General features: G+C 36.9%; 2 protein-coding genes across 4 annotated transcripts in view; one reads left to right on the forward strand and one right to left on the reverse strand.

Moving 5' to 3' along the window:
- The window catches only part of TMED5 (transmembrane emp24 protein transport domain containing 5), a 41,443-nt gene extending 31,819 nt beyond the window's left edge, over window positions 1-9,624 (forward strand). The window contains exons 3-4 of the mRNA XM_011978391.1: window positions 3,291-3,474; window positions 4,892-9,624. Of these exons, the coding sequence (XP_011833781.1) occupies window positions 3,291-3,474; window positions 4,892-5,110 (403 nt within the window). The 3' untranslated portion in view covers window positions 5,111-9,624. The remainder of the gene's footprint in view (window positions 1-3,290; window positions 3,475-4,891) is intronic.
- A 10,901-nt stretch (window positions 9,625-20,525) lies between these two features.
- Window positions 20,526-49,135, reverse strand: MTF2 (metal response element binding transcription factor 2). Of its 3 annotated transcripts, none has more exons than XM_011978393.1 (14): window positions 48,929-49,135; window positions 48,728-48,813; window positions 44,597-44,692; window positions 44,281-44,381; window positions 43,755-43,903; window positions 40,943-41,038; window positions 39,979-40,047; window positions 38,717-38,840; window positions 32,105-32,172; window positions 29,972-30,142; window positions 25,761-25,866; window positions 25,589-25,641; window positions 25,372-25,476; window positions 20,526-22,927 (listed from the first exon to the last, which is right to left on the reverse strand). In XM_011978393.1, the coding sequence occupies exons 3-14, from the start codon at window positions 44,670-44,672 to the stop codon at window positions 22,570-22,572; spliced, it is 1,476 nt and encodes a 491-aa protein (XP_011833783.1). In that variant the 5' UTR covers window positions 44,673-44,692; window positions 48,728-48,813; window positions 48,929-49,135; the 3' UTR covers window positions 20,526-22,569. The 3 variants fall into 3 exon arrangements, with proteins under 3 accessions (XP_011833783.1, XP_011833782.1, XP_011833784.1); XM_011978392.1 differs by having other exon boundaries at window positions 48,732-48,813; window positions 48,929-49,129; XM_011978394.1 differs by lacking the exon at window positions 29,972-30,142 and having other exon boundaries at window positions 48,732-48,813; window positions 48,929-49,129.
- Window positions 49,136-72,089: the final 22,954 nt, after the last annotated feature.

Below are 72,089 nucleotides of genomic sequence, written 5' to 3' on the forward strand. Positions count from 1 at the left end.
TATGAATGGATGAGAGGAAAAAAGTCTCAGTAATTTTTTAAGATACTCATTTAAAATACATTTTTAAATGGCATTTTACCTATGCAGAGCTCAGAAAAATATTTGCATAAGCTATTACTAAATACGATAGAAATAGTAATTGTAAAAGTCAGTTTATATTGATATGCTTGGAATTAACTGTTTTCTCTTTGATAGATATATAAGAACTAAAAATGGGCCCAGCACAGTGGCTCACGCCTATAATCCCAGCACTTGGTGAGGCCCAGGTGGGTGGATCACGAGGTCAAGAGATTGAGACCATCCTGGCCAATATGGTGAAACCCCGTCTCTACTAAAAACACAAAAATTAGCTGGTCATGGTGGCGCACACCTGTAGTCCCAGCTACTTGGGAGGCTGAGGTAGAATTGCTTGAACCCCGGAAGCGGAGGTTGCAGTGAGTCGAGATCATACCACTGTACTGCAGCCTGGTGACAGAGACTCCATCTCAAAAAAAAAAAACCAAAAAACTAAAAATATAGTTCAAGTTTCAGAATTTTTGAAATGTTCAAAATTTATATCAATCTTTATTTCTCCCCAATTATTTGCTCCCTTTTTGAGATAATAAAATTCACTGTTAGAAAAATAAGTATCTGGCCGGGCGCGGTGGCTCAAGCCTGTAATCCCAGCACTTTGGGAGGCCGAGATGGGCGGATCACGAGGTCAGGAGATCAAGACCATCCTGGCTAACACGGTGAAACCCCGTCTCTACTAAAAAATACAAAAATCTAGCCGGGCGAGGTGGCGGGCGCCTGTAGTCCCAGCTACTCGGGAGGCTGAGGCAGGAGAATGGCGTAAACCTGGGAGGCGGAGCTTGCAGTGAGCTGAGATCCGGCCACTGCACTCCAGCCTGGGCGACAGAGGGAGACTCCGCCTCAAAAAAAAAAAAACGACAGAGGGAGACTCCGCCTCAAAAAAAAAAAAAAGAAAAAGAAAAAAAAAAAAGAAAAATAAGTATCTTACTGCTTCCTTGTGTTGAATTACCTCTCATTAAATAATTGGGAGAAAAGAATTGAGTTTATAATAGTTCACATTTATTGCATTCTTTTGATGTGCCAGGCCAGTGTTCTCAGCACTTTTCATGTACTAATTTTTTTTATTCTTAACCACAATCCTGAGGTAAATACCATTTTACCGATGGGGAAACTGAGGCATAGAACAATTAAGTTGCTGAAAGTTACACAGCTAGTAAACAGCAAAGCCAGGATCTACATTCAGGCAGTCCAACTCACTCTTAATCATTACACCAGATTTACAAATCTATTTTTTTTTTTTTAGATGGAGCCTCGCTCTGTCACCCAGGCTGGAGTGCAGTGGCGCGATCTCGGCTCACTGCAAGCTCTGCCTCCTGGGTTCACGCCATTCTCCTGCCTCTGCCTCCCAAGTAGCTGGGACTATAGGTACCCGCCACCATGCCCGGCTAATTTTTTGTATTTTTAGTACAGACAGGGTTTCACCGTGTTAGCCCAGTTGGTCTTGATCTCCTGACCACGTGGTCCACCTGCCTCGGCCTCCCAAAGTGCTAGGATTACAGGTGTGAGCCACTGCACCCAGCCTACAAACCTGTTTTTCAAACATTAAACAAAGCTTTTATCTGTAGCTATATTAATTTTGTAAGAGCAGCAAAAATCTCAGTATGTCACTGGTTTTTCTTAAGTAGTCTTTTTTTCTTTTAAATGTAATTTCTTTTTTTAAAGACAAGGTCTCACTCTGTTGCCCAGGCCAGAGTGTAATGGTGTGACCATAGCTTACTGCAGCCTAAACTATTGGGCTCAACCAAGCCTCCTGAGTAGCTAGGACTACAGGTGTGAACCTGGCTAATTTTTTAATTTTTTGTAAAGACAAGGTCTCACTTTTGCCCAGGCTAATCTCGAACCCCTGGCCTACAGTAATCCTCCTGCCTCAGACTCCCAAAGTGTGTGATTATAGGTATGAGCCACTGTACCTGGCCCTATTTTTAACTTTTGCTAATATGGGAAACTAATTGTAAGTAGGGTACTGGTCATTCAGATATTATTGATTTTTTTTTTTCAGCACTAGGCATAACTAATGATGGGCTGAATTACCCTTATAGAATTAATAAAATATAAACTAGTTTTATTTAATTCTCAAAGCATTTAGAATTAAACATAAACATCTACAAGGGAACCAGTGATAGTCAATAAGCAAAATCAGTAAGAGGCCTGGAAGAAAACATGTAGGATAATCCATCACTGCTTTTGAAAACAAAACTCAGTTTAGATTAATCTCAATTGAAGGGTAGGTTGGCAGTCATATCTGCATATGAATTGAACTCATGATAAAATACTTTTAATAGTGTATAAATATTAAAGTTTATTATGAGTTATGTATACAGGTTTTTAATTCTATCCTTTTCCAAAAATGAGGTCACTAACCATAATTTACTGAGTAAATGCCAAGCATGTCTAAGTTGTACTCGAACGTATATATTTTCAGGTTGCTTCATTCCCAAGAAATTATAAATTATCTTTCAATACTAAGGAAATTCATGAGTAAGCTGTCCAATTATTATAAACTATGTTATTTCTTTGTTTTTGTTTTGTTGAATTTTTTGTTTGTTTTTATTTTTTTGAGACAGAGTCTCCCTCTGTTGCCCAGGCTGGAGTGCAGTGGCGCAATCTCAGCTCACTGCAACCTCTGCCCCTCCAGGTTTAAGCAATTCTGTGCCTCAGCCTCCGGAGTAGCTGGGATTACAGGCGCATGCCACCACACCCGGCTAATTTTTTTGTATTTTTATTAGAGACGGGGTTTCACCATCTTGGCCAGGCTGGTCTTGAACTCCTGACCTCGTGATCCACCCACTGCGGCCTCCCAAAGTGCTGGGATTACAGGCATGAGCCACCGCACCTCTTGAGACAGGACCTTGCTCTGTTGCCCAGGCTGGAGTGCAGTGGCATGATCATGCCTCACTGCATCCTCAACCTTCCGGGCTCAAGCAATCCTCCCGCCTCAGCATCCCGAGTAGCTAGTTCTACAGATGCCAGCCACAATGCCCTAATGTTTGTATTTTTTTTGTAGAGACAGGATTTTGCCATGTTATCCAGGCTGGTCTCAAACTCCTGAGCGAAAGTGATCTATCTACCAGCCTTGCCCTACCAAAATGCTGGGATTACAGGCGTGAGGAACCACACTCAGCCTGTTAGTTCTTTCTTTTACCTTCTTTTACCTTTAGTTGCTTTTCATCACAAACAGAAGTACAAGTAACTAAAAACATGTACTTTTTTTTATACAGTGTAGAGACTGAAGTTGGTGATTACATGTTCTGCTTTGACAATACATTCAGCACCATTTCTGAGAAGGTGATTTTCTTTGAATTAATCCTGGATAATATGGGAGAACAGGCACAAGAACAAGAAGATTGGAAGAAATATATTACTGGCACAGATATGTTGGATATGAAACTGGAAGACATCCTGGTCAGTATGGTCTTCTAATAAAATAAAAAGTATTAACATCCAGAGCCCTTAGTATGGTAATGGTTACTGAACTAAGCATTTTATCTGCATTATACAGGAAAATCTGTTTCTAATATTTTATTTTTGCCATAAATACTTTGACCTCCATTTCAAATATCAGCTTAATTTTACTTTATATTCATATAGCCCTTTTATAGTTTTCAAATAACTTATCTTCTAGGACCCTATTATAAAAATAGCTTTTTTCAGATGTGCAACTAAGACTGCATCTTGGTAAGTTTGTTTTATAAATGTGCAGTTAGAATTTTTAAAATTATAAATAGATTATGCTTCTGATTATACAGAAGGCACATGAAAAATAAAATGTTTTCTAATTTCACAACTATTTTGTGGTATTAAAACATTGGGTGTTTTACTGAATACTAAATTGGTCAGATTAACATACAAAGAAGGAAATATAAACACATGCATCATGTAATAGGTAAATACCTAAAGTTGTATCTGTTGGCTTTTCAAAAAGGAAATCATTTGCCAGGCATGGTAGCAGGTACCTGTAATCCCAGCTACTCAGAAGGTTAGGGGGAGGATCATTTGAGCCCAGTTTGAGGCTGCAGTGAACCATGGTCACAGGTATAAATAGATACTACACTCCAGCCTGGGCTATTATATAGCAAGACCCCATCTCTAAAAACTTAATCATTTGGCCAGGCGCAGTCTCAGGTTGCAGTGAGCTGAGATTGTGCTTGGGTGAACTCCATCCGCCTGACAAAAAAAAAAACAAAACCTTAAGTCATTTCCTTTGGTTGTGTGAGGGCTAAGAAACAGATAATGTATGTAAAACTCCTGATGCTATGCCACTCAGAACAGTTTCATGTTACCTATTTTCAATTCACAGTAGCTTTGTTCCCTTGTTAAATAACTACTTATAAACAGTATAAATATGTCAGGAGAATTATTACATAACCTTACAGAGAATCTCTAATATAATATAAATAGTACCTGCCCCTCAATTGTGCAGCCATCTATCTTAAAATTGTGTTTGGATAAAAAACATAAAGCATATTTTGAAAAAAAATATTTTTGAGACAGGGTCTCACTCACTCTGTTGCCCAGGCTGGAGTGCAGTGGCACCATTATGGCTCATTGCAATCTCAGCCTCCTGGACTCAAGTGATCCCCCACCTCAGCCTCCCAAGTAGCTGGGACCACAGGTGGTGCTACCATGCCCGTCTTTTTGTAGAGGCAGAGTCTCTCCGTGTTGTCCAGCCTAGTCTTGAACTCCTGGGCTAAAGGGGTCCTCCTGCCCTCGTCTCCCAAAGTTCCAGGATTACAAGGCATGAGTCACTGCACCCGGCCTCATTTTTTAATTAAAATTTCTGAGCATTCTTTAATAAAAAAATTATTTTATTTATCTCCAGGAATCCATCAACAGCATCAAGTCCAGACTAAGCAAAAGTGGGCACATACAAACCCTGCTTAGAGCATTTGAAGCTCGTGATCGAAACATACAAGAAAGCAACTTTGATAGAGTCAATTTCTGGTCTATGGTTAATTTAGTGGTCATGGTGGTGGTGTCAGCCATTCAAGTTTATATGCTGAAGAGTCTATTTGAAGATAAGAGGAAAAGTAGAACTTAAAACTCCAAACTAGAGTACTTAACATTGAAAAATGAGGCATAAGAATGCAATAAACTGTTACAGTCAAGACCATTAATAGTCTTCTCCAAAATATTTTGAGATATAAGTGTGAAACAGGTATAATTTTAATGTGAAAATTAAGCCTTCACTTTCTGTGCAAGTAATCCTGCTGATCCAGTTGTACTTAAGTGTGTAACAGGAATATTTTGCAGAATATAGGTTTAACTGAATGAAGCCATATTAATAACTGCATTTTCCTAACTTTGAAAAATTTTGCAAATGTCTTAGGTGACTTAAATAAATGAGTATTGGGCCTAATTGCAACACCAGTCTGTTTTTAACAGGTTCTCTTACCCAGAACTTTTTTTGTAAATGTGGCAGTTACAAATTAACTGTGGAAGTTTTCAGTTTTAAGTTATAAATCACCTGAGAATTACCTAATTATGGATAGAATAAATCTTTAGACTACAAAAGCCCAACTTTTCTCTATTTACATATGCATCTCTCCTACAATGTAAATAGAATGATAGCTTTGAAATACAATTAGGCTTTTGAGATTTTTATAACCAAATATATTTCAGTGTAACATATTAGCAGAAAGTATTAGTCTTTGTACTTAGCTTACGTTCCCAAAAGCTGACATTTTCACGATTCTTAAAAACACAAAGTTATATTTATTAAAATTAGGACATGTTTTCTCTTTGAAATGAAGAATATAGTTTAAAAGCTTCCTCCTCCATAGGGACACATTCTCTCTAACCCTTAACTAAAGTGCAGGATTTAAAAATTAAATGTGAGGTAAAGTAAGTTTATTTTTAATATTATCTGTCAACAGTTAATATCTGTCAACAATTAATAATCATGTTATGTTAATTTTAACATTGCTGACTTGGGTAATTCATTATTACCAGCAGTTGTGAAGGAAATATTGCTAAAATGATCTGGGCCTACCATAAATAAATAGCTCCTTTTCTGAGTTCTAAGAATTATCAGAGACAAGAAAGAATTTAGAAAAACTTGAGGACACCGAATCCAAAATAAAATTCACTTAAGTAGAACTATAAATAAATATCTAGAATCTGATTGGCTCATCATGACATCCTACTCATAAATCAAAGGAGATTAATTTCCAGTTAACTGGAAGAAATTATTTGGCTGTAGGTTTTTATTTTCAACAAGAATTCTGGTTTGAATTATTGTTTGTAAGCAGGTACATTTTATAAAATGTAAGCCCTACTGTAAGATTTAGCACTGGGTGTACATATTTATTAAAAATTTTTATTGTAACTTTTATAAAATGGCCTTTCTGAACACCTTATTTATTGACGTTGAAGTAAGGATTGGAAACATAGACTCCCAAGTTTTAAACACCTAAATGTGAATAATCCATATATACAATAAAGTCTCTGCCATCTAGTTTTTTGAAGTCTATGGGGATCTTACTCAAGTACTAATAATTTAACTTCATCATGAATGAACTATAATTTTTAAGTTATGCCCACTTATAACATTGTTTATGACTACATTGTGAGTTAGAAACAATCAAACAAAATTTGGGGTATAGAACCCCTCAACAGGTTAGTAATGCTGGAATTGTTGATAAGCAATAATGATAACCAGAGACAGTGATTTCACTTGCACTCAGAGTAGTATAAAAGGAGATACATTTCCCTCCTTAGGCCCCTGGGAGAAGAGCAGCTTAGATTTCCCTACATGCAAGCTTTTTAAAAATGAGGTAAATGCCATATATGATCGATTACCTTAATTGGCCAAGAAAATGCTTCAAGTGTCTAGGGGTATCCTCTGCAACACCTGCAGAACAAAGGTCAATAAGATCCTTGCCTATGAATAGCCCTGCCTTTTGCCCTTTCTGTTAAATTTGTAATGAGAAGCAAATTTACAGTACCATAACTAATAAAGCAGGGTACATATATAAACTACTGCATCTTTTCTATAAAACTGTGATTAAGAATTCTACCTCTCCTGTATGGCTGTTACTGTACTGTACTCTCTGACTCCTTACCTAACAATGAATTTGTTACATAATCTTCTACATATATGATTTGTGCCACTGATCTCAAACCTATGATTCAGTAACTTCTTACTATATAAAAATGATAATGGCTTTATTTGGAAAAGAATTTAGGAATATTTAGGACAATTACTTTTACAGACAAAGTAAAAAGACTGAGATATTTAAGAGGCATAACCAAAAAAGCAAAATTTGTAAAAAGAGTAAAAATCTTTAATATTTCTAAAGACATACTGTTTATCTGCTTCATATGCTTTTTTTAATTTCACTATTCCATTTCTAAATTAAAGTTATGCTAAATTGAGTAAGCTGTTTATCACTTAACCGCTCATTTTGTCTTTTTCAATATACAAATTTTTAGAATACTACAATATTTAACTAAGGCCCAACCGATTTCCATAGTGTAAGCAGTTACCATGTTCACCTCACACTAAGGCCTAGAGTTTGCTCTGATATGCATTTGGATGATTAATGTTGTGCTGTTCTTTCATGTGAATGTCAAGACATGGAGGGTGTTTGTAATTTTATGGTAAAATTAATCCTTCTTAAACATAATGGTGTCTTAAAATCGACAAAAAGTGAGCACTTACAATTGTATGTCTCCTCAAATGAAAATTCTTTATCTGAAATTTTAAAAGAAATTGATTCAGCATGTAAGGATTTTTCATCTGAAGTATAATAATGCACAATCAGTGTTGCTCAAACTGCTTTATACTTGTAAACAGCCATCTTAAATAAGCAATGTATTGTGAGTACTAATCTGTATATAATAAAAATTATCAAAGAAAATGACCAGTCATTTGTAAATGCTGTCTACTCCTGAAAGCCTTCCTTCATCTCAATCTTAGTTAATAATGTGCTCTCTCCTCCTGTTTTGAAACCTCATAGCTCTCTACACCTCTTATTGTACATCACTCTACTTTGCATTGGAGTTCTGTTTCTGTATGTACTTATTCACCTGCCTAAACATGCATTGTTCCTAAAAGGTACAATTTTTGCTCCAACTATATGAAAGGAAAGATAAATCAGTTTTTAAAGTTTGAACCCAGGGAACTTACCCTGCTAAATAAGCACCCAGGGAACTTACCCTGCTCCTCTACCTCACCCCAGAAATTGATTATTTAGGTCTGGAATATGGCTCAGGATTCTTAATTTTTAACCAACACAATATAGAATCCTGTCAGTTATCCTTGGGTCATCTGCTTAGTGATCTTGTAAAATCAAAACTCCTTTGAGGCTATTTCATTTTCAGAAATATTTTAAGTAACATCTTAAAACTTGTTAAAATAGCATATAGGAAAGTACAATGCTTGGTGTAGGTAGGTTATTATTTGGTCATTTCCCTCAAACTATCCAGACAGGCCACTCTTCTACCACAAGCTGGTAGAAATCCTTAGGCACCTTTCTGCTTCTGCACTGCTATCACTTTCAGGTGTCTAAGGCTTCTGGAAGGCTGCTGTCATAACCTGGAGCCATACACCTAATGTATGTCTGGGGAAAGGACACCGATTAAAGAATCTGGAGCTAGGATGATGTTACATAAGAGAGGGCACATGGAGATGGACTCTGGATCCCTGCATCTGAAAGAAAAAGGCAAGAAAATGCAGTGCAGGGAAAATCCTGGAGGTCTTCACTGACCATGAATTAAAATCCTAATTGACAGTTTTACAAAAACCTTCCTGTTTTAGTACTTGTTTTTGTTTCTGTTTTAACAAGCTTAGATTTATTATTGTGCCTTTTATAGAATATGAGGAAGAAATAGGAAAGCAGTAAAATGAACAATGAGAATCTGTTATCCAAACTGATATAAACTCCCTTAGAAAGAAAGATACTACTCCCCAATCCTGGAAGTGTTAAGTGGCAATAATGATCACATGTTGTAAAGGAGATTGTTAACTACGGCTAGTATCAAATGGGAAGCTGGAGTAAATCTAACCTTTCTTCCCTTGATTTCAATTCTAAAAGGACAAGTAATACCATTGCAGAAAGAAAAGACAGTTCCAAATGATAAATTTTAGAGTTGTTTTGCTAGGATGCAAGAGAAATTGGATAAGTGGACCACTCATACGTTGCTGGTGAGATATGAAATAGTACAGCCACTGTGGAAAATATTCTTGGCAGTTTCTTATAAAACTAAACATGCATTTAACATATAACCTGGCATTTGTACTACTTGACAGTTATCCCTGAGAAGTTAAAACTTAACATTCACAAATGTTACATAGTACCTTCATTTACAATACCCAAAACCCAGAAACAACCTGGATGTCCTTCAAAAAGAGAATGAATGGTTTAGTATGTCCACACCATAGAATACTAAAGAGTAATATGAAGGAACAAACTACTGATACCTGTAACAAATTGGATGGACCTCAAGGGAATTATGCTTCTGTGGTTTGGGGGGACAATCCTAGTTTTACACACTGTATGATTCTGTTTTTGTAACATTCTTAAATAATAAAGCAATAGAGATGGGAAACAAGATTCTTGGTTCAGGTCTTGGGACTGAAGGGAAGGAGAATGTGGCTATAAAGGGAGCCTTGTGGTGGAAAAGTTCTGTAGTTTGATTGTGGTGATTACATAAAGATACATGTGAAATGTTAGAAGTATTTATAGCTGAAACAGATATTAGTATGTTGGTATATACATATTTCTGAATGACTAATTACTTTCGCCATGTTGCCCAGGCTGGTCTCGAACTCCTAAGCTCAAGTGATGTACCCGCCTCAGCTTCCCAAAGTGCTGGGATTAGAGGCGTGAGGCACCATGTCCAGCCTGTTTTTTCCTATGCATACATAATTATGATCAAGTTTAATTTGTAATTAGGCACATTAAGAGATTAACAATAGCTAACAAAACGGAACAATTGCAATAATATATTGTAATAAGTTATGCAAATGTGGTTTCTCTCTCAAAATATCTTGTACTCACCCTTGTGAGGTTGTGGGATGTCATACAATGCCTAAACGAAGAGATGAAATGCGGTGACTGATGTAGGTGTAAGTGATGTAGTTAGGCTACATTATCATCAAAATAGCTTCGGGTGATCCTGGATCACTAAGCCAAGGTAATGTTGATGGTTGGGGATCCTCAATAGGTGAAGGATTTCTCTTTTGGGGGTCTTTTTGCTGAAAAATTTTGGAAGAACACTGTAACCAGAAGTTGTTGACACTTTTCAGCTCATCGAAGTGTTGCTGCAGAGATTATAATCCTTTGGTGATCATATTGGTGACTTTAATGCTGTGTCCCATCTGAGGATCATATTCTATAATTCTGTTCTTTAATGTCTGTGCAATTCAAAATACTTTGGCAAGTTTAATTAATGTCTCTGTTGGCGATTCTGCTTCAGTTTATCTCCTCTCTCTCTGTAGATGACTCAACAAGTTCTTCCAATTCCTAATTTGTTAACACTTCTTGATGGCCTTTGATATGCTCCTCTTCATCAAGCACGTCAGCAAATCCTTCTTCACAAGTTTTGTGAAGGATTGTCTTGCTACATGATTTAAAATTGCCATGGGTCCCTAGGAAGCCTTTAAGTCATTTATGGTATCATTCCACATTCTTCCAGCAGGAATTTACCTGTTTCTGGTTTTAATTCATCCACTGCAGCTTTGATGAATATTATGGCATGAGCAATAGTGAATGATTGCCAGCACTGCATTATATACATATTAGGGTCTGCAGCAATTGCTGATCAAATGTGTTCAAATATCAGGCAGTTGTATGTGGCCTTGACAAACCAAATGATGCCCTGGTCAGGGACTGAGGCAGTAAGGTTTTATCTGGAGGTAAAAATGCCACCTCAACATTTTTATTTTCATAGCAGACAGATTCATGTATTGTCCATTATTAATACTTTAAATTCTAACCCTTTCTCTTTCAAGTATTTTTCACTTCTGGGATGAAGCATTGGTGGAACCATTCCACAAAGATGGCTGTCACCCACACTGATTATGTTGCCAGGACACATAATTTTTTGTTTTGTTTTCGAGAGCATGTAGGTTCTTCAATCTATACACTACACCTAGCTTTATCGTATGGCCTACAGCAATGCCATATAGTACCAGAGTTAATCTGTTCTTCCATGTTGTATGCCCTGATGCCGCCGCATTTGCAGTTTTATGAATGTAAGTTCTATTGGACATCTTCTTCCACAAGAGCCTGATACTGCAATTGAAAACTTGCTTTGAATGGTATCCTTTCTCCTTAGTCAACTTCAACTCTGTTGGAAATGAGGCAGCAGCTTCTTCATCAACAGATACAACCTCTTCAGTAATTCTTAAATACTTCAGTCCAAACCCATTCTTGAATCTGTGTAACCATCCCTATTTGCAGCAAATGGCTTGGTATCACTCATTTCAGGGGATCCCTTGCTGAATGTTGGTATAGGCTCAGTGTTTTCGGGGCAACACACTGACGTCAGTTGGAACACATTTCTTTCTGTCCATGTCTTCCACCCACAAATTTAATCCATTTATGCCAGAGGTTGCAAAATTTGTGAAAAATCAGACCTTGGCAATGACGTTGAGCAGCAGGATATAAATAACTCCCATAAGCTTAGCATTCCAATAATAAAACACTAGGCATAAATAGGTTAATGCCTTTTTCATCTTAAAACTAGCACGAATGTTTTTCCTTCACAATTTCATGAAGATTTGTAAATCTCTGCATATAATTTTCTTCTCAAGTACCTTCACCTTTTCAGTTTATGACTTATCTTTGGCATATCCAATTGCCATCATCTCCACACTTATACCTTGGGGCCACTATAAAGTAAAATAAGGGTTACCTGAACACAAGCACTACAATACTGCAATAGTTGATAGGATAACCAAGATGATTAAGTGTCTAATGGTGGATAGCATACACAGCATGGATAGGCTGGACAAGGGGATGACTCTTGTGCAGGGTGGGACAATGAGTGTGAGATTTCATTACGCTACTCAGAATGGCATGCAACTTAACACTTGAATCCACAGACAAGAGGTGACACCATAATGTCTTTGAAAATGCTAGGTCCTCAAATATTGAGTGACATGCTCATTCTCAACTCCAGGCCTTATTCTGCTCCTTCATGTTGAAACTAGATTTTCTCTCACTTAGCCTCTATTCAAGCTAACCCATCCTTCAAGGTAAAACCTAACAAATATTGCAGTCCAGATCAATCTCATTTCTCCAGCAATACAGCACATATTTTGATACCTGTAATCATATACTGTTTCAAATGTTACTTAATAATCACACTTACGTCCTAACTCTCCAAGACAGTACTATTAAACAATACCTTCAACCTCACCTCCCGTAAAATTCCACCTCCTTGATTTTATGCTACGTCTTATACTATCCAATTTTTGCCATTTAAGATCCTATCATCCTTCAAAGCCAAATTCAAATAGAATTCCCTTTCAATGAAGTCTTTCCTTGGTATCTTTCTTAGGCTTACCCTAAATTTCAATGGAACTTTGTACCGATATTCCATAGTAATTATCAATTTCAACTCAAATTTAGTTGTATTTATGTCTGCATCTTCCATAATTTAAGAACTCAGAGCCAGGCTCCTAATCTTTCCTCCATCTCTTCACAGCAACTCACAGGCATTCAAAGCATGATTGCTGAATTTGAATAAACGCTTAATACAACCACACAGAACTTTACATCTCAACCACTTTCAGAAAAACTAAAGCATACCAAAAAAAAAAAAAATCCTGTAATACTATAATGAGTTGACTTGTGTCCCCCAGAAAAAGATATATCCAAGTCCTAACTCCCAGTTTCTGTCATTGCAACCTTATTTGGAAACAGGGTCTTTGCACATGTAATTAAAGATCTCCAGATAAGATCACCCTGCATTTAGAGTGGGCCCCAAATCCAATGACTGTTGCCCTGTAAGAAAAGGAGAGAAAGACTGGAAATAGGGGAATGCCTCATAAAGATGGAGGAAGAAATTGGACTGGTATGTCCAAGAATTACTAGCTGCAACCAGAAGCAATAACAGGCATGGAAGGGATTCTCCCTCAGAGTATCCAGAAGGAATCAACCTTGACACAAACTCAATTTTAGACTTCTAGCCTCTAGAACTCTGATAAACTGCTGCTGTTTTATGCTGCCGAGTTTTTGGTAACTTGTAGCAGCTCTAGGAAATTAATATAAAGGCCTCAATAGCAGAGCCCCAGAAAAAAAATTTTTAGAAATAATAGCAGTAATGAAGTTAAGAAATAAACAGATTTCTTTAACAAAAGCCATATTTTGCCTATACTTTTGATGAATGGGATTTTGATTATAAAGCAGTGGCTCATTTTATATTAAGTTCAGCACAACCTCTTAAAATGTCTTATGTTAAAAGTATATTCTTAAAATGTGAAACCAAAGCTATTATCATATTGACTATTCTCTCTCTTGTTCTATATGTGTGTACACACACACACACATTTTTTTGAGAGAGTCTCATTCTGTCATCCAAGCTGGAGTGCAGTGGCGTGGCCTCTGCACACTGCAGCCTTGACCTCCCAGGGATCCTCCCACTACATCTTCCCAAGTAGCTGGGACTACAGGCTTGTGCCACCATCCCCAGCTGATTTTTGCATTTTTTGTAGAGATGGGTTTTCCATATTGCCTGAGGCTGGTCTCAAACTCCTGGGCTCAAGTGATCCACCCACCCTGGCCTCCCAAAGTGCTGGAACTACAGGCATGAGCCACTGTGTCCGGCCTAGACAATAATTTTTAAAATTCATGCAATTTCTAAAGAGAATGATCCTAATTAAGTTCTACGTTATGATGATTATTTTCAGTACAATCTATGTCTTTGGAATGGAGTCTTGCTCCATTGCCCAGGCTGGAGTGCACTGGCGCGATCTCGGCTCACTGCAAGCTCCGCCTTCCAGGTTCATGCCATTCTCCTGCCTCAGCCTCCCAAGTAGCTGGGACTACAGGCACCCGCCACCATGCCCGGCTAATTTTTTTGTATTTTTAGTAGAGACAGGGTTTCATCGTGTTAGCCAGGATGGTCTTGATCTCCTAACCTCGTGATCCGCCTGTCTTGGCCTCCCAAAGTGCTGGGATTACAGGCGTGAGCCACCGCACCTGGCTCAATCTATGTCTTAATGTTCTTAATGGTGAAGTTACACATTTTGGACATAAGACTAGATACAGCCTTATATTTTGCTTATTCTTTATAAAGAATTGTAGGCCAGGCGTGATGATTCACACCTGTAATCTCAGCACTTTGGGAGGCTGAGATGGGCAGATCACGAGGTCAGGAGATCGAGACCACCCTGGCTAACATGGTGAAACCCCGTCTCTACTAAAACCACAAAAACAAATTAACAGGCGTGGTGGCACACGCCTGTAGTCGCAGCTACTTGGGAGACTGAGGCAGGAGAGGCAGGAGAATCGCTTGAACCCGGGAGGCAGGGGTTGCAGTGAGCCAAGATCACACCACTGCACTCCAGCCTGGGTGACAAAGCAAGACTCCTTCTCAAAATAAAAAAATTAAAAATGTAATCCAGTGCTTCCCTTTACCTTTATGCTGTATTTCTAAGTTATCCAGCTTGGGCTTTTTTAAGTCAGAGTATGCTAAAGGAATTACGAAAATAACTTCAATGAGTTTTAATAAAAAATGTAGACTTCAAATTCCAAATATAAATGATTGGTGTTTTGTTAATTTTTTCTATGAAAACTAGCACCTTCAAGTAGCAGATAAAATTTGATTATATCAAACAACATATAAGTTCTTCAGAAAGTGTGCCAAAATAAATGTAAATTACATTTAAAACCACTTGAAGCTGGGCACAGTGGCTCAGGCCTGTAATCCCAGTACTTTCGGAGGCCAAGGAGGACGGATCACTTGAGGCCAGGAGTTCAAGACCAGCCTGGCCAACTTGGTGAAACTCTGTCTCTACTAAAAATACAAAAAATCAGCCAGGCGTGGTGGCAGGTGCCTGTAATCCCAGCTACTCAGGGGGCTGAGGCAGGAGAATCGCTTGAACCCAGGAGGCGGGGGTTGCAGTCAGCCAAGGTTGTGCCATTGTACTCCAGCCTGGGCAACAGAGCAAGACTCCATCTCAAAAAAAAAAAAAAAAAAAAATTAGCTGGGCATGGTGGCACATGCCTGTAATCCCAGTTACTCAGGAGTCTGAGGCACAAGAATTGCTCAAACCCAGGAGACAGAGGTGGTGAGCCAAACTCGTGCCACTGCACTCTAGCTTGAGCAACAGAGCAAGACTCTGTCTCAAAAAAAAAAAAGGAAAAGAAAAAGAAAATTCAATCCAAGCTACTTTTACCACAGAGGGCTTGAATTAGATAATTAAATATACATATAACTACCTTTAAAAACATTTAAGGCTGAGAACATTGCTTTCAAGAAACTGCTAAGTAGCTCCCAGGTTAATATTTAATATTATTCAAAGAGTTGCCACATGAGCCGAAATCGCACCACTGCACTCACTCCAGCCTGGGTGACAGAGCAAGACCATCTCTAAATAAATAAATAAATAAATAAATAAATAAATAAATAAATGCACTTGAGTCTTAAGTATTTTTTAAGTCCTTAGTTTTAAAGTATTTTCAAATTTTTGAAAATTATTTCAAAAATATCGAGAGTGACCCTACTAAAACAAATTAAATTCTACCTTCCATATAAAAGCAAACCAGTACAGGTAACTTAATTTTATACATTTAGTTATACTTATTTACCCAAGATCATGAAACAAATCAAATTTAATAAGTATTACTTGAATTTGGTAAAACAATTATCTTAGAAATTAATTATAATTCTTCAAAGCTTGACATCTCAGTTGTAGATTACCAATTTCAGCACTTAAAGGACTAAAAATTAAGCAAACTACTAATATCAATTATGGTATCCATTTAACCCATAAAGTAGTGGGAATTAATATTGAATTGCTACTCTAATAACATGTCCATCCTATTCCTCTGGGCCTCTTTTATGCCTATTAAATATATACATGTAATAAAACCATGTCATGGCAATTTGCCATTCTCTAAAATGGTACTATTCTTACATGACAAGTCCCTACTAGGCAAAACACAGTTTTTTCTTTCTCATAATGACACGCAGCATACATGAGCCAAAACTAGCAGTAGTCTTACACTACCTGTCAGTTAACAGAAACCATGGTGCTGTTTGGCCAGGCCGTTTGTGTCTGGACGTCTGTTAAGGAAATGTGAAGACCAATTAGCTACAAAATAATCAACTTACTCTAGCCTACATTATAGTCACAACTTAATTATCCAGCAGCCACATTTCTAAATATCTCAACCACTTATATTTCATAAAGTAGAAAGCAAGAATAACAAACTGAAAAAAATGTATTTCCAGTGGTGAACAATATTTTTTTAAAGCCATTTACATTTTTTCAGAAGTAAATCACTCTCAAACCCTCATAGTCTAAAAAAATCAGAACTGTGGTTTGTAAAAGAAGGTTTGAACTTTATTCATGTGATTATTTGTCCCAGAAAGCCTTGCCTAAGTTCTTTCCAGCCTATAACAAATTAATTAATAATGTTTAGATGCCATGTGGGAGAGTAGAAAGCTGCTCAATGCACTATGAATAAACAAACATGGATTATTAACATAGGGATTCCAACAGAAGATATGTGAAAAGCAGATAAATATAAAACACCACCTAACCTAAGTCATTAAGTTTAAGGCTAAGATTCCCCCACCCACATCCAGATTCCTGTGAGTAGCATAACATATTATAGCAATGAACAATAATGAATCTTCATAATCTCTCAGTGGAAAGGTAGGAAAGGTTAACATGTTATAAAAATGGTGTTTTTAAAAGCATGAAATACTTAATACATTCTAGAAAATGCTTCAATGAAAAGGTATTCTCAATGTTTCTGATCTTCAGATGGTTTAAAAGTTACTTACAGAACAAACTATACTTTATAAAGAATGGGTCTCTAATGACACAATTCTTCGTTGGAAAATTCATATCAAGTTAACACAAAATATCTAAGATATAAGGTTATGCAAAATTACAATAAAACTTTTAAAAATCAATAGACCTGTTACAGAATATGCTCTTGGATTCTGGCAGGAACTTGGTGACAAAGGGATACAGAAAACAAAACCATGCTTCCACAAGTCTTTGATGAACCCATAGTTTTTCCCTTCCAAAACTCTTTCCAACAAGCTTCATTTCCTTAAGCTTCCACGTCTCCTCAAGGAAAAATGCTAATATTCAAGGATAGCTCTCACAAAATCTCTTATCTGCTTATTGTCATCCCAAATTCTGTATACAAAAAAAAAACAAACCCTTACCTTTTACAATATTAATGACAACATATTCAAGTATAACTTATTGATTAAAACACTAATTATAATCTGTCACTAAGGATACATTACTAATCCAGGATGCTGCTTATTTGACTTAAATTTATAACTTATTTGACTTAAACTTATAACTACATTTTAATTATAATGTATCAAATTACAAATGTAAATTAACAACTCATATAAATTCACAAAAGCAATGCAATTTTTTAAAAATCATTCAAAAATCCTGTTTTCTAGCAAAAGTAAAAACATTTGAGAAAATTAATTTATTTTTCTTTAATTTTTTTCAGAGACAGGGTCTCATTAGCTGTCACCCAGGCTGGAATGCAATAGCATGATCAGCTCGCTGCAGCCTTGAACTCCTGGGCTCAAGCATCCTCCTGCTTTAGCTTCCCAAGTAGCTTGGACTACAGGCATGCACCACCATGTCTGGTTAATTTTAAAATTGTTTTGTAGAAACAGGGTCTCACTATGTTGTCCAGGCTGGTCTTGAACTCTTGGTTTCAAGTAATCCTCCCACTTTGGCCTCCTAAAGTGCTGGGATGACAAATAGGAGCCACTGTGCCCAGCCAACTAATTTCTTAAACTATTATTGGTGAGCTTACTTTTAACTTCTGCTTGATATGAAAAAATTACTTTTAACTAGCTGCTAGAGATTCATTCAGATATTGTCAACATTTTTTCTTTTTAGCATTTGACATTTAATGATGGGGTAAATAACCTTGGTTAGAATTAAAATAATAAAACATAAACTAATTTTATTTAATTCTTCAAGCCCAGGCCATACATAAAAGCACTGAGGATCAAACATAATATCCACAAGGGTGCCAGTGACAGCCAACAGGCATGTCCAAACCACCTCTCACAATACGTTTTCAAGATCGAGCAATCAGTCTTCCAAAGTATAGTCATCCATTTGCCATGGTTTTGTAGCACTGGTATTATACATATTTTATATATAGTTCCATGAACTCACTGTCAAAGCTGCCTGTGTGACACCTAAGAAAATTCAGTGAGAGCAATACTAAGACATAAAGATTTTTGTTGGAAGGGTTGAACTTTGGAGGACCACAAAGCATTATCTAAGGTTTTTTGTCCCCTCCCCAAACAAATTTTTGCCCATTTATGGATGTGATCACCCACACTGGGAAAACATGTCACAGGGTTAGGAGAAAAAATGGATTAGACACCTTTTAGTAAATAAAAAGAATAGAAAATAGACTGATTTTCAAGCAGGATATATTTTTATCCAAAAATATATTTTATCATCTGTGAAGGTTAAAATGGTTTGTTTCCTTGCCTAAATCCAGGGAAAGGTATTTTTGAATGACACATCACATTTTCTGAAGATGTGGGACAAATAAAAAGTTACTAAGAATACAGTTTATACACTTATCATCTCTCACAAAGAGAAAATGCCAGGGGAGCTGGCAAAGAGGGATTTTGTTGAGCAGAAATGAGAGGAGGGAAGAGAAAAAAAAGCATGATATTTCAATATAGCTACTACCCCAAGACATTTTTATGACAGTTACAAATATTGTACCTGTTTCCCAACTACTTGTTTTACAGAGAACCCATTCGTTTGCTTTCACAGCTTCTTCCATTTCCAAATTTATATCAGACAGACATCTGGTTTTCTAACTGCTACCAATCAGAAAAGAATCCATAATCAGATAAACTTCGTATCTTACATTTCACTGCCCAGTTTTTATTTTTCTGAACATGACTATCAACTGCCACAGGGAAAAAACCAAAGGAGACTGTGATGTGTGCATTCGTTGAGGTACTCAAATATAACTAAGAAAAATTTCCCCGCAAAAACAAGGCTTAAAAAAACAAAAACAAAACAAAACTGTTTCCCAATGCTGCATGAGCATCTTCCTTTGTCATTACATCCTCATTCAAACAACTCTAGAACCACAATGTAAAACAGTCTGGTAGAACTGCCTAAGTCAGATCATATTCCAACCAAAATTTAATAGTACCTAGTAGAAACTCAATAAAGTAGCCCAAAACAGTTAGTTCTACAGTTAGTTCTAGATAATGGAGATATACTGAACATATACATTATAGAAATCAAGCACACATACTTGGACATATCTTGGAAAAAAAAAAAAGAGGGAGGCACCCTCAACTCTAACACATCAGTGAACATTCAATTCTGTTAAATATTTAGTAAAAAATATACCTAGCAAGAGCTGGCTTCATCACCCCTATATTAGAATTTAGAGAATATCTCTGATAGCTTATATTCTGGCTCTACTTTGGTGGTCTAAGGGTCTAGGAATACACATTAATCACTTAGTAGCAGAATATTTATAAAAAAGGATTGGTTTTGAATAAAAATGGAATTACAATGAGTAAGGTATACTGTTTCTACATCTCTTATTTGCCTAGAAGCAAAACTTATTTTAAAAGTACAGGAACTCTTTTTTGTTGTTGTTGTTTTTTGAGACAGAGTCTCGCTCTGTCGCCCAGGCAGGAGTGCAGTGGCGCCATCTCAGCTCACTGCAAGTTCCGCCTCCCGGGTTCACGTCATTCCCCTGCCTCAGCCTCCCGAGTAGCTGGGACTACAGGTGCCCACCACCACACCAGGCTAATTTTTTTGCATTTTTAGTAGAGATGGGGTTTCACCGTGTTAGCCAGGATGGTCTCAATCTCCTGACCTCACGATCCACCCACCTCGGCCTCCCAAAGTGCTGGGATTACAGGCGTGAGCCACCACGCCTGGCCCAGGAAATTCTTTTATATCAACTTTAACTCCTTCTATGTAAGAAGAAAACATAGTTGGAAAGTTAAGTCTGAATTTTTTAAGTTTGGGGACACAATAGAGATATATTGTCTTTCAAATATAAAGTGTACATGCTTGCTAAACGTACTTTAAGACCACTTAAGATGAACTTGTGATGGTTATTAATATTATATGAGGGATGAGGAAAATGAAAGCAAAGTTTTATAAAGATTAATTCAAGTGAACATACTAGTAGTGGAATTAGAAAATCCTTACCACCCTAGCTAAATAAAAGCAGTCAACTACTGCACTAGTGTGTATTTTCAAGCAAATACAGAAGCAAAACTCATTAGCTCTTTAAAAAATACACACATTTAATGTTGGTCTGTTTTAATTTCTAAGTAAAGCAATTGCAAAAATACAAACTGAACATCAGAGCCATGTGAACCACCATGAGAAAATAAAACAGACATTCACAATAATTACGTCTAACGACAGTTCAGCTGAATAAATCATCTTCCAAGTATGTTAAAGAAAAAGTTTCTAAAAATACTGCTGGTGTTCAGTTAGAATTAAAGGACTTTGGGGAAAATGAAATAATATGATACAGGTGGAGTGAATAAGGATACACGGGATTTACATTTTTCATTACCCCTAGATATAAACAAACATTCAAAAATCAACACAAACTCTGTGTGTTATTCAAAATATTGCAGCTGCAGGAAAGGCAACCTTAAATTAATAGCTAGGGGAAAATCAAGTTTTGGTGGAGGTAAACAGAAGTAACAGTTTTTAATTTGCACTTTTGTAAAGCTCATTTATACCTGGCCAACCAGGAACCAAATGCAGACAATGAAGTTCTCTGCTTCTTTTGGCTATAATGTGACAAGAAAGGATCATCTTTTGAAGATGTTTAAAGAAATAAAGCAACTTTCTTTATAAACAGTCAAATAATCAATTAATGGAATAAATAAGTACTAACCCACATTTTAACCACTCTGTAATCACTACACTTTACATATTTTTTATTTTGGCGGCAAATTCCCCCATTATTAGTCTAAAATCCACCAATCACTTTTAAAAGTAAAATGAATAGCCACCAAAATAAGAAAATCTTCTGTTCACTCTTTGGCTAAAAAGGAAAACAAAACAAAAAGAAACAGAAGACAACTCTAACACTGGTGACAAAAGAAACTTTTTTTTTACAAGTAAAATAAAGTTATCAATTTAAATCTTGGTACATTTTATAAAAACAAGAGGTAATGTTGTAATAAAACAGCAGTAGCCTCAGCTGGCAACAAACTGTTTGTTAACCCTGTGCAATAAAATACTTTGTTCATACTACACTTATTCAAACATGACTAACAGTTACTACAGACATTTCAGGAATCTTCACGGGACTCCTATAGACTTACTGTTAAAACTCAGAGACATTTACAATCATAATGTGCCATGAAAACTTGAAAACGTTACTTCTAGTAGGAGATAATGTTCATATTATTTGAATTTGTTTAGGTACTGAACAGCTGAGTTACAAGGACTAAAAGTGAAAAGCATTCTAAAAGCCCATGAACACTGTTGTTCACACCCCTCTTCAGAACACACTAAACTTGTCTGACACATTTCTCTTCATACATAGCAAGCAACAGCACCCAATAAAAGCCTGAGAAGAAATGCTGCTGTGTAAATACTGCAACTATTCCTGAAAAAAGAATTATGGGATATATACTCCAAAGCTGCCCATTCCCATAATTTGTATTGCATAGGTCACATAATCACACACATATATATACACGTGTGTATATATATGCACATGCAAGAATATATTAAGACGACAATGAAGTCTAGTCACAGAGCAATTTACAGGCTCAATATATTTTTTTACACTTTGCTTGAAAGAAAATTTCAATATTTTACAGTCTTTCAGTAGGCATTATATACACTGCACTTTATGAATCTAAAAGGTATTGAAATAAATTTTTCCAACATTTTGGTAACAAAACAGACAACGTTTCTCCAAATACTTGTGCTATCTACATGATGTTTGCTCTGATAACCACTAATCACAAAAAACTGACTCAATGAAATAATTAGAAAAATTGTCTAACACCATGCATGGGTTTCAATCATTTTTAATATCCTACCCTAGAAACATTCTACAAATCTTAAGATTTAAAAAATTAAGTCTCTGTTCTGATTTTTAAAAGATACCTTTTTATGACAATATCCATAACATTGACAGGTACATGTTAAGGCTAGTATCATCCCCTTTTTTGAATTTTTTTGACTTTTTTTTTTTTTTAAGAAAGATAGTAAAAGCCAGACTCCTTTAGGGCTTTGAACTGTACCTACAGAAAATCAGAGTGCAGTGAACATAATGTTCAGTCCTACAGTCAGGATGCAGTTGCTCCTTCCCATTCCACAAGATACTGCACCTTTCCATCAAGTGTCACCCGACGAGCTAAAACTCGGTATTTTTCGCCACATGCTATTCTACCTGCAGCACCAAAATAACTGGTAATGGAGTTCTTTAGATGATTGAGTTGTAACTCCTGATCTGCTAAGTTATTCAGAATTTCTGTGTTGAGTTCATCAAACTGATAATCTTCTTTGCCTTCATCATCTTTTACAATTTCTGAGTTCTGAGTCTGGAGTGCTCTTCTTGGAAGACGACCTCTTCTTCTCCGCAAATGTGGTATTGCAGCAGGCCAAGATCTTCCTGTACGCGTTCTTTTTCTGGAGTCAGATAATCTATGTAACAGAGAAGGCCAGAATTGTCTGCTAAGCTTTTTAAGCATCCTATGCCCACACAATATGTTCTCTTTTTTGGATTATTCTACTATACCATATATCCTTGATGACATAAAAATAAGCCAAACTCAAACAATAAATGCGATATAAATGGACTATCACTTGTGCTCCTTACTTTAGATTTTGTCACCTTCTTGGGGCTGAACTTTGTAGAGCTTTTCTTCCTTTACTAGTAAGCTGAGGGTAATTTTTTTACTTAGGAGGCCAACAAGGAAAATTCTTATCAAGAGGCCCTACTCATAAATCATGTATTGCCAATAATCTCATCATTTAAAAGAGCTCATTTATTTTTCATTGGAACAAATAATGAATGAGCACAAACTACATCTACGACACTGTTCCATGTCCTTGAAGAGTAGAACTAGAATAGAGGTTCTCTTATTACCAGTTCTAGGCCTAGTGAAGTAATACACCAGAATAAGCACAAACTAGCAGTCAGAGTATCCTGGGTCTATCTCTAACTCTATTATTTGGCCAAATTCAAATCTTATTCTCTATGTTCACTTACTGAGTGAAGGGGTTGGATTGGATAATTTGTAAGGTCCTTTTCAGCACAGAAATTCAATTATTTTATGATTTTATAATAAAAGGAGAATATAGCACAACAACTAAATTGAAAGACCCACAGTCATACTGTGTAAGTTAACAATCCAGCTCTGTTATACTTGCTAAACATGCAATGTTGGGCTTGTTACTTAAAATCCCCTAAGTCTCAGTTTCCTCATCTGTAAAATGAGAACAACAGGACTTATACAACTCAAAAAATTGTTCTCTTTTGTTTGTCTGAGACAAGGCCTCACTCTCCTGCCCAGACTGCAGTGCAGTGGCACAATCATGGCTCACTACAGCCTTGACCTCCTGGGCTCAAGTAATCCTCCACCTCAGCTTCCTGATTATCTAGGACTACAGACAGCACCACCACACCCAGATAACTTTTTTCTTTTGTAGGGATGGTGTCTCATCTCAAACTCTTGCCTCAAGCAGTCCTCCTACCTTGGCCTCCCAAAGTGCTGAGATTATAGGCATAAGCCACCACACCCAGCCAAAAAATTGTTTTAAGAATTAAATAAGATAATATACATAAAAAGCTTAGCAGAGTACCTAGTAAGAGGCCCAAAAAAGTCAATTATTCAGAATTCATTAATAAATGGGTTACACTTTAAGCATTTAATGTAGAATTTTGCATAATTTACAATAGCAGTTTTTGAATTATGAACAAAATTTAAACAGAACAAAGTAAAAAACTTGAAAATAGTAGCTCTGACCCCAAACAGATTAACCTTTTCATACCTGACATGACATGCTTTAGAGAAAAGTTGTCCTGATTGGGCGCAGTGGCTCACGCCTGTAATCCCAGCACTTTGGGAGGCCGAGGCAGGTAGATCACTTGAGTTTAGGAGTTCAAGACCTGCCTGGCCAACATGGTGAAACCCCATCTCTACTAAAAATACAAAAAGTTAGCTGGGCATGGTGGCGCACGCCTGTAATCCCAGCTATGTGAGAGGCTGAGGCGCAAGAATCACTTGAATCCGGGAGGCAGAGGTTGCAGTGAGTCGAGATCATGCCACTGCACTCCAGCCTGGGTGACAGAGTAGTCTCAAAAAAAAAAATAAATAAATAAAAAAATAAACAAAAATGTCCTTCTGAAGGGCTGGATTAAATATCAGATAAAAATCCTAAGTTTAAAATCATTTTATGGACAAAAGGATTTAGGTGTCTGATTCTTTTTTTTTTTTCTTTTTCCCAATCAAATCTTGGCTAGTTGCAATGGCTCATGCATGTAATCCCAGCACTTGAGAAGGCCAACACAGGAGGATCACTTGAGGCCAGGAGTTCAAGACCAACCTGGGCAACTTAGCAAAACCATCTCTACAAAAAATAAAAAAGCATTAGTTAGGTGTGGTGGCACAATCTCTAGTCCTAATCACTACAGAGGCTGACGTGGGAGGACTTTTTTGAAGCCAGGAGTTTGAGGCTGCAATGAGCCATGATTGTGCCACTGTACTCTAGCCTGGGCAACAGAATGAGAATCTGTCTCTTAAAAAATAAAAAAATCAAATCTTTCTAAAGCAAAGAACACTTGTGTAAGCAGAGGCATTAAAAAGCCTAACAAGCACAGCTTCTAAACAACGGTATACTTTTTCTCTGTGTTCACAGCAAATTTCCATACAAACTTGAAAAATACAATGTTTGTACTCTAGAAAGCAAAAATATTCAAATGAATATTAACAACTAATGGGATCTACATCTGGATTACCGCTCAAAAAGCTGATAGACACAACTTGCATCACTTTCAATTGCTAAAAAATTATTCAATCAACACTTTACAAAGAAAAGGAATCTAGAATAAGAAAAGTAAAAAAAATAAGAACTAAAATATCTACCCATAATGCCTGGAAATGCTAGACGAGGTAGTTTCTTTTGCACTGGAAGCACCCGTGAAATCCACATCTGAGGTATTAGATGAATGTGCAGTTCCCTCAGTTCTCCTGAGACAAAAGAATTTAAATTGTGTAACGACTATATTATATAACAAACAGAAATATTAACATCCACTCAAAAGACAAAACCTAGAAAGGGAGAAAATAACTTTCTATTTACCCTATAGAACAAGGTAAATCCAAAGTAGGATTCTCTGAAACTGACTCCTTATCCTGGAAAATAAAAATATATACTTAAAGCATGTCTCTAGAATAAGCTGAAAAAAATACTAGCTTCTCAGTTATTTCACGCATCCTTCTTCTTGAGAACATATACCAACATATCCTCTTACCAAAAGTGGCTCAGCAGTTTTTTGAATCATTTTTCTTGTATATGGGCCAGGTGGACGACCTACAGATTTTTTCTTTCCTTTTTTTTCTATGCCATTGCTTACTTCCCTGAAATGGAAAACCATTATGCATTTAATCTCTGCATCAAGAAAACAAAGACATTGACTCTATGTACGTAACTAGACATATATACACATATATTTTACTATTTTATATTAATGGTAATATAAAAATTATTAATTGAATCCACAAGTTTAGTCAAGTGCATTGATAATATATTCTAATTTAAATATTTCTTGACTTTAAAGATATTTAAACCATTATGAAAGGTTTAAAAAAGTCCTCTTTAATATAATTCTGAACAATATATACCACTTAAAGATTTAAAAACAACAACAACAAAAACCAGACAATTACACTGAATGGAAGATTTCAAAACTCCTAAAAGCTCAATTATATAGTTTAATTTTAGGTTGTTACAATGTGGAGGATGTTTCAAGGATTTACTACTAAAAATGACTATGAATTTAGCAGTTAACCTAATGGAGTCAGGAAATATCTATGTTAAAATTATAGTAGTCATAAAGGCTGCCTTTAGATATATATGTAGATTCTTGAATGACACTATCAGAAAGAGAATGAAGCCCAGAGTGGCAGAACGTAAAGAAGAAAGGAGTAAGAAATCCTTCATATTCTCAGGGAGTCATTCAAAAGGTCTTTCTAGGTCAGAAAGACCTAGAAAACCATATTTTAAACATAAAGCCAAATTCCAAGCAATAGGAAGGAAAAAAGTGCAACAGGCAAAGACACTCTAATTAATAGAAAAAAATAAAAAATATATATAGAAAGAATATTTCATTTACTCAACAATAGCTACCATATAAAGACGATATTAGATAATATGGATACAAAGGTGTTCCTGGTGCTAAAGAGTTCACAATATAGTTAGAAAGTGACAAATGTGTATACAAGCAAGCTAATAAAATGGAGTGAGGGCTACGAGAAAATTGTCCAGGAAACTTTAATTAAGGAGAGGAAAAAAGAACACTATATAATAGCCTAGAAAGAGATGAATGGAGAAAGTAGGAAAAAAACTTATCCCTCTAGATGCCAAACAAGGTCAGGGAATAAAGGTGGAACTATGAGGAAGGAGAAAGTAGGGGAACTATAAGGACAAAGCAGAACCAGACACTATAATCAAAAGTCTCAAGAACACGATGGATGGAATATCCATTTCTTTTGTAAAATGATCAACATAATATTTATAAAGGACTCCTGGACTAAAGAAAGTAACCTCTAACTAAAAGGAACAACTTATACACAAGGTCCAGAAGGAACTCAGGATGCCTTTAAACAAAGCAGCTGAATCCTTATCTGGTGGCATCAGATGACCTGATAGCTACCACAAAGGGAGCATCCTATCACAATCATGATAGAAATGAAAAAGCTTGTGGAATTATTTTTTTCTGATTCATAATATGGCAACTGCTAGCAAAGGATTTGAGTGACCAAATCTGAAAGTGATAGGAATAATAAGCATTCTTTCCTTCAGGAAAGAAAACTTAATTAGCAGCTAATTTCTTACAAACTTCAAATAACTGGACTCATTGTCAAGGCTTTGTAATCACATTTTCCTTATCTCCAAGATGACTATTCCATACCTTTAATTGATCCTTAAATTCCCATCTCTGTACAAGACTCTCTGCTATCTTTACCTTATATTTCATCGAGAAAATAGAGGCTACCAGGCAAGAACTTCAGTCAATTTCCAACTGCCCAATCTACAACAGAACTAGCATCTGTACCCATCTTCTCTTTTACCCCATTTCAACAGAAGGATGTTTCTCCTTCTAGAAAAGGCGAGTCCCACATTTAGGCTCTATATCCCTTCTCTTTTGGCTTCTACTCTCCTATACCAATTTCCTCTTCTCCAATGGATCATTCCTACTTACACACAAAAACAGGTTCCAACTATCTCCCAACTATTTTAAAAAAAAACATCATTTAACTAGTCCTATCCCCCTCTTCAGCTGTCATTCCATTTGTCAGCCTCCCTATACAGGAAAACTTCTGGGTGTTGATGACATAATACGCTTTCCATTTTCTCCCCTCTCATTCAGAATCCTTAAAGATAGTTTCCTATTTTCCTCCTTTCCTTCACTACTGTTATTATTTTGAATCTGCCTGTGTCCCTGATATGTAGGAGAAGCACAGTTTGACATGTAAATTTGGCAATGCTGGATTCAGTCATACTTCCACCCAGTCCTATCTGGTTTCTATCTGTACTACTTCAAAGAAATTCCTTTTGTCAAGGTCACTAATAACAAAATGTTATGCAATAAATATTTTTCTTTCATTTTAATCTACCTCACTAGCATTCAATACACTTTAATATAGCTATCTTTCTTGAAACACTACCTTTCTTTTGGTTGTCATGACATCAAACTTCTTGGTTTCCTCCCATCTCACTGCTCACTCTTTTTTAGTCTCCTCTGCTTATTTCACTTCTTCCAAATTTACAAATGATATCAGGACATGATCCCAGACCACCTTCTCTTCTCTCTCTACTTGCTCCCTTGGTAATTTCACTCATTCTCATGGCTTTATCAATCAGATTCCAAATTTGTATCGCCTGTCCAGAACTCTCCTATGAGCTCCTAAATTACACATCCAATTGCCCGTATTTCACATCATTCTGTGTGTATGAGGGGGGTGTGTGTGTGTGTGTGTGTGTGTATCCCTCATAAGAATCTCAAATTCAATGAATATGAAACAGAAGAATGCTTCATTCACCATACCAAAATCTGTTTTTCCAGATCTTGATTAACCCCTCATCAGTTGCTCAGGCCAGAAATCTGGGCATTATTTAATTGACTCCTTCTTTATTTTCAGAAATTTAATTCACTAGCAAATCCAATTAATTCTAACTCCAATAAAGACCTCAAATCTGTTTTCTTTCCATTTGAATGTTACCACCTACCTCTGTACCTCATACCATCTATCTCTCATCTAGAAAACTGAGTCTTAATTTTCTCCTGCTTTTATTCTTACCTGTATACTACCCATTCTCAAAACAGCATCCAAAACAGTTTTTTCTTTTTTTTGAGACAGAGTCTCGCTCTGTTGCCCAGGCTGGAGTACAGTGGCGCGATCTCGGCTCACTGCAACCTCCGCCTCCCGGGTTCAAGTGATTCTCCTGCCTCAGTCTCCCGAGTAGCTGAGCCTACAGGTGCACGCCACCATGCCCGGCTAATTTTTGTAATTATAGTAGAGATGAGGTTTCACCATCTTGGTCAGGCTGGTCTCAAACTCCCAACCTCAGGTGATCCACCTGCCTCGGCCTCCCAAAGTGCTGGGATTACAGGCGTGAACCACTGCACCCGGCCGAGTATTTTTAAAAGATAATTAAATCCCTTAAATGCCTCCCCTTTATTCTTAGAAAACAACCCAAATTCTTTGTAAGCCCTACAAGACCCTACACAGGATCAAGTCTCACCTAATCTTTCCAATACCTGATGCTACTACTCTCTCATCCTCATTTATACCACATCAGTCTTCTGTGAGTTCCTAGAATACGTTTCAAAGCCTTTGCACTTGTTATTTCTGCTAGCTGGAGTAGTTTTCCCTTTGTTTTTCACATTGTTATATCATTCTCATTTTTAAGTCTTAATTTAAATATTATCTTAAATAGTCCTTCCTTGAGCCTCATCGTTAAAGTACAAAGGTCCTATCTCTATCCATAGTAAGATCTAAAACAGTATGCTATTAAAAATGGCACTAGCATAATCAGTAACTATTTTACTTGTTTATCACCTTTGTTGTCCACTAGTATGTAAACCTCATCAGGGCAGAAGAAAAATCTGTTTGTCATTGTACTCACTAGCACTTAGATAATAAGGCACTTGAAACTGTGCTGAATGAATGAATGGATGAATGAATGAATGAAAAGTGAACAAACAAACAGGCTAGTACTCTTAAGCTGTTTGCTAACAAAATCAATAGAGTCTATTCCTGGAAGGCCAAAGTCCTAAAATAAACAAGCATCTGGCATCAACTCTTCATACCTTGTCTAAGCAAGATATTATAGACCCAAAAAAAAAAAATCAGAGTAACTGCCACTTGTACTTTCAAATATACTAAGGAGACTAAATAACATACATTTTTAGTTACAAATAAGCTAAAGAGAAAAACTAAGCCACAGATCAACTTTTACCTTGAATCAGATATAGGTTTGGATGCCTTTCTGCCTTTAATTTTAAATTCATGAGATGTTCCTTCAGGTTCTTTCTCTGCTTTGAAAGCCACATTTGGTGGCACAGGAGGAACACGAATTCGCAACCCAAACAAATGCTTCTTCTTCTTTATTTCTTTCCCAGACATAAACCTAAATTTTTAAAAACATTAACTAAAATTTTAAAAACTGAACACATATACATAGCAGACCCTAACTTCACTTTCATATATAAGGCCCTTATACTTGAAAGCCCACCCAATACTACAGAAATTCATTTCCCCTTGCTTTCCTTGATTCTTATCTGCCCCAGAGCCAGTCTATAGCAGGATACGATGGGGAGGAAGGGATAGGACCAGAAAGGAGAAGAGTACATGTCCACTTTTCTTTTTAAACATGGCAACTAACTTTTTAAAGGAAGAAAGAAGAACAAAGAATGGTATTTTTTGGTCCCAATATGCTTTCCCATATTTAGTGTCATCTGTGAGAAATATCTCAAAAGCGATTTAGGGAAAAAAAAGAATTCCATCTCAGAGTGGATTTATAAGGAGAAAAACCTTAGCAGTAATAGGTGACAGCATTGGAAAAGAAAGTAGGAGATAAATCCTAGAGGCCCAGAAAATAAAAGGAGTATCTAGAGTGCCAGATCTGGAAACGGAAATAACCCGGGGCAAAGAAGGGTTATTTCAGAGCAATATGGACTTGGGCCTCTGAAAAATATGATCTTTAGACCTTTCTTTCAGTCTCTATGGTCCTTATTCCCAAGCACCTCCATCTACCTCAGCTCTACTGAAACTTGCCTGGCCACAAGAACTTCCATCAGTTGTTTAGAATGTTCTCCCCCTCTTTTTCTTTTTTTTTTTTTTTGAGACAGTCTCGCTCTGTCACCCAGGCTGGAGTGCAATGGCACAATTCGGCTCACTACAACTTTCACCTCCCAGGTTCAAGCTCTTCTCCTGCTTCAGCCTCCTAAGTAGCTGGGAATACAGGCACGCACCACCACGCCTGGCTATTTTTGTATTTTTAGTAGAGACGGGGTTTCACCATGTTGGCCAGGCTGGTCTCGATCTCCTGACCTCAGGTGATCCGCCCACCTCGGCTTCCCAAGTGCTGGGATTACAGGTGTGAGCCACCACGCCCAACCAGAATGTTCTACTTTTTTTGCAGATTTAAGAAAGGGGATCCCTCATTACTACCACAACAGGAACAGATATATTTCTGGTACCCTAAGTTGAAATTCAGAATTCACTGTCCCATGAAATATTTTTACCAGCACAGTAATTACTCAGGTACCTCATGACTTTATTACAGTCTTTTTTCCTGTTTATCATACTTCAAGGTCATATCAGGTACCTCATGACTTTTTGAGCTGGTCTAAAGATCCAGCCACTAGTAATTACATTATTTAATGAGGAAATACTACCAAATTCAAAACACCAACTTATTGCAAACAAAAATTTTATAACACTTTATTGGAGTCAACACATACATTTATAAAATTTCTGTTGCATTTAAAAATGTTTCTAAGAAATGTAGATATATTGTTTTTAAAAAGGGAATCCTTGTTAGTATAGTGGTGAGTAAAAAAAAAAAAAGTAAAAATGGGGGGGAAGATCTGTATATCTGTATGAGAACGTATCAAATAATATCACTTAATTATTTAGACCACTCAGCTAGAAACATTACTTTTCTGTAACTAATGGTGTTAACTATAACCATAGATCTCAATCTTTTTAAAACCCCATATTCCCTACAATATTCTCTCCTATCTTTTGAATATTCCCACCAGCTAACAAGATTTTATTTCACTTTCAGTAGATTACATTATAGAAGGAAGTTATTACTGAATATGCTTTTTCAATGGAATAGGCTAAATTCTCCCAGAGATACCAGTATGCCTCCCACCCACCATTCCCAGGAGAAGGATTACTCCTCCCTCCTCCAATCCTTGAGAATCACCGCTTTAATCTAACTAAAATAGAATAAGACATTAAAAAGTTTAAAATGGTATGTACTTCTTCTATACACCAATCCCACAATTCTTAAACAATGCCATTATTCCTTATACTTACTAAATGTCTCCCTCATAGGGATACATAAAATAAATCAACTTACATGGTCTTGTAATCATTTAATGCCTCCAGAACATGCTCATATCTTTCAGATTTTGGTGTGTCTGCCAGCTGTGAAGTATCAAGAAACAATTTAACGCACTACAATTTCATCAATTAGTAATATACAGGTGCTAGATAGAGGCAATGTGATGCAGAGGAAAAGTGTACTGATAGGTAGTCAGAAGATCTAAGTTCTAATTCCAAGTCCTCACTGACTAATTATGTGACCTAGGACCATTTAACCTCTCAAGGCTTATTTTCTCACTTATAAAAAAGGAACTATAAACCCTACACTAATTACTTGCTCATTATATTAATCCAGTGATATGTTTATGAAGGAACTACAAACTGTAAAATACCATAAACATGGGATTGTATTAGTTATTAAATTTTTCAAAAATTCTTTAACCTAGGGAAATAATACATTAGAATTATTTTAATATTTACTATAAAAGTTCCTAACAGATATCAATAGGAAGGAGTACAAAAAGTAATGAGAAACATACCATATTCCAGTACCTCTAGCACTAGCATAAACCGATAATCTCTATAATTTTTTAGAATACTGTAAAATTGAGAGACCTTATTTTCATAACAATTATAGACTTTAGCCAGCTCTAAATGGCTCAATAATTTTTCATAACAAACCATTTTAAAACCTAAACATTTAATTCTAGAAAAAAACTCTATTTTGTTCCAATAGGGCTTTTTCTCAGAGACCTTTCTGCCTCTTCTTGACTAGGGCATATTAGCAAACGAATCTAAATCACAAAAGGACCATCCTGAATTAATGCTACAAAGACCTTAAAAAAAAAAGCTGCTTCCAAAATATCACAGTTGACTTTCAAAATTACAGCCAGTATGTTCTTTACCACTTGAAACTCCCAAGCCTCAGAACTGCTTTAAGTGAGAGAGAAAACAAATCTGCCAAATAGAATGCTGGAGCTAGAAAAAACTTGTAAGTCATCTACTCCGACTCTATTTTACACGAGTTAACAAATATAAAGGTTAAAACTGCTCAAATTCACTGTCTAGTTGGTGAGAGAGCTAGAACCTGAACTCAAGTGATAAGTTCATTCATTCTACACTCACTGAGAGCCCACTCTGTGCCAATCTGCTGAGTGCTAAAAAAAAAAAAAAAACATGTGAAATAGGAGTTAGGTACTCATTCCTCTATATCAAACCACTACCTCCTGCGGTAATTTCTGAAGTGTCTAATGAAAGAGAATTTCTGTTTTAAAGAAGGAATAATATAATCAGACTTTAGAGCTTGAATGAGACCCTAGATGCAATTCAGCCTTCCACCAATATTGCAGTCTCTTTTACAGTACAGATATTTATTCAACCATGGCTTAATTACTGCCATTGATAAGAGCTGATAAGGCACCAACTAAAAAAGCCCATTCCATAAGTGGGCAAAAATCTTCCTCCCCAGAGCTCTTCCATTCCCTCTTTTACAAGACAATGCTTCATATATCTGAATGCAACTACCATGTCTATAAGACTAGGATAAAATGTTTAATAGCTACATCACATGGTTACTTCATATTAAGCTTCTGACTGTCTTCTTCCTGGTCCCTCCTCCCCACCCCAACTGTGAAATCGTATCAGATGAACTGCTATCAAACTGAGTATCCCCTATCATAACCATGGACTGTTTGTGTTTACGGCTAAAGCAGGATTTTATAACTGCTGTTAATTGATCTTGTTTTCAGCTCAATGTTCCAGATCTTTTCTCTTGATTCTGTCATCCTTCTAGAATTGAAGGTAGAGACAAAGACAGAATACCCTATGGTCCTCCATTAGAGTCTCCCTCAAGAATGTTTCCAAAGCACCGTCTTTGTCACTGTTTTTCCATTAGTTACAAATCCATTTAATTTTCACTTTAACCAGTTCACATTTTAATATCTCATCTGAACTCAAGTTATACTACGTCTATATCATGCCCAAACCAGCGTTTGCTAACCATAAAAAAAAAAAAAAAAACACTGACAAACCAGTGTTGCTAATCATATCAAAAAAGAAATCAAGGGTATACATGTATACATGACTTATTCTAATAAGAGATTTTCCTATGCCTTTTAAATCTTCACAAACCATATATCTGAAAAATCTGCTCTACAATTTTGCTGAGTCAACAGCAAAATTAACTTCCTAATTTCTAAAACCCACTCTTTTTTTACATTTTGACAATCACAATGAACTCTACTTTCTTTTGGTATTTACTCCCTACTGTTTCTCAGAAATTTTATCTATTAAGTTCCTTCAGCACTCCACAACGACTCTGCAAATAACTGCATATTTTAGCTACCATAAAAGTGCCAAAGACTTCCCCCTTTCAGCATTTTGCAAACTAAAAGTACAACCATTATAGTGAAAATCAGATAATCTACATTAGAAGAGCATCATATTCTATGCCTTCCATCTGACCATGAGGTTTATTATATAAATCTCCAAAAAGAATAACTTGTTGTTTTTTGCTCCCTCCTCTCCAGATACTAATCTCACACTAATATTTATAGTATAACTCTTCCTTTCAATTACCAATATTAAGTTCCAAGCCACCTGGGCTTAAGTATCCCAACAGCTTAGGTAATTTGTTGCTAACCACCATACTACATGCTAATTATAACACTCTAAGCCCCAAAGTATTGTTGTTCAGATTTCTTATAATTTCCACTTGTAGATATCATTCCACCTCTATTATATAGTTTCCTCTAGTATCATTTCTACCACAGTATTTCTTGAATTTCATCTTTGCTTTTCTCCCTACCTGCCTCAAAAGTGAAGTAGCACTCGATACATTATTCTGCTATCAACCTCAGGTTTTCTAAAATTTAAGACCACAGAAAAGCGGTTATTACAGAACTAGGATTTCAAATAACTTCAAGAATCAAAGACAAATGACAATAAGCAGATTACAAAAAGTACTAATATCTCATTTTAAACTCCCCAAAACAATCTGATACAACACATGAGACTTCATTTTATATAAAAACCTTAAGAAAGTTTATCATGGATTCAAATGTTAAGTATTTTTACTATCTCAAAGAAAATGATCCAAAACATAGTAGTTCTTCAAACAGCTACACTCAATCTATATGATAATCATTAGGTACCAAGCCAAAAGAAGTACAAAAACTACATAAGGAAACAGTGTAACACCATTATCTTCTAAAATGATTCAAAAGTTTTATCTTCTCTTCATAACAATCCTATACCATATTCAACTAAGAAAAAATATGATATATGACTGTTACGTTTTGCCTTTTCAGTATGAAAGGATTTATCTCCAAAAGTGTAATATTTTTGAAACTTCTTTTTATTACTAAAAGAAGTCACAGCTTTGGATGATAATGACGTACTGATGTAGCTTCATCAATTATAACTAATCTACCACTATGGTGGAGGGATGTTGATAATGGGGGAGGCAATGCATGTGTGGCAGAAGGGGACAACCTAAATCTGCTCTAAAAAAAAAAAGTCTTTAAAATAAAAACAGTCACAGTGCTTCCTTTATTAAAAAAAAAAAAGGGGCGGGGGACACAATACATGAAACAGAATACAACTGATTCAATATAAGATTACAGCAAGTAATTACAAATGTAAATATGTATTTACTAGGTTTCCAAAATAAAAAATACCATTAAAGTTTAGCCAGCCTCATCATATGTAAAATTAATTATAATTCAAAGTTCAGGAATAATAAATGTAGATAACTGCCTAGTTGTGCAATATATATTCCTACACAAAATGCCATAAAAAATCTCAATCAACTTGTATCACCACAAAATTTTTTTCTTTGATCTGGTGGCAAGAGGAAGGAAACTCCACATTTTAGATAAACTAAAATCACAACCTTTGTTCTCTGTTTTGTTTCATTTGTGAAGAAAAATTTCTAGAGCAGGTGCTTTATCCTATATTATGTATAACAAGAATTGCTGAGGCAGGAAGATAACTCGACCTCAGGAGTTCAAGGCTTCAGTGAGCTATGTATGACTGCACCACTGAACTCCAGTCTGAGCAAGTGTCTCTTTAAAAAAAAAAAAAAAGAGAGAGAGAGAGAGAGAGACTCTCCGGCCCCCTCTCTAAAAAAAAAAAAAAAAGAAAGAAAGAGCTGATGTTCAAAATGACTAAGGCACTCAATTATAAACATTATATTTAGCATACACTACTTCCCATGTTTTGAAAATAATTAATGGCATTTTATAAGATTCGGAATAAGAATATAAACAAAAGGAAATTTTTGTTAACCCAAATTTGGATTACTGACAAAATTCAATTTGTAATTCATTTTCAGTTTATCAAAAATTTTCTATTCAAACAATTTGGAATGACCCATTATGTATGTTATCTTTGTATCAATCACTACATACATTTGAAAGTAAACTAAATGAAAAACACTGAATAAACATGATAGACTAGCATAAACTGTATCGTCTATTTATTACTAAAAACTCACCCTAAAATCCAATTACAATTACAGTATAAAAATATAAAAGAATACAGAAAATTAGAAACCTGAACTTCAATCTGTCAATTACCAAAGTCTATGCATGAGACGTCTCATCTAAGAAGTCTGAATATTTTCTTATTTTAATTCAGAGAAAGAACCATAAGAAATTATTAGTCTCTTGTTCTAACAATAAATTTGATGGCTCAAAAAGTGGAAATAATCTTAAAAAGTAAAACTTTTTCTTTTTCTTCTAAGACATTACCTCATAGGCCACAGAAATAAAACATGTATTATTGCTGAAGCAAATTTTTTCTAGTATGTTTCAGAAGTTCAGTTGGAGCTAGGACACCTGAAACTGATAAACTGAACTTTTTTCTTGAAAAATATACTAAATGTGATTTTCATTTTATTTCCAACCTCTCGAATAAAATCTAAACACTAAAAACTTAAATTTTAATTAAAAATGACAGACTTTGAAATAAGCACAACATGAGGTTTTATATTATATATACCCAATATCTACATCAAGTAACTACTGCAGAATTTCATTATGTAATGCATACAGTGTACTAACAGGTATACATATGTATCTGCACACGAAGTGCTAAAAGAATAATGGCTAGAAAGAATTTTTAAACAAATTATAGCATTAAATATTAAGATAATTACAAAAACCACTATAGTCACTTCGAATGCTTTACCCCTGACTTTCTGATTACGAATCAGTTTATTAAAATTGATCAAATGTGGCCATGCCCAGCGGCTCATGCTTGTAATCTCAGCACTTTGGGAGGTCAAGGTGGGCGGATCACTTAAGGTCAGGAGTTCAAGACCAGCCTGGCCAACATGGCAAAACCCCATCTCTACTAAAAATACAAAAATTAGCCAGGCGTGGTGGCAGGCGCCTGTAATCCCAGCTACTTGGGAGGCTAAGGCAGGAGAATGGTTTGAGCCTGGGAGGCGGAGGTTGCAGTGAGCCAAGATCGCGCCATTACACTCCAGCCTGGGCGACAGAGCAAGACTCCATCTTAAAAAAAAAAAAAAAAAAAAAATTATCAAATGTACACATCACTCTTTTTCAAACTTCATCTAAAAAAAGGTATTTAACCAAAAACTTAACAAAAATTTGTATGATAATCCAATATCTAACATTCAAAACTCAAATGATGAATTCAAAAATTCATCAACTAAATTTCAATAACATCCTAGATTTTAAAACTACAAACTAAATCATGCATTATGTTCTCCCTGATATTCCATAAACCCCGAAAAAGCCCTTTGATATCCTATTTGATATGAAATAGGATGTCCTTCACAAATCAAGAAATTCTTCCTAAACTTCAAATCAGTTTGCAAAATTTTTACCTAAAAAAAGCATGACTAAGATATACATATAAACTCCATATATTATAAAACAATTTTTTTAGTTTTAACTAAAAGTAGTTAATATATGTACTTTGGTAATTCTAAATAAATGCTAAAAATAAGGTCCCTATTAAACTTATTCCAGTTACTCTTCTCTTTCTGCTATTCATTAGTTTCAAAATTTTCTTTAATGAACACACATTACTTTTAAATTCCTTTAAAAAAAAGACTGTAAAACAGCATAGGTAGTTACACTTCAAAAATGAGAAGCAAAATGAGATGTCAGAACGAGAGGGGATAATCTTCTATTCAGGCAGCTTCACTCTACAAACTCATTTTTCTAACAATATTATTAGATCCCACCATTCCTACAAGTCAGAAACACACAAAGGAGTACCAACAAGAGAGGAAGGAAGAATGTTGGTTACATCTCTAAGTTTATAGAAAACTTAGAAGAAAAGGAGGTCAAACTATGAGTAAGATACCCAATACTAAAGATTTCTCCCTCCCTTCTCTCTGTAACTACAATGATTTTCACTTCAGAAAATGGAAGAATCAAGTAATATACCTCCTCCTTCTACAAATTTCCAGAGTCAACAGGCAACAAACACACAGGAGGATGAGAAGGCTGGTCCTGATATCCATACCAAACTTATTTGTACACAGAACTAAAAATAAAATTCTATTTTAGTTGTCTGACTTATACATGTGTCTTAGTTGTTTTTTGAAAAACAAAACAAAACAAAAAAAAGACATCAAGTAGCTACTGAAGTTAGTTCTCAGACCACCTACCTCTCCAGGGTGCAATCTATCCCAGTTTTCATTAATGTATGTCATAAGCTCAAGTTCAGAATCAAAGTATTTCTTCTTATGAATAACACTTAGGTTGTAAAGGCATAGGTGTGCTATATCTACCCTGGAATCCAAAAATAATCAAATACACAAAACAATGTTTTCAGTTACTGTTAAGAAATCACAGTTTCTTTATAAAACAGTAATTAAAATGCAAAGAGTTTTATTTAGATGGATAGTTATATTCACAATTCAATAAATCACTACATATAAAAATAACTAGAAAATAGTGACTAAATATTCACTTATCCCGAATAGCAACTATAAACTAGAAAATATAGAATTACTTCTTTTTTTTTTCTTTTGAGACGGAGTTTTGCTCATTGCCCAGGTTGGAGTACAATGGCACAACCTCGGCTCACTGCAACTTCCGCCCCGCAGGTTCAAGTGATTCTCCTGCCTCAGCCTCCCTCAGCCTCCCGAGTAGCTGGGATCACAGGCGCCCACCACCATGCTAGGCTAATTTTTTGTATTTTTAGTAGAGATGGGGTTTCATCATGTTGGCCAGGTTGGTCTTAAACTCTAGACCTCAGGAGATCCACCCACCTCGGCCTCCCAAAGTGCTGGGATTAGAGGCAAGAGTCACCGCGCCCGGCCACAAATTACTTCTGAAAGTGTATTCAAAGAGGATCTGGCTTTAAAAAAATATAACTTACAATCAAGATTTTTGTGTTTTCACTTCCGGATATAAGCTACAGAATACCATACTTAACCAAACTATCTGATTCATGGGTTAAATCCTATCTGTTGCTAAAATATGTAAAATACAACAAAGATCTGTAAGTACTTACTGTAAGCATTTTATTAGTAAACCTCTAAAATTCATCACACTTCGAATACACAAGAATTACTACACTGAAGCAGAAATTAGCATATTTGTTATACCTATCTCTCTTCTACTATATGCTATTCTGAAGGTTCAAAAGAACTAGAAATATGAGTAAGAATTTAGAAGGTCTAAAGGATATCTGAAAGTTTCATTTATGACATTCAACACTGAACAGCCTTATTAATTTAGCAATACAAGTGGATGTTACTTAGTGAAGATGCCATCAGGCATGAGGATAAATAAAAGAAATAAAGTCAAGCATAAATAACCTATTTTTACTTAAGCCAAGTATATGTATATAGAAAGTTTCAACTTGTAGGTTTAAGAAAATGGCTTTTTTTTTTTTTTTTTGAACAGAAACATCCACACTTACCACTGTAATGGTAGACGTTTGAGGTATTCTGGTCCAGAACTGCAGACAGAGCATATAAACGTATAAAATCTAAGGGAAAAAAAAAGAAAAAGAAAAAGTTTTATACTGAGTAATCAGAGATAAAACTATTACAGCTAATATTCACCAAGTGAATAACCTACAGCTGATATAAAGACTGATACTCAAAACAAAATATAATTTAAATTACAATGCTTTCTGTGATTGAGGGAAGTTCTTTTCCAATAACAAATAATGAAACAGTTCATCTGTGAAGAGAAAGGATCTTTTTTTTTTTTAACCACTGGAGACCTTCAAAGGTCACACACAGACTCACACATACTCATAGTTTACTAATCGATCGCTTGTGTGTGCCAGGAATTGTGATGGCTGCCCCCATATACATCGTTTAATTCAATGCTCAAAATAACGTAATAAGCCCCAAAGGGGCAAGTGAACTTTCCTAAGGTCAGAAAGAAAATTAAGTGGTAAAAGCCAAGATTTAAAACCAGGTTTTCAGATGTCAAACTTAGTGGTCTAGCTTTTTGTTCCTGGAGCTCACTGTGCTACTTTGCATTCTTCTAATATAGAAAGTACATTAAGTCTGCTTTTACAAACTTTATATCTAAAGTATAGTTGTGTCTTTAACAAGGCCCTGTGGTCTTTTCCAATTCTAATACGATCCCTTTGAGGTTCTTTAAAGGAAGGTACCAACAAGAATACTTTAGAGTACTGTGGGTCAATAGGAACAAATGTAATCACTGACAATACTTACAAGCTTTCTGGAATAAAATCCAAAAGCACAAAAATTATGTATATTTTAAGTATATTACTCAATATTTTCCTTCTGAGACAACCCCTTTCCAAATCACTATTGAAACTATCTTTAGGAAATCTGAAATCGCAAATATAACCACAATTAAAAAGTGACAAAAATCAGCTAGTAAAGTTCAAATGCCCTTCTCACCTGTCTCCAAATAGCATTGGCTTTTGAAGGCATTGCACACAAGCCTCATGAAACCACTGCTTACATTTGCAGCACTGTAGCATCTTTAAATACCAGCTATTAAAAAAAACAAAAAAGTTAACATTAAAATTCCTGTTTTAAGGGAAAGTTTCATTTCTTAAAAAAAAAAAAAGTGGCATAATCCACAATACTGTTCTAATTAAAGCATCACATTTCTACTATACTTACTGTAAATATTTCCTTTCCCAAAAAGGCTTATAATATCAGCTATTTCATCCCTCTCCTCTCTTTTATTCACGAAATTTTATAAGCTCTTGAAAGATACACCTACTACTTCTAGTCAAAAATGCCTGGCTCCTATAATAGTTAAATGAGCTCTGTTAAAACACAAGCCTAGGCTATTTATTTTTAAGAGACAAGTATTGTTATGTTGTCCAGGCTGGAGTACAGCATCATGACCACGGCTCATGCAGCCACAACTTCCCAGGTTCAAGTGACCCTCCCACCTCAGCCTCCCAAGTAGCTAGGACCACAGGCATGCAACACCAAGCTCGGCAAAAAAATTTTTTTTTTTTAAGTAAAACTGGTGTCTCCCTATGTTGCCCAAGCTGGTCTCCAATTCCCGGGCCCAGGCCTGTCCTCGGCCTCCCAGAGTGCTGGGATCACATGCAAGAGCCACCATGTCAGGCCTCTTGGATTTTTTTCACATCAATTCTCTAAACCCCAGGAGGGGTCAGATTCAGAGGTATTGTTGTTTGCCCCAAATATCAAATTGCCTTAGGCAGCTTTCAGATTATAAACATTCTACTTTATATCTTTACTGTGTCTCTATTATTCTTGTCAATATAATAAAAAGAATATAACGATTTAATAAACCTGCTTAACATTAATACAAATCTAACCTAAGACTCTACCAGGTAAAAAGGCTTTTTGACAGGTTTAGCTGTATTTCAGTGTATGGTCTACAGATCTGTTTGAGAAAGCTAAAGATGCTAAAATTGAATCTTCATCTAAGAAATGTATCTTCTCTTTTCAGTTAGCACATGGATTTTGGGTTTAAGAGATAGGGCTACATTGCTACATTGACCAAGCTAGACTTCAAAGTTCAAAGGATCCTCCTACCTCAGCCTCCCAAGTATCTGGCAGTACAGCTACACACCACCACACCGAGCTAGTATGTGGTTTTGATACGGTTATCTTTATTTGAAAATAATAAAAGGCAACATTTCCAAACAGAGGTATATCTTGATTCAGTCTATCAGCACTATTTTTCTAGGTTCATGTGCTCACCTTACGTCTCTGTGTCACATTTTGGAAATTCCCATAATATTTCAAACTTTTCATTACTATTAGTATTATATCTTGCATGGTGATCAGTGGTCTTTGATGTTATTACTATAACTATTTTGGGCCACCAAAAACTGTGCCCACATAAGATGGCAAACTTAATCACTGAATGTTGTATGTGTTCTGACTACTACCAACCAGCCAGTACCCATCCTTCTCCCTCTCCTCAAGCTTCCTATAACTTGAGACACAACAATATTGCAATTAGGCTAATTAATAATCTTACAGTGGGGGCCAGGCGTGGTGATCATGCTTGTAATTCCAGCACTTTGGGAGGCCAAGGTGGGAGAATCACTTGAGGCCAGGAGTTGGAGACCAATATGGACAAATAGCAAGACTCCATTTCCACAAAAAAATTTTAAAACTAGCTGGGTGTGGTGGTACATGCCTATGGTCTCACCTACTCAGGAGGCTGAGATGGAAGGATTGCTTGAGCCCAGTTCAATGCTGGAGTGAGCTATAACCATGCCACTGCACTCCAGCCTAGGTAACAGAGCAAGAACCTGTCTCAAAAAAAAAAAAAAAAAATCTTACAATGGCCTCTAAGTGTTCAAATGAAAGGAAGAGTCACAAGTCCCTAAATTTAAATCAAACATTAGGAAGGTATGTCAAAAGCCAAAATAGGCTAAAAGCTAGGCCTCATGCACCAAACATTTGGCCAAGTTATATATGCAAAGAAAAAGTTCTGGAAGAAAATAAAAGTGCTACTCCAGGCCAGGGTGGCTCAGGCCTGTGATTCCAGCCAGCTTTGGGAGGCCAAGGTAGGAGGACTATTTGAGGCCAGGAGTTCAAGAACAGCCTGGGCAACATAGCAAGAACCTGCCTTTACAAAAAAAAATACCTTTTAAAATTAGCCAGGTGTAATGGCACATGTCTGTGGTCCTAGCTACTTGGAAGGCTGAGGCAGGAGGATCACTTGAGCCCAAAAGTTCAATGCTGCAGTGAGCTATGATCATGTCACTGCATACTACAATCTGTGCCCTATCGCTTTAAGAAAGAAATGAAAATACGTAGAAGAAAGCAGTAATCGGTCTGTGAAAAAATTCCGTGTTGATTTTACGTTTAAAAAAACTTGTCTTTTACTCTTCCATTCAAATTATAATATTAAATATACCATTTTCTAAATGGTCAATCACATTAAATATGACATTCAATGAAACTACTGATACTGGACTCCTGCAGTAAATATTTTCCCTCAACAGTTAACTTTATGACAATATTTATAATTCACTTTAAATTTCCAGAATATAAGACTTATACACATATTTTTTAATGTGTGGATATGATAAAAAACTAGACAAAAATTATTTTTTTATGAAAATAATAGATTTTCCCCCTTGTTTTCTTCACTGATGTGTTCATGCAGTTGCAATTCATCATCACTCACACAACATAATCAAGAAAAATCGATAAGGCAAGCAAATAAAAATTACTTAAAGGGAATTACATAACTGTATTTACTTACTCTCCAGGGCCTCCACAATAGCAGTAACACTGCTGGACATTGGTTTTATGACCTGCATCCCATTCAAGGTCTGCCACACTATAGGGTAATGTCTGCTTCATGACTTGCAATGCTTTGGCATTTGGTCCTTTCTTAAGCGCACCACCCCTCTACATCAGAGGGAAAAAAATGTGAAAGAGTGAAGGCTAAAATTTTAAACACAATTCTATACTTTAAAAATGACTCTGACACTTCTGGAGAAATTTCCTTTCCAAACTTTTACCATATCACAAACTGTCTGATTAATAATAATCTCTATTTTTCTTTTCTTCTTTCAAATTACTGCACCAATTCCCATATTACTATCATCAAGTAAGTGAAAGCATCATTAAAAAGTCACTTAAGCATCATTAGTCAAATAAATAGCACCTTTTTCTACCCAGCATTCATTGCTCATTTCATTCAAACTTTCAGTGTACACAATCATTATGTTGATAATGTCTTACAGATTCCATCAGGGCTTTAGTCCAAAACACTTAAAATATACCTTTGTTGTTGTTGCAAAAACACACTGCCGACAGAGCCATTTTTCATCTGAATCAATCACACTGGAATCAATATGAGGTGTGTGACACAACTGATGATATCCTTAATATCAAAAAAAGCATAAAGCAAATTCTATTTCATTAATACTTTCAACACAATTTCAAGATGCATTTTAGTAGTATTTCCTACATTAATGTAATTAATAAACAGGATAATAATTTCAAATTATCAATGTAAAGTATTTTTAGTCATTAATCTTCAACATAGGCATTCAGTATGTAACAGCTTTTCCACAAGATTAAAAGAAATCATGTTACCTTGGCCACACTTGTCACATATAACCATTTCATTGGGAGCTTCTGAATACTCTTCTTGACATATTGTACAGACCATTTCCCCACTTCCAGTGGCTCCTAAAATATTTAAAACACATTTAAAAAGAGACATAAAAAATTCCATATAACAAAACCACTTTTATGACTCAACAGGCAACACATATGGACAATGTTTGCTAAGTATATTATAATGCTTCACACGACAAAGTACACAAAATGGTATCCCTCTGTTCTCTGTATTCTTTCTACCTTTAACTTAACATGCCTGTCTACTTTCATAATTTAATCTGCTTTTTGGCAGAAGGCATAATTTAAACTGCTCTCAAGCATCTTCCCTTATTACTCATTTCTCATATTCCCATTCTTAAAGGTGAAGGTGGAGATGAGGGATGGGCGACAGCAGGTAGAGGAGGTTTGTGAACACTAGAGCTACTTTATAGAACACTTATCTATTTATGTACATACATTCACTTATCCTACACCACTAATATCATGAAATTAAAGAAAAAAAGAAAGATATGTAAACTACCTCTTTCTCTCTGAATTCAGAGCATTTCCTTTTACTTACTAATTTATTAAACAGGTTGAACAGTAATTATTTAATCTCCAGCTTCTGAAATCTGAAAATATGGTATCCAATAATGTACCCTAACAAAATAGCATTGCAACAAAATTTGGGGGTCCTACAATTAATCATTTTTTTTAGCAGAACAAGTAATTTATTTCTTCCTCAGATATTTTTATTCTAAAAAAACACACACACAAAATTTATAATACAATTTACCACCCTAACACATTATCATTTCCAGTATTCTCATCTTATCTGTTTCAATAGAGTCAAATTCACAACACACACTTTATGTACATAACAACAATAGAAACTTACAATTTTGTGCTATGGGCCAAACATTGTGAAGCCTCTTGATATATTTTGTTTAATCCTACAACTAACTTATAAATATAGTATTTACAGAGAAGAACTGAGGCTCAGACAAAGTAACTAACCCAAAGACCCTGAGAAAACATCAAGACTAGGATTCAAACCCAGATGTGCCAAAATCCATGCTCTCTCCACTACAAGATGCTTCATCAATACAACCTAATATTTCTTCTATGAAAAGCATTTTTCACACAGCTAGTTTTCAAAATTGTTAAGTTCTAATAGCTGCATAGTATTACATCTAAAGAACCCAATTTACTTCATTATTACTCTACTCTCGGACATACAGGTTACCAACTGTTTTTCTTTTTTTGGAGAGGGGGAATCTGTCTTTTGTATTTCTGCTATTTGTTTGTTTTGGTCTCTCATCCTCCTGCTTTGTTTGCTTCCTTTTATTGTTCCCCTCAGATAGGGTCTTGCTGTGTCATCCAGGCTGGAGTGTAGTGGCACAGTCACAGCTCACTGCAGCCTTGACTTCCCGAGCCCAAGCAATGCCCCCACCTCAGGCTCCCAAGTAACTGGAACCACGGGCGTGTGCCACCGTGCCTTTTTTTTTTTTTTTTTTTTTGTAGAGACAGGATCTCCCTGTGTTGCCCAAGCTGGTCTCAAATTCCCGGGCTCCAGCAATCCTCCTGCCTCTGCCTCCCAAAGCACTGGGATTACAGACATAAGGCACTGAGCCCAGCTGTTTGCTTCTTGGTACACTTCATCGAAGGTGGTCTCCCATAGCTTCTGAGTTTATGGTTCCGGTCAGGAAAGCAACCAGATTAAGCCTGGGAACTCTCTGTGAAAATTTACAATTCCCTGGAAATGGAACGACAGCCCGCCTAGGGTAGGTGCCTGACCTGACTCTCACTGTAACTACCTGGACTAATGAGGGAGAAGGCAATTCCTCAGAAAAGGGGGGTAGTGAGGTAGTGACCCAAGAAACAATCCCGAAGAAGCTGGGAATTAACTTTTACTTGTGTAATCAAACATATATATATATATTTTTACCATCAAGTGTACAAGAACCTTCCTATAAAGCTTGGTAATCTTCTATAGTCTCCCTTACTCTAAATCCAATTGACTAGAAAGCCTTGGCCATTTCATCTTAGAAATACCAAATTTATTATTGTTGTTAAAATAAAGCTCAGGAAACATTTTTCATCTAGTATTTTTTGAATTATTTCTTATGAATAAACTGCTAGAAATGAGTCTATTAGATAATTATAAACTTTTGCACTTAATGCAAATGCTAAACAACCAAAATAGAAATTTACACTGCCACCAGCAATGCAAGAGTATATCATTTCACAAAAACCAAAATAGCATTAGATGCTAAGATTTAAAACCCTCTTACATTTATGTAACAGTTATAACACGATATATTTTACCCTGTTGACTACTAATATTTTTATGTAAAATTTTTAAAAGAAACTCATTCGATAAATATAATTTATTAAGTTTTGAAATGTATTATTGGCAGGTTTCTTACAGGGAAGAAAACTACTAAACCCACTTCTCACTGAAATATGCCATAACGCAGGTTTCAGATTCATTTATTCATTTTTATAGCAACTACGAGTTTCATATGTGCTACTATCAGGGTGCTAAGAGTTAAATGACCAGGAGCAATCCTTTGTAATTCCAGGAACAGCAAAAGGAACCAGTGAAGAAAGAACCACCACAGAACATTAAACTGACATACTGGGTGCGGCACTTGTAGAACAGGAAAGGACCCCTCACACAACAACTTTCTATCTCTAGGTAACACTGGTTTTCTTCTTTTCTACCACTTTTAAAAGCAAAGAAGGAAAAGCAGAAAGGAGGAAGTGGACAAAAGGATGGACAGACCTATTACATTAAATCCACACAGGAAACTCCAAAACATCTTTCAAAGCTGAAAGAAATACATAGCTAATGGAAAGGGAGTAAAAAGCAGCATAACATGTTTCACTGCTATTACAGAGAGACCTATGTTTACAAAATAATGAAAAAATAATAATTTTGTGTGCAGAGTAGTAAGATGTGCTCAATATTAGTAGTGTTGGAGATCTCCTATCCCTTTAAATCTTATGAGTCACACTTTTCTCTGGCTCCTCAATTTCAGATTCAAAACGTAATTTTAGTCCTTTAAACTAATCAGTCCAGAAACCATAAAAAGTTTCTCTAGAAAAACATTTTACCAGAGTAAAAGCTACTTAGTTCCCTACCTAAGCCCTGAGTACCAACTATACAGATGGTAATTAGAACATTTCCATTCCTTTACCAAAACTTTTTTATTCTTTAAGAAACATTAGGAGTAAAGTCAAGAACTAAAACACAGCAGAAATCTACCATAAAATTGAACTTGGTATTCAAATATAAAACCCAATCGTTAAATACTTTGGCAAGGTGTCTACCCTTTGGGGAGAAAATTGATCTCTTTTCTATGACAATACAGAAAACACAGGTCTTAGTATAGGCCTATTAACCCAGCAAAAGGAAAACTAAAAGTAGGGCTTTAATGACAGCTAAAATACTCAGGTTTTCAGTAAACATTGGTAATTTTTAAAAGTACTTTGCATGAAAGAGGTACCTGGAAAAAACATCTATATTTAGCAGATGCTAAAAGCATGAAAATAATCATAGTTTCTAATAATAGAAATCATCACAAGAAGCATACCTATAACCAAACCAAGGCATACTTGTATACATTTTTACTGGCACACAAATATAGCCTCATTTTCCCATTTAAACATAAAAAACCCATAACTAAATGGTAATTTTAAACCACTCTTAACGAATATTTCTATTATTCTAAATCAGTTTTATATGTCCTAATTTCCCAAATCATCTGACAAACAGTATGCTCCCAATAAACACTTGCTTTCTACAAATATAAGCAAGTAACAGTTGAATTGAATACCAAACTATTACTGAGATTAGATTAGTTACCAAAGATTTTTCTTCAAAGTTCTTAGAAGGGTCTTAATATAGCTTACAGGTATAAATTACTGATGTATCTGTCCTCTAGAGTATTCTTGTTCTTCTTATGGACTATAATAAAGACTATGCTGATTTTTTAACCTCTCCTCAGAAGTAATACTGAGTTACCTAAATACACTGTATTCAACAGACAACATCATAATATGACAAGCTGAAGAAAATCAAATTTTAATTTAAATCATGTTCAAGAGAAATAGTAGCACCTGCCTGTTTGAATGTCCTTCCAGAGAACCCAGGATTTAGAACTGTCTTCAAATATGATGAAGCAGCTCTGTTTCAATATGTTTATCTGCAATACAGAGAAATACTTAACGGTGATCTCTTAAAATTAAAAACATGAAGTTATATTAAGATTATCAAATGCTTACTGCAAAAACAGCAAAAGATACATTAAAGTAACTTGCCTTTTTGATAGTGCCAAGATAAAACAAGCCATCTGACCATCTAGCTAGGACATCCTGACCCTCTTCAAATTTACATGCTGGCTTTTTGGCTTTATGTCCATCCTGTAAAGACAGCTTGGTCAAGGATGTTGGGGTCTTTTGGTTTCGACGTAAAGGAGACCGCTTGTGGACCAGTGAATTACCTGCCCCTGTAGAGTCTCTGTTTAGAGAATAAAAGACCATATATAAGACTTACTTATAGAGCTTATTTTATACCAGTGGGATATTTTATATGTTGAAGTTTTTCATTTGTTAAAAACCTTAAGACAAAGAAAAATATAAAAAGTACCTCAAATCATAAATACTCTCCAAACAAAGCAGTTTAAAACAAAATGATAACAATTCTCAATATCCATTCATTGCCTACTCTAAGTGAGGCCAAGACTCAGCAAACACTCCAAGATAACACATTCAAGGCAGCTGTCATCAAAATAACAGCTTTATGTTGAGGTTCGCAGGCCATGGTCATGAGCAAATAATGTCTTGAATCTCAAGACTGGGTTTAGTTAAAGAATAAAAGTGAATTACATTTTAATCTCTTGATTATGCCACATGCAGTTAAGACACACTAACCAGTGACTTCAAGGGATAGCTAGGTGTTATTCATACTTTTCACACTCAAAGGAAGGGCAGTCAGGACCTTCCCCTTACAGGGAATCACTACTGAACTGAGCAAACATGCAGACTGAGAGTTAAAAAAAAAAAAAAAAATTGATAACCAGCAATTTCATTAAATTATACACAAATAGAAAGTACACTATAAGGCCAGGTGCGATGGCTCATGCCTGTAATCCCAGCACTTTGGGAGGCCGAGGCGGATCACCTGAGGCCAGGAGTTCAAGACCAGCCTAGCCAACATGGTGAAACCCTGTCTCTACTAAAAAATACAAAAAGTAGCCGGGCGTGGTGGTACACACCTGTGATCCCAGCTACTGGGGAGGCTGAGGCAGGAGAATCATTTGAACCCAGGAGGTGGAGGTTGCAGTGAGCTAAGATCACACCACTGCACTCCAGCCTGGGCAACATAGCAAGACTCTTGTCTCAAAAAAAAAAGGAAAGTACACTATAAGAGTACTTAAAGGCAAAAAAAACAAAAAAATTAAATACTGTGAAATTACATTATAACTTATGTATTAGACATTCCATAAACAGCAAAGCATACCACCATCAACTTTCTTAAAAGTAACAAAGCAGTGCTTGGTTTCACTCTTCCAAACTAGATTTTTCACTAATTAAACATACAGTGACATGTAAAACTAGATAGACAATAATTCTAAAAATAACATAAAAGTTTAGTAAAAATAAAATGAGCAGGAAAATTAAAGAAAAAAGTTTCAAAAAGTTCCTAAGTATTAGAAATATCTAATTTCAATACCTAAAAATACAGAAATTCTGGGAAACCCTGTCACATGCTAAAACACGGATGAACCCTGAAGACATTATGCTAAGTGAAATAAGCCAGACAAAATGGACAATTATTCCACTTATATGAGGTACCTAGACACTCAAAGTCATAGAGATAGAAAACAGAATGGCGACTAACTGCTAGGAAGAATGGGGAGCAGGGAGTTAGTGTTTAATGGGTACAGTGTTTCAGTTTGAAAGAAATAAATTTTAAAGATATCCAAAGAAATAACTGGTACCTTCCCAAATTTGCTGAAAAATATTATCTACACATCCAAGCAGCTCAACAAATTCCAAGTAGGATAAATGCAAAGAGATCTACACCCAGCCACATCATAGTAAAAATGCTGAAAGGCAAAAAAAAATAAATCTTGAAAGCAACAAGAGAAATACAATATATCACGTACAAGGAAACCCCAATAAGATTAACAGTTGACTTCTCATCAGAAACAATAAAGGCCAGAAGGCAGTGAGATGACATATTCAAAGTATGCAGGCTGCAGGGAATGGGTGCTGTCACCAGAGAATCTTATATCCAGCAAAACTATCTTTCAAAAATGAAGGTGAAATACACACTCCCAGATAAACAAAAACTGAATTTGTTATTAGCAGAGACATCTTACAATGAATACTACTATGACTGAAATCAATAAACCCAGAAAGAAATTCAAATACATGTATGTACACAAACACACACACACACCCAAAAGAACACCAACAAAAGTAATTATAAAATACAGCATAAGTGCATATTCCCTCCAAAGCAAGTATACAAAACAATATGTACATAATTGTTAGACCCATAATATACAAAAATGTAATATATTTGGCAATAATAGCACAAAGGAAGTGTATAGGAGCAAAACTGTTTCAACTGTTTCAAAGAAATGACACAAGGCCAAGTGCAGCGTGGCTCACGCCTGTAATCCCAGCACTTTGGGAGGCTGAGGCAGGAAGATTCCAAGTTCAAGAGTAGCCTGGGCAACACCGGGAGAATGTCTCTAAAAAAATTAAAAAATAAAAATTAGCCAGGCATTGTGGCATGTGCCTGTGGTCCCAGCTACTCAGGAGTCTGGGGTGAGAGGACTATATGAGGCTAGGAGGTCGAGACTGCAGTGAGCTGTGATTGTGCCACTGCACTCCAGCCTGAGCAACAGAGAGAGAACCTGTCAAAAGAAAAGAAGAAAAGAAAAGAGAAAAATGGAAGGAAGAACAGACACAAGATGCTAACCTGAATTCACAGGAACAAACAAACAAAAAAAAAAAAAAGGTAAATAAGGTAAATATAAAACATAGATTGTCACTTCAAGAAAATACCTGCCTTATACAGAACTCAGTGGCTGTTTCAAGTAAAAACAGGGTTCCATGAAAAAGCTGCTAGTTCAGCTGGCAACTCAAACAATGGCAGAAGTGCCTTATGCCATTTCTACTTTATCACACATATTAAAAACCTGGCCAGCACAGTGGCTCATGCCTGTAATTCCAGCATTTTGGAAGGCCGAGGCAGGTGAATCACTTGAGGCCAGGAGTTCAAGACAAGCCTGGCCAACATAGTGAAACCCCCTATCTCTACTAAAAATACAAAGTTAGCCAGGTGTGGTGGCACGTGCCTATAATCCCAGATACTCAGAAGGCTGAGGCAGGAGAACTGCTTGAGCCTGGAAGGCGGACACTGCAGTAAGCCAAGATCACACCACTGCACTCCAGCCTAGGCAACAGGGCAAAACTACGTCTCAAAAAAAAAAAAAAAAAATTCTTAAGTGAAATAAGGTTTGGGGGTATATGTGTGCATATATATACACATATATATATACACACACACACATATATGTGTGTGTGCGTGTTTATGTTTTTTACTGTTAGTACACAACGAAAAATACAAGTACAGTTAGATGCCACTGCCTTGATTCATGCTAAGGCACAAAGCAATTTTATCTAACATTGTTTTTCTGTACCACAGTGAGTTGTGAGGAGAAGGCACTTTCGGTAGTGTAATTACAGGGGTTAAAAAGTTTAAATGTTTGACAAGATCAGTGCAAGAGAACATAAGTAAAAATGCAGGAAGAATCACAATGAATTCTCTATCATCAGGGATGCTCAAGGAGAGGGTAATACACCTCTTTCTCCAGACTTTGAAACAGTTTAATGCCTTCACAGTATGGGAATAACTCTATTAGCCATCAACTTTGAAAAAAGCTTTAAGGGGCAGGGTGCAGTGGCTCACACCTGTAATCCCAGCACTTTGGGAGGCCAAGGCGGGTAGATCACCTGAGGTGAGGAGTCCGAGACCAGCCTGACCAACATGGAGAAACCCCGTCTCTACTAAAAACACAAAATTAGCCTGGCGTGGTAGCGCATGTATGTAATCCCAGCGACCCAGGAGGCTGAGGCAGGAGAATCTCTGGAACCCAGGAGATGGAGGTTGCAGTGAGCTGACATCATACCATTGCACTCCGGCCTGGGCAACAAGAGCAAAACTCTGTCTCAAAAAAACAACAACAACAAAAAAGCTAAGTTCAGTGTTCACTTGACGGATTTTGCCTCCCTTCAGTTAAAAAAAAAAAAAAATAGCCAAAGCCTGAACAATAATTAATCATGGGTGAAAAATGACCTCAGTAGAATGCCATGGCAGGTCTCTGTTAAGACCTAGAATCTCCCAACTCCAAAGTAGAAACTGTACAAAAATAAAAATTGCAAACCTTCCCAGTTTCATATGCTTTGCGATTACTTCAATAAATAATCCCCTTTTCTCAGGATAGCAAGGTCTGTCTCTGTCTTAGTCTCCACCGTACTACTCCCACTGCATAGCACATCCTCAGGTCATAAGGTATAAAACATTTTTTTATTTTTCTATCTCCTTGTGTTTACGCTCTGCTTCTCCTAATATTTCTGGTGTGCTGTGTCTCAAATGAGACCTAACCTAATTGTAGTTACCCTTGATTCCTTATGCCCTCTTCCTACCACCTCCTCATTTTTTCCCTCCCATTCACAGCCAAACCCCCAGGAAAAAACTACTGAGATTACCAAGTACCTAATCCTACATTAAACATTCAACATACTCATGGCCAGGCATGGTGGCTCACGCCTGTAATTCCAGCACTTTGGGAGGCCAGGACAGGCGGATCACGAGGTCAGGAATTTGAGACCAGTTTGGCCAACATGGCAAAATCCCGTCTCTACTAAAAATACAAAAATTAGCTGGGCGTGGTGGTGGGCACCTGTAATCCCAGCTACTCAGGAGGCTGAGGCAGGAGAACTGCATGAACCCGGGAGGCGGAGGTTGCAGTACCCGAGACCACACCATTGCACTCCAGCCTGAGCGACAAGAGCAAGACTCTGGTCTCAAAAAAAAAAACAAAAAAACAAAAAAACAAAAAAACCGCACAACATTCAACATATTCATTCACAAATCATTTTTGGGTCCCTATTATGAGCCACATACTGTGCCAGGCACTAGATATATAGAGGCAATTTAATACTCAGAGCACTGTTTTAGAGATATTTTTGCAGATTAGATTTTACAGATCCTTTTTACATGAGGAAACTGCAACTGCAAGACAGATTATAACTTGATGAAGTTTACTATAGGATACAAACCAGAGCCAGCATTCAATAAATCTTCTCTCTGAGGACCCTCCCATTAGCATTCAACTATGCTTAAAAACTTGCAAGGATCTTGGGGTCAGGGGTAGAATAAAATTCTCTTGATTCTTTGTGGTCCCTTTCCACCACTTCCTCCTCTTTCCTCCCATTCACAAGCAAATCTCCAGGGTAAATTTATACACACTTAACGTCTCCACTCCTATATTCTCCTCCCCTTTTCAGTCTTCAGCCCACTTCAACCCACCAACCTCCCCCAAAACAGGGAATGTCTGTCTCTTATTCACACTTGTATCCTCAATCTCTGCATAGGGCATGACACAAAAATGGTAGAAGGATTATGCAGAATTTATAAAGTTCAAGTCAAGAAACGCCTATATTTAAGGAGTTACATTTTTTATCTAACCAATATTTAAGGAGTTTAACTTTTCATCTTTATCTACTTTTTTTTTTTTTGAGATGGAGTCTCGCTCTGTCGCCAGGCTGGAGTGCAGTGGCGTGATCTCGGCTCACTGCAACCTCCACCTCCTGGGTTCAAGCGATTCTTGTGCCTCAGCCTCCCGGGTAGCTGGGATTACAGGTGCATGCCACCACGCCCAGGTAATTTTTGTATTTTAATAGAGACAGGGCTTCACCATGTTGGCCAGAATGGTCTCGATCTCCTGACCTTGTGATCTGCCCGACTCGGCCTCCCAGAGTGCTGGGATTACAGACCTGAGCCACGGCACCCGGGATACATTTTTAATCTAATGTCTCTAAGCACAAATCATCTGTTTTGCTTTAAGTAAACAATAGACTCTACTTTCATTCACATTTAAGACAAATACACATCAACCTTTTACCCACATAAACATAAATCCTATATAAAACTGAATTAATAGAGAGATCATTTGTGCCAGGCATGGTGGCTCACACCTTTAATCCTAGCATTTTGGGAGGCTGAGGCAGGAGGATCACTTGAGCCTAGGAATTTGAGACCAGCCTGGGCAACATAGAGAGACCTTGTCTTTACAAAAAAAAAAATTATCTGGGTGTAGTGGCACATGCTGTGGTCCCAGCTACTCAGGAGGCTGAGGTGGGAGGATCACTTGAGCCCAGGAGGTTGAGGCTTCAGTGAGCCATGATTTCATCAATGCACTCCAGCCTAAACAACAGAGCAAGACCCTGTAACAAAAACCAAAAAATACACACATAAATAACTTGTAAAAGCATTATCTTCTTTTAAAATTTCTCTGTCCAAAAAAACTTACAGAAAACAAAGCAAGAAAAGAGTACATTACCCATAATGCCACAACTCAAATATATGTAGGATAAACATCATTGTACATTTTCCTCTCCTAAGGGTTTTCTTCTATGCAGTTTCCCCCATCCCATTATTGTCACTGATTACTTCCCTCTTTGCTAGAAGACCTTTATTAGAAGCCAAATTAATTTTTCTAATTTTAGAATTTATTATTTCCTTTCTGATTACAAAGGTAAACACGCTGATGTTAGAATAATATAGAAACATATAGTTAAAAGTGAAAATTCTCCATGCAATCTCCCCCCACAAAAAAAAGTTAATCTCCTGATTTTTCTTATTTGTACTACATATCTATAATTCATATAAATGTTTTTAATAAAATACAGGATATTATATATATTGTTCTATAAATTTTCTCACATAACAATGTATCTTGAACAATGTGATTTCCACCTGTTACGTAAGTATAAAATAAAAGCACATAAAATAATCTTTGCATCAGCTGCTAAACTGCTTTCCAACCATTACCCAATGGAGGAACATTTAGGATGTTTCCAACATTTTACCATTCCCCAATGGAGGAACATTTAGGGTGTTTTCAATGTTTTAACATAAGCAGTAATATAAAGCTCATTCTTCTACATTCCCAACTACTATATAGGATAAATAATAAAGATAATTACTATATATATAACATACTATGTATATTTTTCCTTTTTATAATAGAAAATTACAAATGTAGACAAAACAAGTATAATGAATCAGCAACTAACATCCAGTTTCAATTATAATTTCTTTTTTCTTTTTTTTCTTGAGACAGTCTCACTGTGTCACCCAGGCTGAAGTGCAGCGGTGCGATCTCGGCTCACTGCAACCTCTGCCTCCCGGGTTCAAGCAATTCTCTTGCCTCAGCCTCCCAAGTAGCTGAGACTACAGGTGCCCGCCACCATGCCCGGCTAATTTCTTTTGTAGTTTTTGCAAAGACAGGGTTTCACTATGTTGACCAGGCTGGTCTTGTACTCCTGACCTTGTGATTTGCCCACCAAAGTGCTGGGATTACAGGTGCGAGCCACCGCACCTGGCCCATATACTCTCATGGCTAATATTATTTCATTTATATACCCATATCCCACCATCCTCATATTATGTGTATTTTTAAATATCATAGGTATTGTCAAATTATTCTCCCAATAGGTACCACCAACTCACACTGTCACTACACCTTCACCAACAGGAAGAATTACCAGTTTTTTGCTTTTTGACAACACACACTCTATTTCTGTCTACATCTCTATTAGTAGTAGTAAAAAAGCATGTTTCTCATAGGTTTGTTAACAATTTTTTTTTTTGAGACAGGGTCTCTCTCTGTCACCCAGGCTGAAGTGCAGTGGTGCAATCATGGGTCACTGCAGCCTCAATCTCCCGGGCTCAAGGGATCCTCCCACTTCAGTCTCCCAAGCAGCTGGGACTATAGGCACACACCATGCCACCATGGCCACCTGATTTTTTTTTTATTATTTTTAGCAGGAATGGGAGCAGGTCTCAAACTCCTGAGCTCAAGTAATCCCTCCGCTCTGGCCTCCCAGAGTTCTGGGATTATAAGCATGAGCCACCATGCCCGGCCTATTAACAATTTCTAAGTCTTCTGGAAACTGCAGTTGATGTTCTTTGCCCATTTTTAAATGAAATGTTAATCTTTTCATAATTTTGAAGAGCATCTTATATGTTACAACCCTTTCTTACACATATTACAAACATTTTTCTGAGTTCATATACTAAAGTGCCATGAGAAAGAGACTTTTTGATTGGGGGATCAGTACTCCTTCTGGGTACTCAGTTGACTGTGGTCAGTAGCTACAAAGCTATATCCCTCATCTCACCTCAAAAGTAGCTACAAAGCTATATCCCTCATCTCACCTCATCTCAGATACAAACTGCCTCTCCTGTTTAAGCAGTCAGGGATTGAGGGGAGGGAGAAAGAGGTAGTCATTATACAACGGGCAGTTTAACAAAGTAAAAAGTTTTATGGAGATGGCTCAATGTATTTAATATCACTGAAATGTACACTGAAAACTGGTTAAGATGGGCCAAGCATTGTTGCTCACACCTGTAACTCCAGCTCTTTGGGAGGCCAAGGCAGGAGGGCTGCTTGAGGCCAGGAGTTCAAGACCAGCCTAAGTAACACAAGATTCAGGCTCTAAAAAAAATTAATTTATTTGAAATTAGCCAGATGTAGTGGGATGTGCCTATAGTCCCAGCTACTTAGGAAGCTGAGATGGGAGAACTGCATGAGCCTGGGAGGTCAAGGCTGCAGTGAGCTGTGACTGCACCACTGCATTCCAGCCTGGGTAACAGGGAGACCCTATCTCAAAAAAAAAAAAAAAAAAAAAGACCAGCCTAAGCAACATGGCAAGACCACATTTCTACAAAAAATTTTTTAAAAATTTGCCAGGCGAGACGGCACATGCCTGCAGGATCACTTGGGCTCGGAATTCAAGACTGCAGTGAGCTAGAATCACATCACTGCACTCCAGCCTGGGCAATAGAGACCTTATCGCCTTAAAAAAAAAAAAAAAAAAAAAAAAAGGTTAAGATCGTAAATTTTGTTATATGTATTTTACCCCAGTAAAAAGATTAGGAGAGAGGGCCCATAGTCACTACCACTGGATCACTGCTAGTGATATATCTTGAAAGAGATTGCCTGGACAAATAAGTTTCTTCCCTTGAGACCAAGTGTTCAAGCCAGTAACTCTTGGTTTACTACCCCAGAATAAATAAGACCTTGATTCAAGAACTTGAAAACTGGATGTTTAATTCAAAACGAGTGTGGCTTAGGGAAAACGGATTATTTCTTCCCAATCCATTCCTCAATTTGCTCTTCTAGTGAACTAAATAAAAAACTATCTGAATTCTTAGGTGCCATCTTTCCCCTGCCCACAATTTCTTCCCTTCCCCAGGAAAAGTAGCAAGTATGTGGGTCAATCACACGTAAAGGATATAATATAACCTAAGAAAAGTGCTATTTTTGGTGAAAACTTTCATACAGATATCGTCAAATTCGTGAGGTCAAACAGGGCCAAAGTAAGGCCCAGGTATAAAGGAAGCAACAGGTAATCTGCTTAAGCTTGGCACTGCATTAAAGCTATGAAGAAGGAATTCTCTTTTATCTCTTGAGACAGGTATGTAAAATGAAGCCGGAAACTGGTTGCCTTCTTTCTGGTTGAGGTTTCCCTGAAAGTAGAATGTCAAAGAGAACCAGGATTGAACTTAAAGGACAGAAAGCATAAAGCAAGCAGCTTAAAGGCCGGCTCTACTCCTTAGTTCTAGAAACAATACAAACAGCTGGGCGCTGTGGCTCATGCCTGTAATCCCAGCACTTTGGGAGGCCGAGGCGGGCAGATCACGAGGTCAGGAGATCAAGAACATCCTAGCTAACACACAGTGAAACCCCGTCTCTACTGAAAATACAAAAAACTTAGCCAGGCATGGTGGCTAAGGCACGAGAATGGTGTGAATCCAGGAGGCAGAGCCTGCAATGAGCCAAGATCATGCCACTGCACTCCAGTGTGGGTGACAGACCGAGACTCTGTCTCCAAAAAAAAAAAAAAAATACAAACATAATGCTACACACACGGCTTTTTAGAAAAATAGCAAACAGTATAGAAAAAAATTAAGGTGAAAATCAATAGTTCCTCACTCCACCACTTCTAATATTCTAGTCTTACTCTCAGAGGCAAGCAGTTTTTTTTTTTTTAACTCTTTCAACAATGTCTTCTGAAGGTGCCCTCATATTTACAAATAATGTGTTTATACTTCTCTTTTTAAATTGATTGACTTCAAATCTGACTTCCTGCTATTGAAGTTGACAATTCACATCTTATCCCAACTCCTATTTCCTACCTCCTATCCTCTACAAATCTTATTATTTTCACTAAATCAGTAAGTTTACTTATTGTACAATGCGTAAATATTGGTCACTGCAAAGATAAGTGGTGTACCCTTATTAAATATCCTTTCTTATTTGCTTTCAATTTTTCCCAAAATTGCTTAATATATTCCTTTGTTGCCTCCTGTTTCAAACTGTCAATGATAATTTCAAATCTTTTTTCCACATGTAACTCCTGCTTCTAAAGCTCTCCATGTTCCTGTGCCAATCTAGAATGACTATCCTCTAAGCCTTGCCCTTGTCATCTTGGAAGATCCCCCTTGTCACTCTGCTTTCTAGATCCCATATTCTTTTGCTGTAGCAGTGGCTTACAATAGAAGGCTGTATATGTATATCTATTTCAACCCCATCCTCCCAATTGACCAATACTTTCCCAGATACAGAATTTAATGTTGAAAATAATCTTCCCTCAGCAGTTTGATAATATTCCTCTACTACACTCAGCATTCATAATGAAAAATCTGATGCCACTCTGACTTTTACTCCTTTATAGGTTACCATTTTTCCCTCAGAAAGTTTCTAGGATCTTCCTTTATCTTTAATGTCTTAAAATTTCATAATGATGTATCTAGGCATAAGGTCTTCTTTCAATCATCCTGTCCAGCCCTTGGTAAATCCTTTGTTTTTCTGTTTATCTTAGACTCTCCTTTGATGCAGCAGGCTTTCCTCAACTATTTAGTGGTCCTTAATTGTCCACTGACAGTTAAGATTGAGGTTATATAAACCTACATGGGATCTCTTTACATGTGATTCAGGATTTGTAGAGAGGTGAGCTTTGCCTTAGTGTGATCAGATAGGGAGGCAACACTTAGACTGATAAACTCTGCCAAAATATGGAGGTCTTTCTTCAGGACCTTATCAATGTAAAAACCCACTCTATATCCTTTACCTGAGGGGCTAGACAACTGGGTATAGGTGGGTAGTATCCATCTGTTTACGATATAGACAAACATCCCCCCCTTACCATCTGTAAATGTTATCCTCTCATTCCTCACCTTGCTGGAACCCATGGTCAGGGGTTACTGAGACTAGTGGCTCAAAATCAGCAGATACCCTAGTTTTACAACTGCGCAACACTGAGAAGAAACACATTCATTAGAGAACAAAGTTAAAATTTTGAAACCATTACAGTAGGTATTAAGTATCATAAATACTGCAAATAAACTATATTACAAATTACAGACCAACTGACTTGGAATCCCAATTCCTATTTGTAATGGTTCATATGCAAAAATGCAGCCTTCTTATAAACAACCAATATATACACATTTGTCTCCTAACCTACTGACAACTTATATTTGAAAACTGGTATCTCAGTGTATACTTTAATTAATCAGAACATGTTAACCAACCAAAACATCCATACCTCAAATCATTTTATAATAAGAGTCCAATGAGAGTTAAGGAAAACATGATTATTTTATTTAAACTCAATGACTCTGGTCATTCAACAAATACACAATGCCTGCTATATGCCAGGTACCATGCCAGGTGTTAAGAGAGACAAATGTGGAAAGATACAGTACATACCACCAAGGAACATAGCCTTTGTAGAGAAACACATGTGCACACCAAAAATCTATATGCAGTGTAATTCCTATAATGAAGAAACACAAGAAGAATAATATCTAATCTGTCCAGGAGCAAAAGGCAAGGACAGACAAAACTTCGTCAAGACTTAGCTTTTTAACTACAGACTTAAAGGATGAGTAGTAGTTTCAGAGATGAACCTAAGAGAGGATTTCATAAGCCTGGGGAACATATGTAAAGGTACAAAGTCATGAGACAACACACACTTTTCTAGGAACAAAACTGCAGTATAACTGCAGCTCAAATTAGAGAGAAAGTGGCATAGATAACACTGAATAAATGAAAAAAGACCATGCTATAAGAGTAGAGACATTGCCTCTTTGTCTTATTTACGTTACACATCCCCTGTACCTGGCACACACACATTCTCAATACTGACTGAATAAACAAACGCTATGCAAAAGAGAGAAAAAGATGGGAACCCAAATAAATCAGCAAAAATCTATTAATAAGAAAAGGGCCAGGCGTGGTGGTTCACGCCTGTAATCCCAGCACTGTGGGAGGCTGAGGTGGGCAGATCATTTAAGGTCAGGAGCTCAAGACCAGCTTGGACAACAAGGTGAAACCCCATCACTACTAAAAATACAAAAAGTAACTGGGCATGGGGGCGTGCACCTGTAATCCCAGCTACTCAGGAGGCTGAGGCACAAGAATCGCTTGAACCTGCGAGGCGGAGGTTGCAGTGAGCTGAGATCGCACCACTGCACTCCTGCCTGGGCAACAGAGTGAGATTCCATCTCGAAAAAACAGAAAGGAAAAACCTGAAATCAGGCCATGAAGAAACTGGAATTTTAAAACATCCCTGGATAGTAGGGTTTTAAGTAATCTAGTTTACATACCTTATATTTTCCAAGTATTTAAAAATAATCATGGCATCACTCTTATAACAATAAATAATTTAAAAGTAAAACAGACAGACATTAAGAATTAACTTTATGTGGTATCGAGAGCAAAGGAGAAATTCAGAACAACTCCCAAGTTTTTAACTTGAGAAATTGGGAGGATGGTATGGGGGAAATTAGGAGGAAAGCAGTAGCGAGTTTAAATCACCTCTTTCATCTAAGAAAGGATGTCTGCTAGGCAAAAACTGACCATATACTGATCTATAAAGCAAGTCTGAACAAATTTTAAGCTACAAAATCACACAGCATATATTTTATTACTACAATGCCATTAGATTCCAAAATCATTAAAAAGATAACTTAAATGTTTGGAAACCAAGACCTACACTTTTAGGCCAGGCGCAGTAGCTCAGGCCTGTAATCCCAGCACCTTGGGAGGCCAAGGTGAGAAGATCATTTGAGCTCAGGAGTTCGAGACCAGCCTAGGTAACACGGCAAAACCGCATCTCTACAAAAAATTAAAAATTATCCAGGCATGATGATGGTGCATGTCCGTAGGCCCAGCTACTCAGGAGGCTGAGGCAGGAGGATCAACTGAGCCCAAGAGATTAAGGCTGCAGTGAGACATGATCACACCACTGCACTCCAGCGTGGGAAGTTGACCGAGACCCTGTCTCAAAAAAAAAAAAAAAAAAGAAAACATAACTTTTAAATAATCCATGGGCCAAAGAAGAAATCATGACAGAAATTAGCAAGTATTCGAAGTTGAACAACAAAAAGCACATATTAAAAACTTGTGGGATGCAGCTAAAGCAGTAGTTGGAGAGGTTAAGTCTCAAAATATATCTAATAGAAAAGAAAAAAAAAAGTTAATGAATTGAGTAGCTATCTCATGTTGAAGGGATAAAAAAGAAAATAAGCCCCCAAAAAGTATAAAAATAAAAGAACAGAAATTAACACAGGGGGAAAAAAAACAACAAAAGCATACGACAGAACAAATGGCAATAAAAGCTGTTCCTCTGAAAAAACTAATAAAATTGGAAAATATTTGGGAAAGACTTCATGAAGTCTAGAAAGCAGCTGGCGATTAAGATCCACAGCTCAGTAGGACTTTGCTGTATTAAGATAGGAGAGTAAAGATTTACTTGTTCCTTCTTATGACAAAACAAAGAGAAAAGAAAAAATTAAAACACACTCCATCTTCAACCATACATGTTCCACATTCACGTTACATGTGAAATTCTAAATCACAATATATGAAGACGGAAGGCAGATGGAAGAATGAATGCTTGTAAAATAAGGAAGAAAATTAAACATAAGTGTCAGCTGAAAGAACAATGAGGAATAAGAAGTAAATCCATTGCTCTGCAGAACCTCAAAAGACTAAAGAATTGTTGACACAAGACTCAAAAGACAGAGGTCAAGTGGGAGCATTAAGAATGGAGAAATAGACCGGGTGCAGTGGCTCACGCCTGCAATTCCAGCACTTTGGGAGGCCAAAGCAGGCGGATCACAAGGTCGGGAGTTTAAGACCAGCCTGGCCAATATGGTGAAACCCCATCTCACTAAAAATACAAGAATTAGCTGGGTGTGGTGACGTGCACCTGAAGTCCCAGCTACTCGGGAGGCTGAAGCAGAAGAATCACTTGAACCCGGGAGGTGGATGTTGCACTGAGCTGAGATCACACCACTGCACTCTAGCCTGGGCGACAGAGCGAGACTCCGTCTCAAAAAAAAAGAATGGAGAAATAGGCAGGGTAGCTCACGCCTGTAATCCCAGTCAGTACTTTGGGAGGCCAATGTGGGCGGATCACTTGTGGTCACGAGTTCGAGACCATCCTGGCCAACATGGTGAAATCCAGTCTCTACTAAAAATATAAAAATTAGCTGGACATAGTGGTGGATTCCTGTAATCCCAGCTACTTGGGAGGCTGAGGCAGGAGAATCGCTTGAACCCAGGAGGCAGAGGTTGCAGTGGGCCAAGATTGCACCATTGCATTCCAGCCTCGGCAACAAGAGCTAAACTCCATCTCAAAAATAAAATACAATTAAAAAGAATGGAGAAATACATAGAAGTTGGTGTAAAAGGACACTTGGAAGCCAGACGAGGATCACTTGAGGCAAGAAGTTCGCAACCAGCCTGGTCAATAAGGAGACCCCACCACTACAAAAAAAAATTTTTTTAATTACTCAGGCATGGTGACATGCACCTGTAGTCCCAGCTTCTCAGCTACTCAGAACACTTACGTGGGAGGATCACTTGAGCCCAGGAGTTTGAGGCGGCAGTGAGCTATAATCACAGTGAGCTATATAATTCAGCCACTCCATTCCAGCCTGGATAACAGAGCAAGACCATGTCTCAAAAAAAAAAAAAAAAAAAAAGACACTTGGAATCCCCAAGTCACATCTCCTACCCTGTACATCCCATCAGAATATGGAACGTTTATTCTTTCAAGGAATTGAATCAAGGGAAATACAAGGCACAGAGAGGGGAATAGGTAAGGCGCCAGCTGAAAATAGAGGTAAATTTTCTCTATAAATATATTCAAGCCAATAAATGAAAAAGAAAATGAATGTTTTAAATCACCATTTTGCAACATCTAATGAATAAACAGATCTATGCACTGAGCATGAGTAGCTGCTAAGACCACAGCAAGAGAAACATTACATGCTTTCTGACGGGACAACACACAGCACATGTGAAATAGTCTTGCCCACCCCACCCCCAAAAAGGCAAACCTGAACCTGGTAAGCCTCTAGATCTAGACATCAATTTACAGTAAATGCAGAGAAACATGTTCAACTACACAATGGGGATGCAACAGCAAAATACAGGTTAGGAAATGTACATGACAAATGACCTGGTTTCTCCCACAAATAAACTGCACAGAAAAAAAGAGGCAAGATCTAAGATAGAACCTGTAATTGAAAAAAATTTTAAAACATGTATTTTGAAACTAGCAAAATAAACTATAATCTTCAAAATGCACATCTGAATAATAAGACTACAAAGAAAAAATAATCACCATAAAAGTCAGGATGGAGATTATCTGGGAGATGAAAGGGTTGCAATGCGGGTTTCCGCATTGGCTGGCAACGTTCCATTTTTGACCCTGGGGTGATTACAAAAGTATTCACCTTATATAACAAAGATAGAAAATAAGAGAAAACAGATTAAGAAAATCAGAGGATCAAGCAGAAATAGCCACACGTGAAAACAGAAAAACAGTGGAGAAAAAATTATCAAAGTAGAAGAAAACATCCCAGTACTGAAAGACAGAAGTAACCAGATTGAAAAGGCCACAAGTGTCCAGCAAACTGAATAAAAAAGACTTGTTTCAAGAAAAACAAGGATAAAGATACTACACTGAGAAAGAGATAAAAGGGCAACTAACAAGGGACTGAGAATAATAATCATTATAGCAATATTACAAGTCAGAGGACAGTGAAGTATTCACTTAAAAATCTGAGTGAAAAATAAATTCTGGGTGAAAATCAACTTTATAACCAGCCAAATTATCGATCAAGGGACTAAAAAGAGTAAGTAAAGCTGGGCAACAGTGGCACACTCCTGTAGTCCCAGCTACTCCAGAGGCTGAGGCAGGAGGATTGCTTGAGCCTAGTTCAGGGCTGTAGTGTACTATGATCATGACTGTGAATAGCCACTACACTCCACCCTGGGCAACACAGAGAGACCCTATCTCTAAAATGTATTTTTAAAAAAAGAGAGAGTGTGTGTGTGTGAGTGAAAATTAGAACATTTTCAGCCATATAGTCTTTAAGGATTTATCCCCCAAGCACACTTTATTTGAGCTTAATAAAGCTAAACAGAGGGAGTAAACCAAATAAAAGGCAGGCATGGAATGCAAGGTATATCACACAGAAGAGAAGAGAAAGGAATTCCCAGGATGATGGTAAAGGAAAGCCCCAACAACTTCCATGCAGCAGGCCTAGAGAACCAGTCCAAATTAAAGCAGAACTCCAGAAGAGCTCCAGGAGGGTATCTCTAAGAAAAATAAACGGCACTGATAAATTATATAACAGATTGACATTGTGGAAAAGTGCACTGTGAGACATTTTGTGGAACAACTGAAGATACATGAAGATTTTAACATTCAAAGAAAACTAGGCAAACTTTGTTTTTTAATGAGGCAATTTTTAAACATAGTTGTATAAGAAAAAAATGTAAATCTAGAAATAACGGCTAACAAGTGTTTGACACTATTCTAAATTCTTTTTTTTTTTTTTTTTTTTTTTGAGAGTCTCGCTCTGTCACCCAGACTAGAGTGCAGTGGCATGATGTTGGCTCCAGACTGGAGCGCAGTGGCGTAATGCTGGCTCACTGCAACCTCTGCTTCCCGAGTTCAAGGAATTATCCTGCCTCAGTCTCCCGAGTAGCTGGGATTACAGGCGTGTGCCACCACACCCAGCTAATTTTTTGTATTTTTGGTAGAGACGGGGTTTCACCATGTAAGCCAGGATGATCTCGATCTCCTGACCTCGTGATTTGCCCGCCTTGGCCTCCCAAAGTGCTGGGATTACAGGTGTGAGCCACCACACCTGGCCTCTAAATTCTTTACAAGCATTAACTAACCCTCACAACTACTTTGTGGTACCATATTCTATGTGGTTCTTCATATGTAAACAATTTTTATATACTCACAAATGAAAACAGTTTAAATGTTTTATATAACTATATTGAAAGAATGAGGAGAGGAACAACGAATTTCTTTCTCATCTAACATTATGTTTATAGAGAAAGTTTTCTCTATAACATTATGTTTCATCTAACATGTTATACAAAATATATTTATAGAGAAAGCTTACCCCCTTACTCCTCTCCTCATTCATTCTCATCTAACATTATAAAACAATGTAAAATTGATGAATCTAAATGCAGTGCGATTTTATTTAGAGATATAAAGAATTAGCTAACAGTTAAAAGTTATTGCCTCTAGGAGTGGGAAGGGGTGGAGGAAACAGACAAGAAACTACATTGTTTTGGTAAAAAGCCTTTTAATTTCAAAATTATCTGATGTTTTAAACTCTTAGCAAGTAGCTTGCCATTGAATATTCCAAATTTACTTTTTAAAAGACAGAAAATGATAAAAGCAGTGAAGACAAACCCTTGGTAACATCAACATCCACGGCAGTGCTTCAAAAGGATATTCTCTGAAATACTAGTTCTAAAGAACATTAATAGTTGGTATGTGAAAAAACTGTTTCAATAACCAATTAATATCCTCAGAGATCTGAGAAAATATTGCATCTATGAAATAATGACCTCTGAGAAATAGAATTATAGCCAAAATAAAAATTTCAAGAGAAAAAAAACCAACGATAGGTAATAAGAGAAAACAGATTAAGACAACCAGAGGCTCAATCTAAGACATCCAATGTATGAAAACAGAAAAAAGGTGGGGAAAAATTATCAAAGAAAAAGTAGAAGAAAACATCCCAGTAACCAGGCAAACTGTGAGGCTTTTCACAAAAGGACTTCTTGGAGATTTTAGTATGTTAAGAAATACTTTATAGTTTTCTCTGACATGAGACAACAGAAACTCCACACTCCCTTTCCTTAAAACAGCTCAAGAAACAACTGTTTAAAACAGTGGTTCTCAACTCAAGTCCATAAACCAGTACTGATCTACAGCAAAGTAAGAAAAGCAAGAACAATGTATTCAGTATTTAAGTTAGTTGACTTAAAAGACCACTCTGTATTTTGAGGGCATATCCTTCTTATATTCTTAAATGTAAGTATCTTTTATGCAGTAATGGCGGTCACAGTTTAAAACATTCTTTTTTTTTTCTCTCTCTTCTTTTTGGGACGGAGTCTCGCTCTGTCGCCCAGGCTGGAGTGCAGTGGCCGGATCTCAGCTCACTGCAAGCTCCGCCTCCCGGGTTCCCGTCATTCTCCTGCCTCAGCCTCCGGAGTAGCTGGGACTACAGGCGACTGCCACCTCGCCCGGCTAGTTTTTTGTATTTTTTTAGTAGAGACGGGGTTTCACCGTGTTAGCCAGGATGGTCTCGATCACCTGACCTCGTGATCCGCCCGTCTCGGCCTCCCAAAGTGCTGGGATTACAGGTTAAAACATTCTTACTTTCTAAAATGAAACGTTGGCAATCTTGTCAGTACACTATCTCCACCCCACCAAAGAGTTAATGGTTCATGAAAGGTAAGTACAGGAATCTCTGGAAAACTCTTATTTGAAAGATGGACAAACAACTCCAGAGGGGCTAAGCACAGTGGCTGTCGCCTATAATCCCAGCACTTTGGGAGGTTGAAGTGGGAGGACTGCTTGAGGCCAGAAGTTTGAGAACTAGTCTAGGTAACATGCAAGATCTTGTATTGCCAAGTTTTAAAAATGTTTTAAATACAAAATTAAAAATGCTTTTTTATAAAAGAATCCCGAGGAAAAGAAGTCACCAGAGAAATATAAAGATAACCCAGAGAGTAAAATATTACCAAAAAAATGAGGAAATACAACTAAGTAGTAGTATACCAGATGTACCAGAGAGATTAAGTAAAATGAGTAATAAAAACTGTTTATTGAATATAACGATTCAAATGTCACATAAGAGTACTGACTTCAAACGCCAGACTGCATGGGGTTTAGAAGTGAGGTCTAATAGGCTGAGTTTAGCTGATTCTAAAAGTTCAGCTCCTCAAAAAGGTCAAAAAAGTTTTAGGGGCAAAAATAACATAACCAAGAATATTCACATTCCAACAATCCTACTCTCTTACTTTCATAAACTGATGATTAAACCTGAATCTTCTGTGTAAAAGATATATTAAAAGTACAATCAGTCAGGCGCGGTGGCTCATGCCTCTAATCCCAGCACTTTGGGAGGCCAAGGCAGGCAGATCACCTTAGGTCAGGAGTTTGAGACCTGCCTGGCCAGCATAGAGAAATCCCCATCTCTACTAAAAATACAAAAATTGGCCAGCCACGGTGGCTCATGCGTGTAATCCCAACACTTTGGGAGGCCAAGGCGGGCAGATCACCTGAGGTCAGGAGTTCGAGACCCACCTGGCCAGCATGGAGAAACGCCCATCTCTACTAAAAATACAAAAATTGGCCAGGTATGGTGGCTCACACCTATAATCCCAGCACTTTGGGAGGCCGAGGCGGGAGGATCACGAGGTCAGGAGATGGAGACCATTCTGGCTAACACGGTGAAACCCTGTCTCTACTAAAAACACAAAAAATTAGCCGGGTGTGGTGGCGGGCGACTGTAGTCCCAGCTACTCGGGAGGCTGAGGCAAGAGTATGGCACGAACCCGGGAGGCGGAGCTTGCAGTGAGCCAAGATCATGCCATCGCACTCCAGCCTGGGGGACAGAGCAAAACTCCATCTTGAAAAAAAAAAAAAATTAGGCAGGCGTGGTGGTGCACACCTGTGATCCCAGCTACTCTGGAGGCTAAGGCAGGAGAATCGCTTGAACCCGGGAGGCACAGGTTGCAGTAAGCCAAGATGGCGCCACTGCACTCCAGCCTGGGTGATACAGTGAGACTCCATCTTTAAAAAGGAAAAAAAAAAAAGGAAAATCAAGCTATTAATACTTTGGAGGCTAAGACAGGAATATCGCTTGAGGCTACGAGTTCAAGACCAGCCTGGGCATCATAACAAGACCCCCCACACACACACAATCTCTAAAACAATGAAAAAATTAAGCCAGGCATAGTGGTGAGAGCGTGTAGTCCCAACTACTTGGGAGGCTGAAGTGTGACAATAGCCTGGGCCCAGGAGTACGAAAGCTACAGTGATACAGTGAACTATGAGAGCTGTGATTGCATCACTGCACTCGAGAGGCTCCATCTCTCTCTTTTTTTTTTTTTTTTAAGGCAGAATCAATTTCTAGAAATTTACAGTCTAATAACTCCATGTAAACAAGTGGAACGTGCATTTTGAATTACAATTGAAAATAAACATTTTGCTCATCACTGGAACTCTAAAACTTTTCAAGGTATGGCATAAAGTAGGGACTTAAAAATCTCTCTTGAATAAACTAATCAAAGTCCGTATTTATCAATACACATACTAGTAAGTAAATCCTCCATTTATCAAGCAAATATCACTATCCTATAAAAGCACATATTCTATTACACAGAGCCCCAAATTTATTTATGTATTTATCTAGAATTAAAAAGCCAAAAAAACCTTACAAATTGTACTTAATTTCACCTCATTTGAAAATTGCAACTAAAAGCAGAGGCAAATTCTCCTCCCCAACCTCAAGTTCAGCCTGAGCCCCCTAGAATTAAAAATAGCTTAACCACCTAACAGGTCAGACAATGAACACAGGTGTTTACAATTTCAGTGAGTGTGGCTTTAGTACTCTTCACGAAATTACAGAAAATATTTTTTAAATATCTTAAAATGTATGATAAAAAGTCAGTTTTATAGAACACCTTTGTATGTTTGTGTTTCTACCAAAAGCATGTATTTCTGTGATCACAAAAAATACTTTTATAAACTATAAAAAATACAGATCTTAAGTTTTTAAAAAAAAATTCTAAATGAGGTCGGGCATGGTGGCTCATGCCTGTAATCCCAGCACTCCACACTGGTAGGCCGAGGCAGGCAGATAGCTTGAGGTCAGGAGTTCCATACTAGCCTGGCCAATGTGGTGAAACCCCATCTCTACCAAAAAACACAAAAATTAGCCAGGCACGTTGGCACACAGCTGTAATCCCAGCTACTTGGGTGGCTGAGACACGAGAACTGCTTGAACCCAGGAGGCAGAGGTTGCAGTGAGCTGAGATCGCATCACTGCATTCCCGCCTAGGCAAGAAAGTGAGATTCCATTTCAAAAAAAAAATTGTAAATGACACTGTCAAATATATCAAATATTTTGAAAATGGCAAATACCAAACATTTAGAAACAGTAATAGATTTCAAAAATATACCTGATTTCTTTTAAAGCCAATATGACAATTGGTAAAATCTTTACATCACAATATCCAAAGCCATCTAAATTATTTGTGTAAAAGGAATCCTTGATATTATCTCACATATACAATGAATAACAAAGAAAGGTTAACTACAGACTTAAAACACCAAAACCAACAAGGCCAATAATACACATAAAAAACACAGAAAAATGTGAATTAAGTACAGGTATATACATTCATGTTCGAGTCCAGAATTTATAAAGTTGATTACACTACACAAAATGAGCCTCCACTAACAATTCAGTCAAGGATGAACTGGAAAGTTCAGCGTTTTCATTATAATCCTGCAGACTCTGGTCCTAAGACCAAGGAGAAAGAAATAATAGCACTGAGGGGCTCTTGCTGCAAGCCACTAACTGTACCCTAGAGTTTTAAAAGTTCCAACTACTACAAAGGAAAGTATGAACTGGATCTTTGGTAGGTAGTAGAGTACATGGATCACAAGAGCTTGAAAATATCTTCATCTTACTATACCGTTTAACTTTCTCAAAAGCATTCATATCTAATTTTCTCCTCCCAATAATGCCATAAAATAGGAAGGGAAGACTACAGTTTAACAAATGAAAAATGTGGAACTCAGAAGTAAAATTACTTCCTTAAAGTTGTAAAGAAAGATAGGTAATGCTTGGCTCTACTATGGTAAACCCCAGTTAAGTGATACTATTTCTGAACAAAGTTATTCTAGATATTTGTCACTTTTGGGTCCCAATTACGAACCAAGGTCACATACTGTGGGGAAGGCCAAGAATATTTTCAGACTTAGCAAATGGTGAAATCAGGCCATTCACTGCCATTATCCAGCCTCTTGTCCACAGTATATTTTTGCACTAAGGCCTTTTAATAGGTCTAACTGAAGTCATCCACCAGTGATGAAATGATGCATTTCTACAGATGGTTCAACTTGGTTGTTAAGTGTCCTCAGATACCAATACAAGTTGAGCATCCCTATTCTAAAAGTCCAAAATCTGAAATGCTTCAAAATCTGAAACTTTCTAAGAATCGACCCCATGTGAAAAATTCCACATCTGACCTCGTGACGGGTTGTAGTCAAAACGCAAGTGGCACAACAGTTTATTCAGTGTCCCCAAGGAAAAAACAAGCTTTAGACTAAGCATACAACGTGTATATGAAACATAAATTAATTTTCTGTTTAAACTTGGGTCTCATCCCCAAGACATCTCATTTGTATATGCAAATTTCCAAAATCTGAAAAAGTCTAAAATCCAAAACCCTTCTGGTCCCAAGCATTTCAAATAAGGGATATTCAACCTGTAGCTGTCTGCCCAATTTTGACACAAGAAGAAGTTCAAAGACAGCTGACTGTAGTATACATTTTCAAAGCTCTGTATTTAAGAGTCTCATATAGACAAATACAAAAGGACTTTATAAATAGTTCTTCAAACACCAATAGAACTGGGAAACTAACAGAATTACTAGGCTGATAATGCTACAAGTCAAATACAATATATTTGTTTTCTTCTCCCATAGGAATATGTCTTTGCATCTCAAGATTCACCTGGGGCTGTCTATCGATTATTCAC

The sequence above is a fragment of the Mandrillus leucophaeus genome, unplaced genomic scaffold (genome assembly GCF_000951045.1).
Source record: "Mandrillus leucophaeus isolate KB7577 unplaced genomic scaffold, Mleu.le_1.0 Scaffold1935, whole genome shotgun sequence".
NCBI lineage: Eukaryota > Metazoa > Chordata > Mammalia > Primates > Cercopithecidae > Mandrillus > Mandrillus leucophaeus.

Coding starts and splice junctions, on each gene's coding strand:
- MTF2 (XM_011978393.1), bottom strand. CDS start 44,672: ATGGTCTGTACAATATGTCAAGAAGAGTATTCAGAAGCTCCCAATGAA. Junction 25,867..29,971: donor AAACCTATATCTGATTCAAG/GTAAAAGTTGAT, acceptor TTTCCATTTCAG/GGAAGTAAGCAATGGCATAG. Junction 22,928..25,371: donor AGCATTTCCAGGCATTATGG/GTAGATATTTTA, acceptor TCTGTTACATAG/ATTATCTGACTCCAGAAAAA.